Source organism: Schistosoma mansoni, chromosome 1 (genome assembly GCF_000237925.1).
Source record: "Schistosoma mansoni strain Puerto Rico chromosome 1, complete genome".
Taxonomy (NCBI): domain Eukaryota; kingdom Metazoa; phylum Platyhelminthes; class Trematoda; order Strigeidida; family Schistosomatidae; genus Schistosoma; species Schistosoma mansoni.
Genome location: NC_031495.1, coordinates 60,118,356 through 60,181,781, shown reverse-complemented (window position 1 = coordinate 60,181,781; position 63,426 = coordinate 60,118,356). Strand labels below are relative to the sequence as shown.

General features: G+C 33.3%; 4 protein-coding genes across 4 annotated transcripts in view; 3 read left to right on the top strand and 1 right to left on the bottom strand.

The window, feature by feature from the left end:
- Positions 1 to 9,471: 9,471 nt before the first annotated feature.
- On the top strand, positions 9,472 to 9,730 carry Smp_194790 (hypothetical protein; the record flags this gene model as incomplete). Its single annotated transcript, XM_018795062.1, has 2 exons — positions 9,472 to 9,633; positions 9,656 to 9,730. The coding sequence occupies 2 exons, from the start codon at positions 9,472 to 9,474 to the stop codon at positions 9,728 to 9,730; spliced, it is 237 nt and encodes a 78-aa protein (XP_018649412.1).
- Positions 9,731 to 13,284: 3,554 nt separating this feature from the next.
- Positions 13,285 to 27,446, top strand: Smp_122050 ((dihydro)ceramide Synthase (LAG1); the record flags this gene model as incomplete). Its single annotated transcript, XM_018795060.1, has 6 exons — positions 13,285 to 13,707; positions 15,152 to 15,326; positions 17,736 to 17,916; positions 20,120 to 20,281; positions 22,748 to 22,901; positions 27,393 to 27,446. Exons 1-6 carry the CDS (start codon positions 13,291 to 13,293, stop codon positions 27,444 to 27,446), a joined length of 1,143 nt encoding a protein of 380 aa, XP_018649410.1. The 5' UTR covers positions 13,285 to 13,290.
- Smp_187170 (hypothetical protein) lies at positions 26,540 to 26,830 on the top strand (the record flags this gene model as incomplete). The annotated part of the gene is made up of 1 exon (XM_018795061.1): positions 26,540 to 26,830. The coding sequence occupies one exon, from the start codon at positions 26,540 to 26,542 to the stop codon at positions 26,828 to 26,830; it is 291 nt and encodes a 96-aa protein (XP_018649411.1).
- A 33,020-nt stretch (positions 27,447 to 60,466) lies between the features above and the next one.
- The window catches only part of Smp_194780 (neurotracting/lsamp/neurotrimin/obcam related cell adhesion molecule), a gene marked incomplete at both ends in the record, with an annotated part of 47,794 nt that continues 44,834 nt past the window's right edge, over positions 60,467 to 63,426 (bottom strand). Inside the window, one exon of the mRNA XM_018795059.1 lies at positions 60,467 to 60,582. Coding sequence (XP_018649409.1) covers positions 60,467 to 60,582 — 116 coding nt within the window. The remainder of the gene's footprint in view (positions 60,583 to 63,426) is intronic.

Genomic DNA, 63,426 nt, shown 5'->3' with positions numbered 1-63,426 from the left:
ATTATCGATCAAGACATAATTATGCCGTAATTTTGTCAATCATGTTAATTGTATAAAACTGAAGCTTCAGCGGTTGTATATATTTTGTGTAAACGTTTCTTAGAATGGAATTTTACTTCTGGTTTAAGTTAAGCAAAATTATCTGAGTAATTACTTTCCACATAATTCTCATTAAATCTAGATAATCTACCTGTAATCACTTCAGACCTACCTTTAACATACTGTGTCTATAGTTCATTTATGGTTTAACGAGAGACGACAGTAAATGTTTTACAACGTTCTTAGGACATACTTTTTCAGAAAATAAACTGAGTTGGAAACTGAATTATGTTTCAAATAAAGCATAGCCTCAGCTTCGAATACAACTTACAAACAGGTTACATATACTCTATAGTAGATGTCGGTTGAAGTTGTATGCATGTAGACTGTGTGGAAAATGAATATGGTCAAATGTGGTTGTTTAGATAAACAGTCCAGTTGGATGAATATTCAGGCCTTATTTTCTTTAGAGGGGAGAGGGATTTGGCATAGTGTAAAACGCTTCGGCTACTCCCCTCTGTTTATAGTTAGTATTATTTTCATATTTTTAATATCAATTTGGTGATTATCAAATATAACATGTACTACAATTGGTGATTTAACTTGTAGATTTCCCAAATCTACATAGTTATTAGGAGGTCTTTTTGTGTAATTTACGTGTTCTTTGTCACAAATGTATATGGAGTTTTGTTTTCTGAACTGGATGGTTTGGTTGTGGAGCTTTCATCGTTCTTCTGAACGATATCATCATGTAGGGCCAGTGAAATGTCACTGAAACCTAGCCAAATCATCCGGCAGTTGGGTCACTGAATATTGAACAGATCATCGATCCCCGTCAAGGTCAAGGACAATCAACGCACATCAGTTAATCATACGCCATAAACTGGGCTATGCGGCAGTGGTTCTACTTTCACTTCTGTTTACTTTAACTAATATATTCCTGTTATAACGTCCTTTGTGTACAGTCTTCAGAGCATCCATGGTCCCTTGATATGTCGATGGGGTAATCCACGTAAAGTGCTGACTGCAAGGTGTGACTTCGAAGTTAACTTGTTCGTTACACCGTTCCCGTCTGACTCGAGTAGGCCTCCAATCATTCGATATAGATCATCAACGTTGATGGTCTACGATCCACACTTCTACCAGAAGTTTTCGCTGATGATGCCGTTCAGAAGAGTGATGAAAGCTCCACGACCAAACCATCTAGCTCAGAGAAAAAAACTCCATCAAAATCATCCACCTGAGCTAAAAATCTTCTCCACCATCTCAGAAGTGAAATGTTCTCTAAATACCATAGACGTGTTTATTTTTTTGGTAAGTGATTAATTCACTAAAACAATTGTAGTCTCCATATGGATCATATCTTACAACATCTAGTAAGATATTTAAATAGTCAGAATTGATCCTGTTCGCTTTAAGAGTGTAACATCAGTCAAAGTAGTTACCTGAGCTAAAAGTGTTTTCGAATACTTCCCATCACAATCTAATCTCTCATTGCTACAGAGTGATTATTTATAAAAATAAAGCACCAAGTTAATAGTGCGGAATTTCTAAAAATGTGAACATTAGGGAACGAAAAAAGTGACCAGTAAAATTTATTTATCCAACTTAAATAATATGATAACTTATAGACACTAAGTCCTGTATGGATGGTAGTTCACAGATGCATTCCCAGTGAAGACCGGCATCAGATAAGGTCGCTTACTTTCCCCTTTCCTCTTTCTTCTATTGGTTGACTAGATTACATAAACATCAACATCTCAGGAGAAGCACAGAATACAGTGAACAGGATAGATGCAGTTGGACGATTTGGAAATCGTCGATGACCTCAACCTTTTATTCCACTCACAGCAGAAACAGAGTTCGATGGATATGTTTATCTCAAACATAGTAGTTCATATCATTTAACTACTCTACAAAAAAGGAAATGTATGAAAACCAGTTAACTGTGACAGATGCAACCAATGTTTACAGATAGTATTATTGATGATAAGCAATAAACACCTTCAATTGTCCATGATATCAAGATTTAAGCAATCCAAAAGTAGTACACCTGTTAAACCTATTCGTCCATTCATATTATGCGAAGACATAGTATATGAGTATGTATTAAGACAATTCAGTCATTATTCGTACACGAAATATTCAGACAGAATTCTATGACTATAAGTGAATTGTGAATTAACAAATCAATGAACAAGTGTAGAAATAAAGGTTACAAAATAATTCATAATTATTTACTTCTATAATGCATAAGACCACTTACCAACTGACTTATATTTTTACTGTTTACTATACAAGTAAACAAAAATGAAGTATTGAATTTAACAATCTTCTTTATTGTTTGTTCTATGTCTTGCTTAAAAAGCAAACAATATTTGTATTATTAAACAGAAATATTTCTATTGAACAAAGTATAGAATAGATTGAGATCTTACGATTTGCTTATAGCACACATGGCATTAGTAAATAAGTCAACAAATTGTACTATTAAATAACATTTCTAATTGAATACAGATAGAATTTGTGAGATTATATGAACATGTTTACGGTAAAGTAGTTCTGTCAGTCAGTGTTGAGTATGTTCTCATCAGTGTTTGGAATTCAAATAAAGTTATATTTAAGCAAAGATGGATAGTGGCTAGCAGTGGAATCCAGGACGCGCGTTTCGTCCTATTTTGGACTCGTCAGCTGGATGTACCTGCGTCTCAGAGTTGATGTTCACTCTGGGACTCGAACCCAGTACCCTCGCTTCAAACGCCATCGCGTTATCCACTCGGCCACTGAGTCCTGATAGCCACTTGCTTGTGCGATGGGGTGAAGTTTATCATGCTTGTGAATCAAGGCTATATCGAGGCAATACGCACAGTATGCACATATGCCAATTAGAGACTGACCAGTTGCAGTCCTAACACATCGATGGGAAGATTCAAACAAACAATACTAAGTGAATCTAAAGTTATATTTAGTTTCTCTTCAGATTATCTACTGTTGATTAAGTAGACTAAGTAGAAACATACAATTATTAACTGATCGTAAATGGAAGCAGATGGAATCGCCATATCATACAAATTGTCATATAAATTTGTAGTTATATAACTGTGACATTGACACTTCACGTTGTCTAGTGAATAATACAGACGGTTTATATTGATATTTGAGTTGATAGAATATTAGACATATTCTGAGATGTGTTCAAGCTACCAACCACTACCTTAAAGCTATTGATAAAAATTGTTCCTAATTCAAACAGAAGATATTTTTGTAAGATATTTGTAGGATAGAAGATGAATGGGTATGATTATACATAGCAAACTAAATCAGTTACAATCAAGGAAACATTCATGAATTTGTAGACCATCCATTTGCCAATGTTCAACATACGCGCAATATCAAGCATTTTTTTTCATTACTTATAAGAGTATATTTCTCACGGAGGATTTCATTTTAAGCTATAACTTTCATTAAAATCGTAAACCGATCTAAGTTAAAACACTAATGAAAACCTGAAAACATTGGATGGCCGTTTCGTCTCAGTTTGGAACTTTTCAGAAGTTTATTTTCTCTTTTTTCATCTGGCTCTACAGTATTGCTTTCGTAGAATGCATATATAGATAGCTTCAGATTATTAAAATGAAATCCCGAGTAAAAAAATACACTTTTATATGCAGTGCTGACTCATAAAATAGACGGAAAAAGTGGTAGCCATTGCACTTTCATTAAACATTGAAAAGGGATGGTTATCCTCACCTTTGTATATCCACACGAATATTTCTTTATACTACAGCAGTCTAGTGAGGATCTATTTAGAAAAAAATGTTGTTCGATTATATTTGTTGTTGTAATTTTTCCCTTGTCTGTTTTGCCTATTTTAATCTCTTTTCTTTTGGTGAAACCAGACACCAGTTTGGATGCATTCAATCCGTTAAAGTGGAAAAGTTCGCCAATGATTTTGACCTCGTGATTTTTATTAAGTTGGATATGCTGAAAGCTTCTGGTCAAACATACATGTAATTACTGTGCATCGGATTTCTCACTAATGACAATCTTTCTATCCACTTAACAGAAAATCTAACTGTATCTTTCAACTCTAAGTTGTGATGAGACAAAGAATTAAACGACAAACATTTACGAAAAGAGTTTTAACAAACGATCGTATAACTCGTATAACGTATTAAGAAGCATGTAAAATGTAAATGACCAAGTCCGGTAACGAAAAAGATTTCAGTAGGTCTTTTGGCAAAATTAGTGAAGACTTCAGAAAAGTACTGTAGAGTAATTACAGTTGAACTAAAATAGATTATTCCTTTTCATTCAATGAAAATAATGAACAACATTGAATAAGATATTAATATTCATAGAATGAGTGGATATTGCTGTATGCTTGACGATGAGATTGCATGAAAAATATAAACAAAAGAATGTAAAATATCATTCGTAATCAATAAGTAAGCTTAATAAAGTCATGATAAGGGATCAAGATAATAATAATAATAATAATAATAATAATAATCCGGAACAACAATATTCAAATTTAAATTCACATAGTATTGTTTGTTTGAATCTTCCCATTGATGTTTTAGGATTGCAACTGGTCAGTCTCTAATTGGCATATGTGCATACTGTGCGTATTGCCTCGATATAGCCTAAATTTACCTGCATCTCAGAGTTGATGTTCATTCAGGGACTCGAACCGAGTAACTTTCGCTTCAAACGCCATCGCGTTATCCCAGAGTGAACATCAACTCTGAGACGCAGGTAAATCCAGCCGACGAGTCCCAAATAGGACGAAACGCGCGTCCTGGATTCCACTGCTAGCCACTATCCATCTTTGCTTACCAATATTCAAATTTGAATACACTAAACAGTATACATACTTCATAGACAAATTGAAATTATCTATTCACAGTAGATTGTCATTATTTTATTGTTTACCTCTCAGATGAATTATGTAAGCTGGAAGAAATGTATAGGTGGAAAATCAATGAATGTAATGCTTTCTCTTTTCATCTTCAGATTTATGTCAAGTTTTACTTTACTGAAGTCTGTTCAACAACTAATATGAATGAAAAAGAGCGAACAAGTTAAAACAAAAACAATAAAATAATCAGTATCAAATATGATTATTCAGCTTTTTAATTTTTCATTCATGATGATTAATTTTTGGCGGCGAGACTGTAATTTATGGACGAACCAATCAGATTTGGAATGACAGGTCTCGGATTTTGGCGCGAAATTAATCCACCCATTTGTCTTAACAGCGTTTTGACATTTTAGATGATATCAGTTCGTAATGAAAACTATTGATCTAATTTTTTACCCTAACCATCAATTGTAAATCATAATCCTTTTTTTCAAAGTGTTTTATAACCCTCATTTAGCCCTAGTAAGTGGACACTCAAGGTCACATTGGCATCGCTCAAAGGTTGTCCATAAATTATAGTAGCACCCTTTTAATTTCTGCTTTGAATCCTGTGATATGACTTAGTGTTATGTGGCTCCTGTCATTTTTTTCAAGTGGTAATATAGCTTATTAGAAAATTGGAATAATTAAAGAGTATTTGATCCTGGACTGCAGATGATCTTAAGAGTTAAATAACTGAAGTTGATTTATTTCCCTGAAATTCAGACAGAGGTGCCACTTTGAATCTCTTAAAACAAATGCTCGGATTGCTTTGCGTCTCCGACTTTTATCACATTCCTTAAACAAATTGTGATAAAACAGTGAAGGTATACAGATTACAACTTTTTAAGTGATCATTTAGGAATAAGATACTGTAAATTATTTAGTTATGCAAGGATTTCGAAGAAATAGGTCAATCATGATCAATTATGAGGTTCATTGCATACGCAGTTAAGTGCAAATACATAATATAATTTTAGAAACAAAAAAGTGTTACATTTAAAATTAGTTGCCCGTCGGAAAGAGTTCAACTGACACATAAACCGTTCTTGGAATTTACACGAACATTCAAAACCATTATCTATTAGATTAAATTCTTCTATAATAGATGTTCTAAAATGTTAATCTCACAATGTTAGAATGACAGAAATCTTAAAGTATAATAAAGCCAAATTCATCAATCTCTTAGATATGTTTAGATTTGGAAATTGTCATCTTTTCTCAGCAAAAAAGCATCATACAAAATGTGATTATTTTCAGTTTCAAACAAAAGTCGGTTTTGTCTTCCTTTCTGAAAGTTTTGGAGTTACCATTAGTGAAAATAATTTAAGACAACCTAACATCTATCATATTATATCTGTATGACCATAAATCAGTTGTTTTATGAGCATTAAAATATGCGACGTAATATTCCGCTAAAAACAAATCGTACGATGCATGCCATATCTCAACGACATGTAAGCCAATCTATCATGGAAGAAAAATTGAGATAGAATATTAAATGAACAACTGGATCATGCAAACTATGTTCAGATGCCAATGAAAAGCTGTGTGTCACTTTTGAGGGGGGAAATAAAGTGTTAATTTGAGTTCTCCTGACCAGTCATGGTTTTGTGATTTGTCAATCAATAAACATGCTCCAGTAACCAATGAATTTTCTCCGATTGACCAAAGTGAAAATAATGATAGACAGACACGTGCCACATGGCTAGTAAATGTACATGCAGTATTGATCGTTCATGCCACGTACGTGATAAACAAACCGAACTAGTAATCTTATTTACTATTATATTAGATGCCGACTGTTGTGATCATCAGTGCAACAACATATGGTGTCTCCTAGTTTGGATGCAGATTATATAAATGAATATTCAACGCTAAAAATGTTGCGTATCAATAAAATAATTCCATCTACTGGATAACCAAATACAAACAAAGCTAATTTTATGTCAGGAGTTTTTGGTATTGTCTGGGAACATATGCTTCAAAACTTGATCCAATCTAATAGTTCTGGTAACAGTCCCGCAAACAAAATCTAATGATCATGAAAGAGATAAAGAAAATTTAAGTAAACTTAAACCAATAATATTACGTTTACAATGATCTGTTTCATATTCTTCTGGTCTTCATGTGGCTTTAAGCAGTTGGAATGTACGGAACAAATTGTTAGTATAGTTTTTTGAAAAGTGATTATGAATCCCAAGCTATTAATTGTCGAAAAGCTGTAAGTGTTTCTACTCGTTTTTAAATACTTTTCGTAATCATGTACAATTTAGACCATATAACGTTTTCTTTTAAGAATTACCGACGTAATAACTGCAAACGAGTCAAGTCGCTTATAATTAATGGAATATCATGAAATACTTGCCATTTTCATTGATTATGTTTGCCTAAAAATCATTTTCCTATACCTAAACTTACATCACATTGAGTAATTCTAGTAGTAGGTATTTCAAACATTTTTCTAAACTGATGACTTCTATAGCAAGATCACTTAATTTATCAATTTGTCGTGTGCGAACTATATTATTCTGTAAGATTAACTAGCACAAAACAGGGTATTGGGAGTTTCATAGCATACAAAGACTATGGAAATCTTAGATATGCGACCATTAAGTCTATACAACATCAAGTTTCGTTAGTCCCACTTTAAACGTGAACTAACTTCCCGATTGCAGACTTGAAATTTTTGAGACAGAACTATACCACAAAAATAGGGAATCAATCAACACATCTGCCGGGTACTTTGGTTTGAGCGTCTAAGTTTGGGGGCTACTTATACTACCTGGTTGTCCAAACCAAAGTTGGGTAGCGGATTTCGAACCCAAGACTTAGTCGAATGTCGTAAGTACAAATCCACCGCTCCATCACAGCGACTAAATAAAATCTGATTCAGCGTAAACCCGGTGGCAAACTTTAAACTGGTTGCTTGAAATGACCCAGTTAGGATATTTAAAGTTAATCACAACGATGTTTATTCACGTGCTGTCCATATTAATATGAATATGTTACACCCATTCACAAGTCGCCTCATCATATCGTTTCAGATTGGTAGTTATCTTTTTACTATTGATCCATTCAGTTTTTTCCTACATTGCAATAACTTTATCTACAGATATATCTGGTCTGACAACTTTCTACCCTTTTTTTCCCAATAGACAGTTTCGGTCTTTGAAATAAGGCATTCTTCATATTCAAGTCTTCGTCCTCACTTTAAAAGTTTTAGAACCAACCCTTTGCTTGCCTGGAACTATACAGAACTTCAAAATTAATTATTAGTTGATTTCATATACAGACGGCTGAGGGTTATCTTAGGTAGATAATAGTTTTAAATTTTGATGAGTATAAAATTCACTAACGCTGTACATATATTTTTGCATCAAGTCAAGACTTCTGTCCAAAGAGATATAATAACGTGGATCCTAACATGAGAATACATTGAGTAGAATATAAACTAGTTTGGTAAAATTTACTAAATAATAGTCAACATAACTCACCTACAAGCAGTCTAAATCGTCAGTTATTCCCCATTCAGCCATAGATTGAACAAAAGTTGTTATTATCTCATGAATTCTAATAATGATTGAAGCTAATGAAACTAACCAAGGAGGAAGTGTTTCCAAAAATTTTCTCCTACCGTCTTTTAGAAAAATGATAAGGTTTTTGTGGATATAGCACAAAGTAAAGCAGTCCATTTGAACCTTAATCAGGTTTATGAAAAAAGCATTTTTATAGATAACGGCAAATACATTGGCAGAGCTAATTTCTTTTCAATCCTGGATGGACAGTGTGGTTACTTTGGTCGACAGAAAGTTTTTGAACTTTTCATAATTTATTTTGTTTTTCAGGGTTTTTTAACTATAATTCTCACATATTGTTCACATGTGCTACCATGATTATTTTCCTTTTGTTCATTTTTCAATTTTCTCTTCCTGTATCATTAGAAAACATAGGGATCCAAACCCTTTTAAAGACGTAGGCTGTATATTTCTCCTCCTTTGCTTTAGGACGATTGTTTCTCTAGTTTTTACATGAAGGATACATCTCATTATTACCACATTAAGAGCATACGTAAATACGAGTGAGCTGATTTGTACTGCTAAGATGTTCCAAGCTATGATAATTAGATTAAGCCATCATCAACGCAGGACTTTATGTGAATGTGTTACCGTGTAATTACTGATTATATTAACTATTTTACTGTAAAGATTACTTCGTAAATAGTGAGGTTTAAAAAATTGTGAATTTCGAGAAGTTGACAAATGTGTCTATCTTATGCTGTGATTTCCATTGGTCTTCATATTGATATTCTAGTTACAATGTAATATATTTACAAATTAAGAAAATATCCAAAACCATATCAGCAATATTTAAACTTTATTTTATCTTTTTTTATGCCAATTTGATTAAAGTAGCTCCAACCAAAAGATGTTACGAATTAAGAGACCTCAGATATTTCCGCACTAGATAGTAACAGGACTACCACAAATTCCTAACGCTCCTTTTCAACCCAAATTATTAAGGATGAAATGATCAACAAAGCAGTTAAGCTTCTTAAAGATGTTTCTTTGTTACATTTAATAACAAAAAGTGAAATTTACTTCAAATCACTTGGACAGTTTATTAACGCTCGTCGTCTGGCTAATGTAACGGATTTAATTAGTTTTGATATGATACACAATAAACATCATGTAAATTCTCTTATGTTTTCAGATATCGGGTCTCTTCTGCAACCATCTGATGAAGATAGTTATTGATTATCGCGAAAGGAATTCAGTTGCTGCGTAATTGCTATTAATATAACTCAATTGAAGGAAATTAAAATAGCTACTCAAACCCTACTAAATCCCTTCTTTCAACTCAATCAATGGTTTAAAATAATGTTTTCCAATATTTGCAGATTTCCATACATTTCTACATGCTCGGAAACAAAATGACATTGTATTTATAAAAATTAGGATTCAAAGTGGAATTCCTGTGCATTAATTCCGTTGGAAACCCATAATTCATTACCACGTTCATTATCGTTTCTGCACTTGTCAAACTAGCCATTTGCAAGGATTTCTGTATGCGAATCATCAGGTAGAAAAGTGCTAGTTTCACAAATATTTCCTTGTTTCATTCTGTACCGAAATTCAACGACCATTTTGTTTCCTGTGAATGAGCTAAGAAATATCGATCTGTTAATGAAAGCTTGATTTTTTAAGCTACAGAGGAAATAATCGGAATGTTGGCGAATATTTATCTATAATGGAGCAATCAAACAAACACTGAAACTATGATCTTATGCCATCAACTAGATTTGTCTTTCATTCCAATTTTTCAGATTTCGTTTATGATCACCATCACAACGCTCACTAGGAGTATGTGCGGATTTATCATATTGCATTTACATATTTAATTGCTTACTTACTCCTGTTAGATCTCGCGAGAGAGCATAGACCGTCCACCAGGGTTCTCCATTCAACTCCGTCATGGACAACCCCTACCACTTCTTTCCAGTTAACATTCATCCTTTTCATGTCTGCTTACAATTCTCGATGCAGTATGTTCTATCACCTTCCTCCTTACCGTTTCCCTTTACCATCACAAGTTAGCTTATGTCGCGTGATGCAGTTTGGTAATTTTCCTAATGTATGTCCCATCCACTCCCACAGTCTTTTCTTCACTTCCTCTTCACATCGAAGGTGATTTGTCTTCTCCCACAGTAGGCTGTTCATTGCTGATGTTATCCGACCAATGGGCATTGGGTATCTGATTTTGATGATGGCTTGCAGACAGTTGTTTTGAGTTGCATATGTTGTTCAATTGTAGGAATGCTGTTGTTGCTTTGCCAATCCTCACCTTGATGTCTGCACCAGATCCTTCTTGTTCATCGATGACGCTGACCAGTCAGTCAGGTACGTGGAAGTCTCCACATGTTCCAGCATAGTTCCTCCATCAAGTGTGATTGGTTCGTTTGGTGTTCTCCGTGTTGTGTTTGAGGATGTTGGTGTCTCTCTTGTCAATGTTGAAGTCTAGTGCAGCAGAGACCACTACTTCACTAGTTGTTTTGATCTGTATTTGTTCGTGAGTATGGGATAGAAGGGCCAGGAGATCTGTGAAGTCCAAATGGTCTAGTTGATTCCGATCTGTCTATTGTATTCTGTGTTATCCTTCACATGTTGAGGTCTTCATAATCCAGTCAACCACCAAAAGAAAGAGAAGGGGAGAGAGTTAGCAACCTTGTTTGACACCGGTCCTCATTCGGAATGCATCTGTCAGCCATCCTACATGCACCACTTTGCAGTGTAGTCCGTCGTATGAATTCCAGATGTTGTTGACGATTTTTTCAGCTACTCACATCATAGTGTTGAAGAAGTTTCCTTAAGGTTCTCCTATCCACTCTGTCGAATGTTTTCACATGGTCAATGAAGTTGGTGTGTAATGACGAATTACATTCAATTGAATCGGTCTGTGCACAACCGGTCTTTACGGAATGCGGTCTTTTGATCTCGAAGCTGTGTGTCTACTGAATCTTTCATCCAGTTGAGGGACACTCTTTTGAAAACCTCTTCTGGTACCGATAGTAGGGTGAATAATCTGTAGCTCTTCCAGAGTTACTGCTGGTCTCAAACTCGGTTAAAGGAGGAGAGTTGGGCATGGGTTCGGCGAACCCCATCACGTTAAAAAAAACCTTGCTAAGGAACCCTAACTAGTTTGCTTTTACATAGTTTTATGAATATTCCAACAGTATTGTATCATAACTTTTTCATTTTTCCTATAGAATGTATTTTTATTTCTTTTACAAAAATAAAATAAAATACTAGAAGTTTTGATTGTTCTTTTATTCATCCAAATTGTATGTTTGTTGTTATATGTTTCATGCGATGAGAGAAGCTGAATTTGAGCTGTTTTTCATTAAATCATCATCTTGGTTGATTATTCTGATGGTGACTATTTAAACTGCTTTGATAACATTTCAGTTTTTCTTTTAATCATATTTATTATCAGTATATTCGTTGATGAACACTGCGGTTGCTGATTTATCTTAAGGCATTTTATTAAATCTGGTTACGATTTATCGGTAGACGTGTTTTCAGTTAGTCATTGAATTGCATTCTATTATCTATTGCCGATTTTATCACTGAGCATTCCTAAATAGTTTCATGTTTTGTGGACTTAGTCATTCTGTTGATAAACTTTTCTTTACCATATTAGGAAGTATTAAAATACCAATTAAATGTATTGTATATGTTGCCTAGTTAGTAGAAAAATTGGCCTTAGTAAAATTTTGTTGTAATTGCATTGACGTGTCATATACATATAGCCTCATAATGATCTAGATCCACTCCTCCATCGATATGTTCAAAAAGATGCATATGGTCGGGACCCCTGCACTAAGTCTGAATGCGAGATATTAGTAGCTATTAAGTCTGTTTGCATCATCACCCATGTGAAACTATTTTCCACCTATGTTTCTTTGTTGAAGAAAAGTTTTGGTTTAATGTTCATTGTTTTTATAGACACAACGAAGTATACCCTAACTGTAGTATCCACTATACTACCAAGTAGCATGTGAAATGATTTAGTCCTTCCTGTATTAAAATGTATTTCACCGAGATGTGTTTATTTTTAATCCGGAACTATGCTCCAGGATTAACTTTATTCTATGCCTAGTTTTATTAGTGTCCCAACAACTATTACTGCTTTACAATGAAAGCGATTTCCGTAACATGTAGTATCATATGCGTGTGCTATTTTCTTTCAAGAACACTATGCTGTTGGAAAATGCAACTTGGTCGCGTCCATGTTTCTAAGCTACAAATTTCTTTTTCCTTACTTTTCTTAGGTATTTATGGGGGTTTATTTGTGTTACATTGTCCCATTTTGATAATCCAACCGACAATTTTAATACCTGTTCTTCTTCTATGAAACGATCAGTAGCTAATGGGTTAATGTATCATTTACATTAAAATTACACGATTAAACCTAGCCGTGTGGTTCAAGTCTGAGATTAGTGAATAGATCTGGTTGTGATCTTTTAAATATTCTAGATACATCCTTATGATAATTAACAATATTTTTTTACACATTAAGCTGTAACTAAAAACTTGTTAAATAATATTGTAGGTATTTGCTGAACAACGAAGAACTTTCATACTAAGTTAGTCTATTAGTTCATCAATCATTTTCCGTCCATAAGTTGAATAAAATCTTTTCTTTTGAGTAACAACGATAGCCTATTTATTTTTATTTATTTTAGCCTATTTTAAACCCCTTGCTTCTATCTAGTCAGGGGATCTAATAGAATAACCATCAAATTATCAAAGTTATTGTTTTTCATTCTGCCTTCACTAACAGAATCGATGTTTCAGTCAAGAAAGTCAATTTTTTTCCTACTATTCACTTTTTGCACAACAATTTACTGTCAGTCAACCATCTTTGATCCTGAAACCGGTAAACATTATCCAATATCAGATTTTTCTCGTATAGAAGACATCCCATTTCTGTTGCCTGATCCTGATCCCAAAAAGTATCCACCAGAATTCCTTAACTCTTTGCTGAAGCATTGTAATGATCCCATGCCTAGTTACATCGAACTGTTCTCAAAAGCTTGGATTGCTTTTAAAGAAATGGGTTTAAACGGATCAAAATTTCCAAACTCTTTCTCCTTTGTTCGCCGCATAATCTCTTCTATACGTCCATTACAAGTATTCCATGCTTTATTGACAGGCCTTGTACTTACTCTGCTTCGAGCTTATATCACACGAAAGCTTTATACGGTGAGTTTTTTTGACAACTTAACACCCACTTAATGGTTTATTATGTATTCAAATGAATGCATCGCAGTGTTTAGAAACGATGTGAGTTCTTAAGTTGTTGATTGTTTCGTGTTTCATCAGGAAGATGTGTGTGGTCTTTTCTTATTTAACAAAATTGTTCACATACACTTCCCCTTATTTAATATACGTAATTTTGTTTACAATATTATAAACTAGAGTAGAGTCATAGTTAATTATCTCAGTTTAAGGTATGCTATAATGTAAATGAAGCTACATGAAATAATCCTAGTTGGTTTGCTACCATCTGATAATCTTCGTATCAGTTCAGTGCACACCATCTTACGTACGCCTGTCACTTTTCGTGAATTGTAGGCTGTTGACCAAGATTTTCCAATCTGCTCTGTCCTGAGCTCTCTTTTCCAGTTGTTCTCAAGTGCTATTCGTCCTTTTAATATCTGCTTCCGATTCCCGATGCAATATGCTTTCTGGTTTGTCTTTTTTTGTATTCATGCTTCCAAGTTAGGGCTTGCTTTTTGATGCAGTTTGATAATTTTCACATGTACATCCACCTCTTCCTAATTTCTTCCCCATCTGGAAGCTGGTTTGTTTTACGCTACAATAGATTGTTGATGCATACTATCTAATATTATAATATTCATTGATCATAATTGCCTATTGATAGGATGAATTAACGTTTATGTTTAGGCCTAATTGAAGTTATGTATGACTGAAAATTTCATAGCATGGTAGTGCAACTTCAGAATTTGATTTGAACCCACATCAGTAAAGTCGAATACCTTTGTTGTCAGATCCCTGAATGATGATTTATGAAGCTGTTATAACTTAAAAAAGCTCTGAGTAATTACTTGATTAGCTTTCACTGATATACAGTATACCCGGGCAGTTGTTATTTTCTGAAACCAAATGGGCTTTTATTAGAAGACAGAATAACAATGGCTGATATAGAGAATATCTAATACAAAAGTAAACATTTTCAAAAGCCATTTATTAAAACGTATACGATTTTAGAGTAAGGGTTTTTATAGCATACATAACAGTAGTCATTATTGATTTATATAGCTTTTGGTCTGTATACCTGGGATTTGAGTTTTCGATCTCTAAGTGAACCTTTCATGATTAGTAATTCGTTTTCGCACCAGTTACCCTTTTCAAATTCAGTGTGTAGAGCTTGTCAATAGAATTGGCTTGACTGTGTCTATATTGCACACAGTGATCTTAGGAGATTTTACGACAAAACTTCACTAATTGTATATGAGCTAATTAACATGGGTAATTTTAACTCATTTCACGGTGTACTTTGTGCACACTATCTGGTTGCTCAGATCAAAGTAATTAGGTTGGTTTAGAATGTTTAGATTATTTTTAGTATGATAAATGTGTTTTCAGAATTTTTCTAAGAAGATATATTTCTATTTTTTTTTAGAAGCTTATTTCCGGTGTCGGTGTAACTCCAGAAATTTCTGGTAAACTTATCGAATCTGGTTGGAAAGGTTTTTGGTTCTTTTTTATGTGGCTTTTTAGCCTAAAGGTTGTAGTTTTAAGTGGTAGAACAGATTACCAATATCCCTTGTGTGTCTTTCGCAATAACATATTTAAAAGTAAGTATGTTTCTTACGAAATTAATTGTTTAACTAGATCTACGGCTTCCTGCCGATTGCCTTCAACTAACCACCTAATTCCAGATTGTTTGTATAAACAAAATATTGGATAATATTATAAAACACCTGACAGTGTTTGGACCTTACCGTATAGCTTTAACTGCGTTCTTGATATGTCTGGAACGGATTGCTATCGATTCTCCAAATTTAGAATATGTTGAAAAGTGTACTATTTAAAAGATTTGATTAATTTCATCTGATAAACATACATTTTCCGTTATCTTCGTATAATGTCGGGTAGAAATTTTAAAAAGGTGGTAAATAGTGTCATAATTACAATCATTCGTAAAAATGATCTGGCAAGAAGAGAAATGTCTTTGTCATTAGAAGAGAGCACTTTTGATCAGAATACGTTTACACTTGTTTAAGATATGATAATAAAGTAAACTATTGTACATGTTTAATAAATTAAATCTATACTGAGAATATTGACTGTGTCAAATGAATGTTCTTACCGCCGTTAAATCCTTAGACTTAAAATATAAAATAGATTTAAATTTTATTTTCATTGTCTGATGAGCTTCTATTATTATCAATATCAAATTGAATTTTTGGAATACGTTTATTCATCACATTGTTCTGTTATAAAATCATCTCACTAATTACGATTAGCTCATAGTTTTACTAGTAATTTTTCCGTTTATATCAGTTGACATACTGATATATCTTTGAAATAAATCCTATTGTAGTGAATTGAAAGTCAAGTGGGGTTAACGAATTTATTGTATTGTGCAAAATTACACAAAGCTTTCCTAAAATATGGAAACCATACATTAAATACACTATTTGCACATCTTCCATCAGTTGTCCTTTACATACCTCATTATTCTTTCAACTCTATTGTCATTCCAATTGTCCTTTGCTTTCCTTCCTATTCTCTTCAATTCAGTTTTGTGCTGGAGGTTATCCCACTTCCCATTACTGCTACATACCACATATCTTTCAGCACAAGCAAAATACATCACAATATAATTACAAAATAATATAAAGAGATGCGTCAAATGTAATGTCCACGTACATTTTCGAGCTTTTGACAATTATATATTGATTACATAAAAATAAACCTTGAACTCTTCTCTATACACCATATATTTAAATTATAAATAGGTGTTGTTTCAGGAAATTAATTTCACGGGATTCAGAGATGCTCTTTGTACGTTATAGATTTTACATTTCATCAAGACTGTAATATATTGGTTATGATTTTTAAGGATAACTATTTTCAGTGTCGTGATCAGTTTTGATAGAAAAATGACAAGAGTTCAGCAAAGAGTTTGGTTGTTGTGCTAAATAGATTTGCTTAAATGATCTATTAAAATGACATGGAACGGATCATTTGTTAATGTCTTTCTAATTTCAGTTCAGTGTACAGAGATACGGAAACTAAAATATGAATTAACGTCATAATACAATAAATACTTCGCATAAGTGGTTCGATTTTAAAGGATATAAATATAAGATGAACATTTGTGTTTTATTAAACTCTGTTTATCACCTTGCGTTAGTGGCTACAATAGTTATTTTGTGAAGTTTGGCTGTCGCACGAAAAGCATTTTAGGCTAACCAAAAGGATTGAGAATTATTGATTTTCCAAATCCCTGATCAGAATATTTAAACTCTGAGAATTTTCAAAGAAAACCTAAGATTGCATGTAATAGATATATGTTTGTTTGTAATTGAGTTCATCAACATCCATTTCATTGTGTGATGTATGGATACAACACAAAAGTCAGTTGTTATTGACTAATGATACCTAGGCAAGATGGTGAAGTGGGTTGGTGCTGAAAGCATTCGACATCTAACCAGTGGATCTAAGATATGGACATTGCTCCATCTACTTTGATTTACAAAAATGGCTAGTATCACTAGCCTTCATACATGATGTGGCTCAAAGTTGAGAAAATAAATTCATGCTTGGTAAGGCAGTTACATTTTAAAGCTTGAAGTAGCGACACTTGTTGATAAAAATGGAACTTCTAAACTGGTTTGGAATCAAATTCAAACCACTAACTTAAGTGTCATGTTTTAGAAAAGTAATCCTTCACATGATCTAATATAAGGTCTCATTGATTTATAAGTACTGTTTTCCCAGTTGGTTGTATGAAATATTAGACAGTTACCAAAAATATAGCCACTCATTCGTAAAAAAATCAGCTCAACCTTTTAATAACCCAATTTTTCGCCGAATAGTGACAGTTCAGAACGTCTCTTGAATTATTCTGATAGTATCAAGTGTGACAGAGTCAAAATTGTTCTTGATTACTAAGTAATATAATATCAAAAATATATATATGCACATAACTTGACCAACTTCATTATTTTTCTCTTAAACTGAATCGTTTTAATCAGTTGGCTACTTTGACATTCCAACACCGCCTGATTACTATTGGCTTTATACGCTCCAGTTGGGGTTCTATCTACATTCATTATGGAGTGTATTTTTTATGGATTCGTGGCGTAAAGATTCTTTTGTATTAGTTCTTCATCATTGTTTGGCACTTTTACTGCTAGAAACTTCTTTATTGTTAAGGTAAGATAAATACATTAATCTCCATAAAGTAGGTATTACTTTGCTTCGATTTATCCCTGACATTGAAAAATAAACGGAAACTAGTCAAAACAGGTTTTCTATCAACATTAATTTGTACCTTACTTCTAATAATGGTGTTGTATGTTGAACGCAATCTTTCAACATCCTTTCATACTCTGTGTATGGAGCACAAAGAGTGCTTGTAGGTTTTTGGTAAACGATTATTTAATGTGCTAAAACATTTTGGAGAATCAAATAAGAATAAAGTGAATTATCAGGAGAATATGAAAAATCATAGTAAAACTGCGAACAATTCTTAGAACTTTAAAAATTGGAGGTAGAAATAGGTAGTGGTAGAGGGATAATTTCCTAATTTTAAAATTAAGGATAAGAGAAGAAAGTGATTTTGTCAGTACCCAACTCAAATTTTCTAATGGTTTTAGTTCTTACTATCTCTTATTAAATTGAAGAATATATGTCCGTTTTCACACTGATTCCAATTCTGCTGAAGTAAATTTAATTTAATTAAAATCATTTACAAAACACGTTTTCTGTACTTGACTTTAAACTGAAAATTTTTGTGTGTGACGGATAGAGTTGGTACTCAACTAGCTTAGCTGTGTTTCAGTGTTCAAACTTGTAACTTAGCTATTAAAAGTTGAATACTATAACTCATAAGCCACCAATCAACTAAGTTCGAATGAAATAATAGATAACACTTATCAGCAATAATCTTACCTCTTCTGAAAAGCCAAATGTTCAATTACGGTGACAGAAACGTACAAGTTTAAAATATAAAATAAGTTCACTAAACCATTCATGAAAACTATAAGAAATAAGTTTTGGAATTCCATCTGATGATTAGATATTCATCGATATATATTGGTGTAACAATGTATCAATTTTAATGAGTGTAAACTTTAGAAATGAGGAGAGGGTTCCCTTGATTTAACAATCACAATAGCCAATCTAACTGTAGACTCAAGGAGCACAAAACACTATCAACTACTGTTGTAAATGAATCACTTTAGGCGCAGATTTATTCGAGTGGTTATTAGTGCATTGATCTTAAACTTTAGTACAAAATGAATATTTTCAATTATAAAATAAGTCAAGAAAATAGTTATGATGTTGTACAACCTCATAGAAATCCTACATCAGAAGAAAGCTTCATCTTTCTAGTAATCATCCGATTGCAACATAGTAATTTGTAGCAGTGCTTATTTGAGTAAAGCTGTTAGTATTCTAAAAAGCATTAGCACTTCATTTTATAGTGTATGTGCTAGGTCATGATAGCTTTGTTTAAACTAGTATCTATTCATTAATCAAATATCCCGAATTTGTGGTAACATTAATGGGAAGCGTAAATAAAAGGGTCACTGTAAACTTACAGTTGACTTTAGATAAATTCAGCATTCAAACGTCATTTACAAAAAGCATCGTTACAATATGAAATGAAAATGTTTGCTTATTGTTTATTAACACAACAGTTGGCTAAAAACTTACATTGACTGATGCCTAGTTAGCAGTAGTAGAAAAACGTGACTTTCAATCATTGGGTCATGGATTTAAATTTTCTACTTCATATTTATCACTAGCCTTTACAATAGAGCTTTTAGTTTCAAGTTAAGTATGTAAACTTGGACCTGATGATCGAGTTTTATCAAAGCAGTTGCATCTTATGTCTTTATTATTAGAACATCATGTCTCAAACTAAAATTTTTTCAACTTTATTCATCATCTTGTTGCATGTGAATTGTGGGTTTTTTTAGTCGATGAGTAATGTAAGTTATCACACATTGAATAACGATTACCATTATTTCTACCTTAGGTTCAAAGGTGATAATGAGCTTTATTAACGTGAGAGTAGAATTAAAAAAGTCAGTGATCTAATCACCTTAGATGTGTTCTTAGTTCGATTATCCATTGGGGCCGTGAATAAACACTGCTAAGGGGTCTCATACTAGGACTTAACAACTATTCAATGTTGTCTGTTTTTTGATGGCTGTCTAACTAAACCCCGTCCTTGATGTCAACTATGAAATTTAAAAGTCTCCACAAACCTCGTGTAGTAATTTGTTTTCGTTTTTATGATCGCTCTTTTCTCAATTCCATCTAGTCAAAAGTTCTTACTACACTTTACTCAATATTTGCTTAAAGTTTATTTCTCTCTCTATTTGTATGTTTACAAATATATTTTTAGAATACATCGTGCGGGTGTTCTAACTTTATTTCTACATGATTTATGCGATGTATTTTTAGAAATCAGTAAAATAAATGTTTACTTGCGTATTCGACGCGGAAAACCGTATACTATTCACATGACTATTGCTAATATATTTTTTGCACTATTTGCAACATCATGGTAAGTAAATTGGGAAGTAATATGATTCATTGGTAGATTATCATTTTATTAATACTTTTCATTTAGTTAAGTACATGCAATGCTGAACAATTTTTCGTATATAACTTTTAACAGGTCTGTACTTATCATCAAATATTTCGTGTATATGAACTTATTATACGCTTTTTTCATGAAAACAGTTTGCTAATACCTTTAGTCATCACAAATAGTGGTTATAAGATGACATTATGGTAAGTAAATATTGGTATATACACCAGTAAAGAGCAAAGGCAATGAAAGAGCAAAAAGTTTCATTATCGATCTTTATTGCGCATAATATTCTATACTATTTAGATCGACTCAAAACAACAGCTCACACTCAGATAATTCCCCAACTCAGAAAGTCTATTAAAATTAGGACGAGTAATGATACACTGTGAAATATGTGGGTAATCATAGAAATTTTTGAGTTTTCATTGAGGTTCAGAAACAAAAAATGCAAATTTCTCAAAATCAGATTTAACCGCACACGTGCGGTTTAAAGATGTAAAAATGATGATTTAGAGTATCCTTTTTAATTTCCAGGAAATATTGCATTTCCCAACATTAAAAAAGTGCTTTAGTTACGAAATAAGTTTTTACTTTTGCAAAAGCTATATTTTTCCAATAGTATTTGATAAATTTTGAGGTTCGCAGTTTAATTTTGAGAATTTATAATTCAGATTTAGTTGCTGTCATAAACAGTTACAGCAAATCACCAAGATCGTGTAAACTTGGAGTTCACGTTCTTTCATGCTAATGAATCAAAATTTATTTGTAATCTCCAGGATTTTAATACATAGTTACAAACATGCTATCATCGTGCTATATAGGCTTTAATTTACTTCTTTTAGAACTTAATTATGTTATTCAGTCACTATGTTATTATCAATGGAATGTATTGTAGACTTGTTTAGTCCAGACTAAATCGTTTCAAACAACTGATCTTAATCAACTAACCTACACCGTCTGTAATCACTAGGTCTCTCTCTCTCTCTCTCTCTCTATATATATATATATATATATATATATAGCCAAGTGTTGAAATAATTTCCCTACTTCCAATTATTTTTTAATCTACTAATACGTACGTACATTGTGCCAAGAATTTATGGCTTAGACTTCAATACCATGAGCCAAAATATTCTGTTCTCTTCTTTTCCCATCCCGGATAACTAAAGTAATTACACCACTTTTGCAAATGAAGTTGTGTGATGTGTACTTGGTAAAATCAGTCAAAATATGTTTAGTTTGTTGGTTAAATGTCAATAAAAAATTTACTAAAACTGAATGATTGTCATTGACACAAAATATTACAAAAATGGATTGAATCTCCATGACTAATGTTGATACTGAATAATGTAATGGATTGTTTATCTCTAGCACTTACTGATCATATATTTTAATTATATTAAAATACCTTTACAAAAAGCTTACAATATCAACTTTACTTACTCACTTACTACGTCTGTTACTCCCAATGGAGCATAGGCCGCCGACCAGCATTCTCCAACCCATTCTTTCCTGGGCCTTCCTTTCTAGTTCTATCCAATTTTTGTTCATTCTTCTCATGTCTATCTCCATTTTTCGGCGTAATGTGTTCTTTGATCTTCCTCTTTTCCTTTGGCCTTCGGGATTCTATGCGAGGGCTTGCCTTGCAACGCAGTTGGGTGATATCAACTGTTCCCCTTCAAATCTCTTTATTCTATTCAAAAATATCTTACTAAATCAAGTACTTATTTTATTAAATCTGATTTTCATATTAAATTTTGAACAGAGCTAAAGCGATAAGATAATGAGATCATTACTTCATTAAGAAAAATATTCAGCGAGGAAAACTTTTTTTTCGACGAAATCATTTACTTAGACTGTACATTAGTATTTAAGATTGTATGGTAAATATATGTCTATAGAAGGATAGAAAAGATTGTATCATAAAGTGTTTTTCGTTTTTCTTCATATCTGTCAACTGGACAATTATCTTTCATAATTCATACCCGTAAATTATTTCCAGCCTTATTTTACCCCTTGATTATTGCGCAACCTCATTTGAAAATATGAGTCTCGAGTCACTTTATGATGCAATCTTTTCTATCCTTCTATAGACATATATTTACCATACAACTGTAAATACCAATGTACAGCTTAAGTAAATGATTTCGTCGAGAAAATTTTCTTCGTTGAACTCTATTTTTATTCAGTGATACCGTAGGTTAAATAATAATAAATAATTTCACTCTAATCATATCGCTTATCGTAAATTCAGGCTGTTTTGCAGCTTACGAGAAGTCTTAAAGTACAGTGAATTCATTCCATTCTTTTAATTCAGTCACTTTTGCTCTGTATGCATCAGTGTCTATTGTTACCATTATTAGTGAATTTCTTTGAAGTTAAGTTAATACATTTTGTAAATGGATTTGCTTAAATTCCTCTGTTTTTTCTTCACAGGGTTGTTTTACGATTATATTTATTCCCACTGAAAGTTTTATACGCTTCCTCTTGGGGAGCTTATATTTGTTTAGTTGGTCGTGAAAACAGAGGATTTCTGTTTTTCAATTTACTGCTATGGGGTTTATTTGTAATGCATATATATTGGTTTACGGTATGTTGATCCTGTTTTTCCCGTATGTTCCATTAATCTTCTTAAATGATTACATATCTGCTTCCTATTACATAGTGTAATGTTCTTAGAGATACTCACTTCTACCAGATACTTTGTATTACATAGCCATAGTTGTTTTTATAAATTTATATTCCTTATGCAGTTTTATGGTTGGTATATCGTAGTATAACTTCACCTGTAGCTCTTCCAGAGTTACTGCCTGTCCAAAGCCCGGGTGAAGGAGGAGGAATGAGCATGTGGTCAGAAACCTCATCTCGAAGAAAAAAAAATCACTGAAAAACACCGACCAGATTAAACAGATTAAACCATTTAAACTCTGCACTGGGAGTTGAAGGCAGAATTATGACGCCTCATGATGAAAGCCGAGATTCTTCGGAAGTCACTAGACCGATGCCTGTTCTAACAACCAGAGCAACAATTTTTATAGGTACATGGAATGTATGGATAATGTGGGAGACCAGGATGACCATACAAGTAGCAACGGAAATGAGATACAAATTGGCAGTACTTGGAATCAGCGAAATCCATCAAACCCACGCCGGATAGTCAAGGCTAGATACGGTAGAGATGCTGCTGTACTCTGTTCACGAAAAAGAAAATACTCCACACACTCAGGGAGTTGCTCTGATCATGTCCAAAGAAGCACTTAAAGCACTTATACGATGGGAATCTCATGAATCCAGCATCGTCAAAGCATCCTTCAAAACGAAGAAGGAGGGGATCACAATGAATATTATCCAATGTTATGCACCCATCAATGATAGCCGTAACGATGTAAAAGATCAGTTTTATGATAGGCTGCAATCATATAATTTGAAGTGCTCAGGAAAAGACTTGACGATCTTGAAAAGAAACCTAAACGCCAATATCGTAATGGACAACACCAGGTATGAAGATATCATAAGGCATGCATCTCTATGTAAACCCTGTTTTGGATTCAACAAAGGAAGAAGAACAAGAAGATAGAAATTAACAACAGTCGAACACGAGCAGAGGAATTCAAGGCACAAGTTGGATACACAGAAGCAAACAAGCAAGTGAAGAGGGGGATCACAGCTGACAAGCATAAATATGTGGAAGACCTAGCGACGACAGTAGAAAAAGCTGCAACAGGAGGAAATATAAGACAACTATATGACGTGACGGAGAAACTGGTAGGCAAATACAAAAAATCAGAGACACTGAACAAGGACAAAGAAGACAAGACTATCACTGAGATTCAAGAACAGAGGAACAGATGGGCAGAATACTTCGAGGAACTCTCGAATAGACCAGCTCCATTGAATCCAAGAGATATCGAAGCAACACACACAGACATTCCTATACATGTCAATCCACCAACTATCGAAGAAATCAATTGTGACCATCAGACAAATCAACAGTGGAAAGCAGTAAGACCTGAAAATATACAATATACCAGTCGAAGCCCTTCTATCCCATACACACGAACGAATACAGATCAAAACAACTAGTGAAGTAGTGGTCTCTGCTGCACTAGACTTCAACATTGACAAGAGAGACACCAACATCCTCAAACACAACACGGAGAACACCAAACGAACCAATTACACTTGATGGAGAAACTCTGATGGAACAGGTGGAAACTTCCACGTACCTGACTGACTGGTCAGCGTCATCGATGAACAAGAAGGATCTGGTGCAGACATCAAGGTGAGGATTGGCAAAGCAACAACACCATTCCTACAATTGAACAACATATGCAACTCAAAGCAACTATCTCTCAACCAATATCAAAGTGAGTATATTCAATACGAACGTCAAGATAGTCAGTTCTACTATGTGGAGCTGAAACTTCCACAACTATTACAACCATCATGAAAATGGTAAAAGTATTTATAAACAATTGTCTACACGAGATACTCAATGTCCATTGGTCGGATACCATCAGCAACGGACATCCTACTGTGGGAGATGATAAATCGGTTTCGATGTGAAGAGGAAGTGAAGAAAAGACTGTGGGAGTGTATAGGACATACATTCGGGAAATCACCAAACTGCATCACGAGACATGTGCTAACTTGTGATGGTAAAGGGAAAGGGTAGGGAGGAAGGTGATAGAATACACTGCACCGAGAATTGTAAGCAGACATGAAAAGGATGAATGTTAACTGGAGAGAAGTGGTAAGGATTGTCCATGACGGAGTTTGATGGAGAATGCTGGTGGGTGGCCTATGCTACTTCACGAGGATATTCGATTTATTTGTATTAAATTGAGTAAAGTGAATAATCTATTCGCTTATCATTAGTGAGGTTTAACTGAATGAGTGATATGTAGATGCGAATTTCAGTGGAATTAGGATTTTAAAATTGTCAGATATGTTAAGGCTGTGATTAATGTACTCATGTTTCAAACACTGGACTGTAGGTTTGAACAACACTCCACCATATTCTGTCTAAGCCACAGAGTTGTGTCGTCAATCCCGACACAAACAATATGAATTAAAGCCGAATACATAAAGTCTTTACTTGCTAAAGAATTTTCAAGGCATAAGTTTAATAAATACAGTCGTTTACTCTCTGAAACACTTGGGATTGAGCTGTTTTAGTGTTCACAGACTACCTGCTAGTAGTTAGCAGTCCTATACCAGGACGAAACTGCCATCTTGTACTCCCAGGTTTTCCAAGATGGTCTAGGTTTAATACATTCATGAATTCAATTATTAAATAACTACAATCTCCACAAAACCCCTTTCTGATAAATCTATTGTTCTCAAGTCATATTATCTATATCCAATATTTCGTATCACTAATATTGTTACTACATCTACTACTCGGGCTTTGCTTCCAACTAATCGACTGACGCGATGACTTGAAAAAGTTTGAAAATGGCAGAAAGTGGTAACTGAAAAGGTGAAACGACATAGTTCAAATTATTAGTTTCATTCCAAATGTCTAATGAATTTTTTGTATTTGATTTCTTCAATTGAAATGCTTCTATCTATATTACAAATAATACACAATGGCTTGTACTGTCGGATTATACGGTGCCTTTCTTTTTAATTAACTTAATGTTCCTATTTATCCGACCACTTCATTTGTGCGGAGAGATTTTTGTGACCCGTTGATTTGACTAAAATTTGATTGAATGATAATGTTAACGAAATATACATGCCGCCAACCCTCATATATAATTATCGACTGAATTTGCATCAGAGATTATGGGAACAAAATAACTCAAATACAAGGATGAATTTTGGATGCGTAGGTTTCATATAGTCGTTGATCCAGACAGACAATCAGAGAAACAAAGCTTCGAAGCCGACCAGATAAGGGAAACATGTCAACCTCATCTGATCAAGCATGACTCAATATTTATAATCAGGTAAAAATAAGTTGAAGGCAAGTGATGAGTAGGGTAAACATTATACACACTTACGATCAAGGTTAATCAGCGAATAATTGACAATATCAAAATGTTACTTAAGAAGAATATATAAATTCATCTGTCCTGATGCTAGAATAACCTACATGAGCTTGACATAGTACCACGCACCACAAGATGACTGGTGTAGTTCTAATTCATCCATAATATCAATATTCCCCTGTCTATATTATAACTTTTTCCTCCTTTGTATTTTCATTAGTTCATTGTACGTATGACTATTCGACTGGTTACAAGCCCATTAGAAGCATGTGAGGATATACGTGAAGATGCTGTGGATAAAAAGGTCGACAATATGAATCTTTGTAATCATAAAACTACATCAGAAACAGTTTTAAACAATAATCATAATCATATCACTACTACAAATACTGCCTCTGATAATACTGATACATCTTTCATTGTAAAGCAAATTAAACGAATAGAAAATAATAATAATAATGATAGTCATACTAATAAACCTTTAACTAATGGAAGTACATGCATATCAACCAAGTGCAATTAATTAGAATTTATTTGTTATATAGACAAGGATGAATCAATATTTGCACATACATAACTTGTGAACAAATTTCTATTAGATAAAATTATGTTTCCAACTCCATTCCATTGAATTCTATTCATTACTGATTTTTGTCAATGGTTATTTTCTATACTCTTCACTTATTTTATATTCCATTTACATATCCATTAATTTGTAAGAGAGATTCAAGTTTACTTTTCCGTATGTTTTACTTGTTGTTGTTTGTCTATTTTTCAACTTCACTACAAATTGATTTTTTTTTGTTTCACAATGAGATAGACAAACACAAACACATACACACACACACTCACATATACAATGCAATTAATTATGGATCTTTCATAATTTCAACGGTTTCAATATGGTGGTACTTTTCCTTTATTTCAATTCAAATAACCAATATGAACGATGAAGTTCGGTTGAAGAATTCTTGTCCAACTTCTTCATAGAGATAAATACAAGTCATTATATATTTTGTATTTGTAACCAGATGTATTTGGTGAACTTGAGTCTTATTTTGTCTTTCTGTAATTTTTATGTGTAGTTATTTCTGTATGATGCACGTCTAAACATACCATCTCAAATGGAAGTCAAATAACATTTAATAATGTTGTTATTTTTATTATATAATGGGTGTGGGATAAAAAAAACTCATGGAAGGTGGAAGTACACAATTTGTATTTGACTTTCTCATATATTGCCATATGTAGATCCAATTGGGATATTGGTAAATAACTCCCTACCTCTTATTCTCTCACTCTGTATATTGTATGTTATAATGATATCATCAATCTTCTTTCTTTTTTTTATGTATCACTTTGAACTTCTACTGCTTTCAATATTTCTACTTTTATTATGGTTTTTGTCTTTTTTTGTCATTGTTTACACTTTTATTTTAATAATACAAAGAAATGAATAGTGATGATGAGCGGAAAGAAACTCAGCAAAAATAATGATGGCTTATTTCGTTTGATCAGTAGCTCAGTGGTCGAAGCTTTCAACTATCTATCATTAAGTTCGAGGTTCAAACCTCGTTCCATCTAATTCGGTTTGGCCAACCGAGTAGGATCATTAGCCTTTATACTTGAAATGTGCGTTATACTAAAGTACCAGGTGCTTGGGTTAGTTAAAATTGAAAATTTTTATACATTTCATTCCTTTACAACAGTCTGTGTGTTTATTAGTTACGTGAGTTTTTGAAAGTTTTACTAAACCGTGAGGGTACTCAGTCTTCGGTTACTATTATAACGGTGGAAGACGGTAGGAATTCTGTAGACTTAAATAATATGTTTGAGTGGTGCTTAGCCTTAAAAGCTGATTTGTCGATACAAAGACTGAAGGAGACAGATATTGAAATTTAAACAATTTATTGGTGAAGGTAATGATTTTATGTAGCTGATATGTGGGCGAGAAAGATAAAGATTGGTTTTCTGCTTAGTCAGACATGTAGATAGTCTGACAGGTGTCAGATGAGTTATATATTCCCTAATTATTATCATTGATTGATTGTTCATTGTTGTTGGATTGTATCGGTTTGGTGTGGAAACATATTTACGTTCTTGTCCGGCTAATAACGTGTTTTTGATCTGAGTTGTGTTGAAGTCCTGTAGAGTAGATATTTGTCTAAGGTAAATTAACGTTCCATTGGTGTAACAAGGAAAACGGACCTATATAAAAGTAGCAAAACGACAAGGTTACGTAAAGAATATTTGACACAAAAATATGACAGTATTGTCTGAAATGCAATTGATTGAAGGATGTGCTTTTACTAGAGTACTCATCAGCCTGACTAACTGATCAAATTTATTGACTGCTATGCTATGTTTTTGGTGAACAGTTGTGGTGCTGCCTAGTAACTGTAAAACAATAATTAGAACGTAAAGCGCAACACTGGACCTTTAGCATAATGATTACTAAATTATACCGAGTGAATCTGAACAACGCGATTTCAACGACGTTTATGTTAAATAAAAAAGATTCATTGTCTCAGTAGTTTCCCATCACTTGTTATAAGTCGCAATAAATTACTCCAGGAGACGTTCTGTCACATATAAAAAACCATTCATATTGAGCTCTAAATAGCTAATTTCACAGTAGCACTTTAACCAAGAAATATTCACAGAGATTCATGCATGAAAATACCGTATCTTTTAGACATGACGGTAAGATATATCTGAATGTAAACGATAATATAATTTTGGTATGATATTTACAAGATGGGAAAAAGTTTGGGAGCATGACGTATGTTCAAGTTAAGACCACTCTCCATTAGACTGACATTATTTGATTATAAACCACTAAAGTATAATGGGTTTGTGTTGTTGTTTTTCGGACTGCATCGTCTAATTGGATCTAATGAATTGGATGCAATAACTATATTTAATGACTAACGTAAGTCTTGTTAAGAATACTGGATATGGAAGAGAAACCAGTGATATCTTTTCTACAGTATCTGTATCCCGTTTCTTTTTTCCGTATTGACATGCAGTGAGCAAACTTGAATCAGTGTAAACGAAAATGCTTGGATTAGGGGATATTAAATCATGTGATTATTTCAATCTAGATTATTAACAAATAATTAAGGATTTAGTGTAAAGGAAATAGCTGCCTTCTGAACAACCATAATATGAAGGTCCACCACCGAATATTCAGTCCTGTTGACTGATTAACATGTGGGTGGACACTTACACAAAGAAGAATAATCGTGACTTGCGAATAAAAGTGGGTAAACATGTACCAAAATATTCTCAAAGATTGGAAAAGTAGTTTAAATATCCCCAAGGAATATTCAAACATATGGAATATTATCACAGATGATCGTCTCCGATAGTTTCTTCCTCAGGATCTACAGTTATTAACCCAAAATTATTATGGTGTTACATCAAACAAAACATTGAAGTTGAATGAATCCATGGTATAAACTGAAATGGAAAATTTCACGTAGATTCAATCTTAAATACCACAGATTACTAGTGAAACAAAATAACATCACCAGTCATGTTGAGAAAAGGTCATACATAAAGAATAAAAAACTAAACACCTGAATTAGGGTAATGGGTTCCAATCAATAAGATAAAATTGCAAGTAAAATCTAATTCATACAAAATGTGGATTGTTCTGTCATAGTTGTTGTGATAGTAATAACAACAAAAATATCATGTAAAATAAGAAAGATGAATGTACAACTAAGGATAATAGGAAATGTCTTGTAAGAGAGTGTGAATCCTAGAGATTGGTGAAAGGATGAAATTGTAGCTATGAATGAAACGACCCTAATGTGTGGCAAGTTAAACAAAGAGTATGTATATATGACTGTTTTGTATACGTAAGTTAGATTTCTTTGAGTTGATACCAATTGCTTCAGCTATATGGAATAAGCGTAGTATCGCGTCTGTTGGTAGACCATTAGGAGGTTAACAGATAACTGAGAAAGAATCTTCAATTTTAATTTTGTGTCTTTTGTCAACAGAGTGGGAGAGAATAACACTAACTATACATTTTGTAACACGTTTTCCTAATCAAGCCGGTAAGTAACACGATAATAATTTCACGTTTATGATTAGAAATCCAGATAAAAAGATGATCGAAGACGATTGTTCGCACTAATACTCTGTTCTTCATTTATTCAGTACAAGAACCAGTGAAAGAGGATAGTCAACACTTATCTTCATCTACTGCCAAACATATAATTGAAGTGGTTCATGGGGCTGATCTTAATTTATCCTTTGTGGTATTGTATAACAGTAATGTAAGGAGAATTCTAAGTTTTTTTGGCTGTACATTTAGCTTAACCTGCCTCATATGTTCGGAAATATTTTAAACTTATATCAAATCTTAACTGGATAATATTGATTTTGTTTTAATAAACATGATGGTGTAATTCGCATTGTTTTTCCTTCTCATCATTACTTCTTATCTTCCGAATTGTTTAGCTTAACCGTTGTTTTCAGATGTATCTTAACAAGTAAAGGTGTTATTAGATTGTTTGAAATGTAATAAATTAACATATATCACAAGAATCTAATTACCTTCTTATTATTATTATTGAATTATCTTAGTTTTATCAATATTTGCCCATTGATTAAGTTGTATGATTGATTGATTTATCAGTCTTTAAGTAACTTGAACTCATTCCATTTTGTTAAATCAATAATCTGTACTTTATTATACACATAAAGTAATTAGAACTTTATAAATCAATTAATTATTCGGTTGTTTGATATTCATTGTTGTTATGTCTTTTTTTAAACTGCTTCTCTTATTCTCTGTCTCTCAATTGATTATGTCATGAAATTTTCTAATTACATCATATTCAAAGGTCATATTGATTGGTGTTTGAAACTTGAAACCATTTGCAATATTACGTTCTAGGCCTAATTGTTAATTATGTTATTTTTTCTGTGGATATTTTATATGAGTAGTTAGTCATAACGTGTGTAGGATCTCGCACAAATCCCCATCCTTCCAAATTATTATGCCATATCAATACAGTGAAGTCACATTGATAGAAATGCTAATTCCGAACTATCCCACCTAAAGTTTCTTATGTAAGTACTTCTTATAATACTATTCACAGTTAAGGCAAATACAACTTGGTTTTCAATATTTTGTTTTTGTTCTTGGCAGTACTATGAGAACGGTAGTCAAGTAAAGTCTAGACGTACCGAGGTCAGATTATTCATAATTGCAGCTTACAAAACAATTATTTCATCTTAAGCAAAATGGTGAGGAATAATTTTGTGTTTTAAAATTCGATAGTTAAAATTAAAAAGTGTAATATAAAAGCCAGTTGGTCAACCGTAAAATTAACCAGTTGTGTTTCCGAATTGTTCACTAATAGATATGAATACTTAAATATTGCTCTCTGTAATTGCTTAAGTTCGTTAACCAGTTAAAGATGTTTTAAACACTACATAGTCCTTTCGTTTGTTTAAAGTCGAGTTTATCAGTGATGTACATGAAGCGATTACTGAGTACTGTTGTATACTTTCAAGAATTTTCAGGTTTTCATACTAAACTTGTGATGACCATTAACAGTTTTTAACAAAGTACACGCTATAAAACGTATACTTTGTTCTCTAAGAAAGGCCACTATGGAAATTCATAACTACATCTGTTTGCTACTTTGTAAACCTTGCTCTTATTTAAAGGTTGTTCCAAACGAGTGAGCAATAAACCACCGAATATAACTTTCGAGGATATTAAATTTGTACATCATTAAACTAGAACGTGACGTAAATTTCCATCTGATAAATATACATTAGACTTAATTTTGTCTCCTACCTATAATGTTATCAATATTTGAATCAAGTATACTCAAAATACCGTAGTCTACAGTATTTATCGTTTATGAGGATAGTGAACTTTACTTTCTAAAATAAATCAACGACCTTGAAGTATTCTATTGATCCACATGACTAGATAAAAGTCACTGCGGTGAGATAACTACTTGATAATGTCTATCATACATTTACAATCATTTTAACTGAAAAAGTTATTTGGTACAAAATACAGACTTGATTGCTTACTTTCATATAGGCTATCCTATTTTAGTAAATAATAATTAGTGATAACTAGTTAATTGTTAAATGGTCAATTTTCCTCAGATTACTTTCTACCTTCTTTGTCATTAAAGGAAGACATCCATTGGTATTCAAGGGTTAGGTCTTACAGCGTTCCCTTATTTAACGATAATAGCCTTATCGAAATAAAAATAAACTAAAAGTTATGAAAATCACATCTTATACATGGTTATACATGGTTACTCAATCAATATTCTTCTGTATGAAGTGATTCATGCGGTCATATGCCGTTGCTAATTCCCGGTTTTGGTTACGATCGGGACCAGTGTTCAGCTCGGAGTAGTGGCTGTGCAGCCTTTCAGCCGTGTCTGTGTTAAATGGGTGCTGGTGGGTTGACGAGTTCGTCTTGCTGACCTGTTGGCATGCTTCCGAATGCCTTTAAACGGGTGTCGGGAGCGGACGGCATCTTCACTTTGAACAAATTTGAGTGCTCAAAGCAGGCCTGTGTGTCTGAAAAGTCTTGCATGGAATAATGAAATAGAACTTCGGTTCCATTTTGTCGATTTTCGGATTCGAAGTAATGGTTAAGAGAGACAGACCGGGGTATTTTATGGTGGTGTTAGAGGTAAAATTCTAGGATAGCCGCCAGACAAACTACAGCGAAAGCATTTGCCAAGAATGTTTTCATTGATCAGGAGCGAAAGTCAGAGTTTCGAAGACGATCAGAAACCATCGTAGTTCTGACCATAAACAATGCCAACTGACGATCCGTGTTGGTTTTATAATTGACATCGCGGGAAGTCCCCGGAAAACCTCCAAATCTTTGGGCTCCGGGGTGAGTATGGTTGCAAAGCTGAAACTTAAAGGGATTAGCGGAAGGGCACCACCAGGAGTGGAGCCTGAGGTTTAGGTCTACTCAACACGGGAAAACTCACCCGACCCATACACTGTGAGGATTGACAGATTGATAGCTGTTTGTTGATTTGGTGAGTGGTGGTGCATGGCCGTTCTTAGTTAGTGGAACGATTTGTATGGTTGATTTTGATAACGAAAGAGACTTTAACCTGCTAAATAGTATACTGGTCCTCTGTGCTCGTTTAGGGCGTGGCTTCTGTTGCTTCTTTATGGAGTAGTGTGGTCGTGATTTAGCGGGTTCTGTGTCAGCTCTTACTTCTTAGAGTGACAAGCGACACACTTCAGTCGCACGAAATTGAGCAATAACAGGTCTGTGATGCCCTTAGATATCCAGAGCCACACATGCGCTACAATGACGGGGCCAGTGAGTTTGGAAACATGGCCCGAAAGGGTTGGGCAAATTGTTTCATCACTGTCGTGACTGGTATCGGGGCTTGTAATTATTCCCCGCGAATGAGGAATTCCTGATAAGTGCAAGTCATAAGCTTGCGCTGATTACGTCCCTGCCCTTTTTACACACCGCCTGTCGCTACTACCGATTGAATGGTTTAGTGAGGTCGTTGGATTGGCGTCGTTGTAGTGGTTTTGCCGCTCGACTAATGCTGAGGAGATGACCTGATTTGACTTTTTAGAGGAAGTAAAAGTCGTAACAAGGTTTCCGTAGGTGAACCTGAGGAAGGATCATTAACATGACCCAAAAATATATAATGATGCATGCACCTGGCTTCGTACTGGACTGCATGTACCCTGGCTTAGTGGTATTTACCCTAGGCTTCAGTGGTTGAATGAAAGGATTCTAGTTGACATACATAAGCTGAGATTTTTTCAAATTCATGAGTACTACTATTTTTATAAGATTATAAGTATTAAATGGAGTATAGTGAGTCAATACAATTTCGTTTTGTTTTTTCATTCATTGAGAGACCCGAAATTCTAATACCAATGAATATCATTTAATTATTGTCCAAATATTTTCAAGCCGTTAGATCTAAACTCGGCTTGAATTTATATACATTAACAAAAGAAAGAGAGCATTCTTCTGATCACGTTGTATTCTCTGAGCTGGATGCTGCAAGCGCCAATGTTGTTATCGAGACTGACAATGAAAGCTTTACGGTCAAACTATCCACCTTACAGAACTTAACATGATCAAAAAGCAGCTATTTATTCTACAAATCTTTTATACCATTTTAGAACACTGTAAAAGAGATTTTTCAGTCATCTTTGATTTGTTCAGGGAAAGTAACAATATTTAATGTCATGAAAGTGTAGGATACTTATCTCAGTTTTTCGTTGGGATTCAGTATACGTCTTTTCAGTAACATTAAAATTTCCTGATATCTACATGTTTTTTTTCTGATTCTAATGCTCACTTATTCAAACACTAAAAATTCAATTCATTAAACTGATAAAGATAATGCAGTATGACAAACGTGAAAAACTTCAAGAAACAATCGCAAACTGATCATCTTTTATTATTCAGATTAGTGCTGAATAAACTTCTGTATTTACGGGCTGTACGAACTCAAATAGTATGTTAATTAAAGAGCATATAGAGTATGTTAGAATGCTCTGAACCATGACACTCAAATGGATCTTTTATTAAATGGAATTGTTACTTACACAATCGATACCGTTAGGAATATCATATTATTAACGAAGTGAGAATATGACTAATTAGCTGTTTACTGGTACAACTTGATCAAAAATCATTTTCCTTGTCATCATGCCCGATTGTAAATTAACAATTGCCTCTGCTATTTGAAATCTGAATTTCTGATTACTGAATTATATTTTTGAAAACTTCATTCATAGTTGTAAGTTAACAAAAATAGAAAACATTTTGCTAGGGAATTATTCGTTGATAATAACGATTATTGGATGACTAAAGCGTTTATTTTGATTGCTGTCAGTTTAAAAACAAATTGATATAGAGTGAAAATTCCCATTTTGACATTTGTTAATTAAAAAGGAACGAATCGAGCGAAGAAATTTCTTTTCAATTAGTTTTTCATCATGGCTCTACACTAATATATATATATATATATATATATGATTTACAATATCTAGACTATGTTAAACTGGTGGTGAACTCAAGAAAAGAAAAGAAAAATATGAAACTTAAGAAATATCTAGACAAACAGGTTCCTGAAATGAAATTCCCACCTAATCCAGGTCAGTACGTACACAATTTTTCCAGTATAAAGCTTGATATGACTGAGTTAGAAGCGTTATCATTAGGCCCTAAGTTTTGTGATTTTAAGAAGACGGTTAATAAGATGGACGTCGAAATTCAGTTTGAAAATCTTTATGCCCAAACGGCAGAATTAGTATCTTCTTCAAAAGATAATGTCGAAAGTTTTAAATCAACACTAGTGGACTGTTGCTTTAGATACTTAAATCATGGACATAGTTCGAAAGGAATTTTGACGAATAAACATAAGGAAGCTTTAAGAAAACTTAAAACTAATGACAATTTATTAATCACTAAACCAGACAAAGGTTATGGGATAGTACTCATGGATAAAAACAACTATATAAACAAGATGAAAGCCCTTTTAAATGATCAAAGTAAATTTCAGAAACTAGTAGTGAAGAATGACTTGGCAGACAAGATTGAAAAGCAAATAATAGATTCGTTGAAACAAATCAAACAACAGGGTTTTATCTCAGAAAAAGTGTTCGAAATGTTAATTGCCAAAAATACATAAAAGTGACTTGCCCCTTCGACCCGTTTTAGATATGAATAACTCAGCCTACCACACTATAGCAAAATGGTTAGTGCAAATTCTCAAACCGCTCCACAAGGAAATTGTTAAACATAGTGTCAAGGATTCCTTTGAATTTATCAATAATATAAAAAATCTATCGCTCAAGAATAAATTTATGATATCATTAGATGTAACGTCCCTGTTCACCAACATTCCTTTACTTGAAACGGTAGATTTTATTTGCAATGAATTAACAGAGAGGAACTTAGAAACGGTAATTCCCGTATCCGCAATAAAACAGCTAATTCTTAGATGCACAATGAATGTTCAATTCCGATTTGACAATGAGTATTATAGACAATTGGATGGGGTAGCCATGGGGTCACCATTGGGCCCTATACTGGCAGACATTTTTCTGGCAAAACTAGAAAATGGTCCACTCAAAGACACAATTAGCCATCTAACATCATATTGTCGCTATATAGATGATACCTTCATAGTATTAGAAAAAGAACATGAAAAGGAGAACATCCTTAATATATTTAATAATATCCACCCATCAATTACGTTTACACTAGAAGAAGAACAGAATGGTAGTATATCGTTTTTAGATGTCCAACTAACCAGAAGAATAGACGGAACATTAAAAAGAGGATTACATAGAAAATCTACAGTTGGACAGTACACTCATTTCTATAGCGCAGTACCAATGAAATACAAAAGAAACCTAATAAAGATCCTAACTCATCGTGCTAGAATGATTTGCTCTGATGACATTATTTTAGATGAATTGGCTAATATTCGAAACTTGCTTAGTAGGAATGGGTATCCAACGAAATTCATCGACAAACATATGACGGAGACGAAAAGAAGGACAAAGGTACCTACTGTTCCGAAGAAGGTACTGTTCCTAAAGTTACAATTCTTAAATGATGCTACTGAAGAAATCTTGACACAGAGGTTAAGAAGGGCAGTACAGAAGACATTTAGTGCAGCCCGACTTAGTACCGTCTTCTACAACCGCCCCACAATAAGAACTGTTAATAAAGACAGATTGCCTGAATTCGCCACATCTATGTGTATTTACCAATTCAACTGCTCCTGTGGAGCCAGTTATATAGGGCGTACAATTCGGCAAGTTCGTCAACGAATAACAGAACACCATCCGTCATGGTTGACTAAAGGACAGGTAAAGGGGATTAAGAGTTCTATTCTCGCTCACTTGGTGGACACAGGTCATCATGTTGAACTGAATAAAGCTTTTAAGGTTATCTACCATATTCCACCAAATTTGCCACATGGTTTACGAGCTCGTCTATTGCACATAGCTGAAGCCATCGCAATTCATATCCACAAACCGAACCTTTGTATCCAAAAGAAGTTTGTACAACCACTCTCGCTACCTTGGCCATTGGTATAGCGGAGTTTGTAGCATAATTTCGGTAAACAATTATCTTATTCCTTCCATTTTTTGTATTTTACTTATTCTCTTCATTCGTCTCTTGATTCTTACATAACTACTATATTACTGACCATTCATCAAAATATTTTGTTAGTTCTTTCTCATTTTTATATATTATGCAACGTAGCAACAGCTTGATTTTCGAATAATAACTTTGATTAGTATTAATCCTTCTCTTCCAATTAATGTTAGTTTATAATCGATGTCATTATATAATCATTACGTAACGTATCTACTCCATGAGTGTTATTTAATTATTGTAAATCATATATATATTAGTGTAGAGCCATGATGAAAAACTAATTGAAAAGAAATTTCTTCGCTCGATTCGTTCCTTTTTAAATTGATATAGACATACATTTTTGTTCAAATGCCAATATTTTTTCCCTACTTCGTTTTTGGTATATTATACCTAAAAAACCTAACTAACTCATTTTATTCTATACATTTCAATACATGACACGATCTTATTTCATCCCTGTTAATTATTATTTGGATGATCAGGGAGGTTTTAAGAAAGAAGAAGAGAAATCGTAGTGAACAAGAAATCAAATGCAAGAGACCAGATCATTACATGTTACAAAATTACTGAGTTCTTTGATAGAATATGAAACCTACTTCCTTATGCCTGTTATCCCTCGTGGAGGAGAATAGGCCATCCATCAGCATTCTCCATCAAACTCCGTCATGGACAATCCTTACCACTTCTCTCCAGTTAACATTCATCCTTTTCATGTCTGCTTACAATTCTCGGTGCAATGTGTTCTATCACCTTCCTCCCTACCCTTTCCCTTTACCATCACAAGTTAGCACATGTCTCGTGATGCAGTTTGGTGATTTCCCGAATGTATGTCCTATACACTCCCACAGTCTTTTCTTCACTTCCTCTTCACATCGAAGCTGATTTGTCGTCTTCCACAGTAGGCTGTTTGTTGCTGATGTTATCCGACCAACGGACATTGAGTAATTTGAGTAGACAATTGTTTATAAATACTTGTACCATTTTCATGATGGTTGTAATAGTTGTGGAAGTTTCAGCTCCACACAATAGAACTGACTATCTTGACGTTCGTATTGAATATACTCACTTTGATATTGGTTGAGAGATAGTTGCTTTGAGTTGCATATGTTGTTCAATTGTAGGAATGGTGTTGTTGCTTTGCCAATCCTCACCTTGATGTCTGCACCGGATCCTTCTTGTTCATCGATGACGCTGACCAGTCAGTCAGGTACGTGGAAGTTTCCACCTATTCGAACATAGTTCCTCCATCAAGTGTGATTGGTTCGTTTGGTGTTCTCCGTGTTGTGTTTGAGGATGTTGGTGTCTCTCTTGTCAATGTTGAAGTCTACTGCAGCAGAGACTACTACTTCACTAGTTGTTTTGATCTGTATTTGTTCGTGTGTATGGGATAAAATTGCTAGAAGATCTATGAAGTCCAAATGGTCTAGTAGATTACGATCTGCCTATTGTATTCTGTATTATCCCTCAGATGTCGATGTTTTCATAGTCCAGTTAATCACCAGAAGAAACTATACATCAGAAAAATAATTTGCACATCTTCTATCACTTGTTTTTTTTACATGATTCATATTTCTTTCAATTCCGTTGTTATCAATATTACTTTCAGCTTTCGTTTCTGTTTTCTTCGATTGAACCTTTTCAATCTTGGGAAGGAATACATTCCACTTCCGATTGCTGCTACGTATTATCTATATCTATCAACATAAATAGCATACACTACAAAATGACTAGTTTTCTATTTTGCTTTCGCTATAAATTTTGTCACAATCAGGTCAAATTATTCAAGTATAAACGTGTTGTTATTATATGATGAATTTATTATCACTGAAATATGAACAAACATGTAAAGAAGTAGAAGAAAGTTACAATCATAATTTTTTAGTGTTAATAACGAAGAGATGTTTGCGATTAAGATAAGAATTAATTAGTAGGTTTTACTAATGTGTTTGTGAAAATACTTTGTAAATGGTTGGAAAGTTATATCTACCAACTTCATTGAGCACTGATTAGGGGCGTAAGTTTCAATTTCAACATCCAATTGACAATTGTTAAATATTAACTGAGATATAATGTTTACTCGGTGTAGTTCAATTATCTAAATTAGTCGATTGATTGTAATTAAACTAGGAAATGGCACAGAAATACATCTACTTGAATCTCTATACTAAATCAGAACACTGAGGTTGATTTAAAAAGATCAATCAAAACAGTGTGGAAATAATAATAGTATTAATGGTAAGAAGGTTGAGTATAAAAAATAACGTTGAGAAAATGTTCGTAGGGGGGAATATCGAAACTCGTGATCAAGTAAAGTGGTATTTAGGAACACATAACATACATCCTGTCCATTTTAGTCAGTGAATACTTATCAATGTTGGTGAATTCATTAAATCTAAGGACGATAATTTGCAGTAGTAGATCAAACCTCATAAGACACTACATATTTACCATCGATTTATGTTGATTTTTCTCTATTTATACTTCGCTTTACTGAAAACACGTAAGGAATCCTGTTACTTAACTAGGGAATTAATACGCTCGCTAAGACCAATACTGTATTCATTAATATATCGGGAATTATTATGTCATATATATATATATATAAGTTATAAGTTTTCTGGTTAAAAAGTTGTTTAGGTAGTATATTTTTCACATGTTTTACAGTAATGAAAGGAATCAGCCGGGAACTTTTAATTCTTTTTAAGTTGATATATTTTTGATATATGAACGGTACAGTTCCGGTCATTTGCTGAGCGAATCGATTATGACCACCTACAACAAGAGAAAATAAAACGGAAGCAGAGAGCACGGAAGAAAAGCATTAACTACCACTACAGGTTAGTCAGGTCTACCATAATACATATGTCAGGTTATTTTATGATATACTATTCGTTTTAGATACTATCCAAATTGTTTAAGGTTGCCTGGGATGGTATTAGTGCAAAGTAACAGTGGGTAGGGAGGCTTACTTAGTGGATTCAGTAATAAAAATGTCTAAACATTTTTAGTTTCGATTATCTCAATTGTGGAGTATCATACACTTACAGGTGTAAGGATATTTAATGTATTTTCAGAGGAGGAGTAAGCATAGTCGACCCAGCGAACAAAGGATGGGAGTTATTTTATCTCACGGATAGATTGTGGTAAATTATTCCACAGTCTAGAAAATTTACTGGCATTGTAATTGACATAGAGATTGTGATTGTTTCACTAATGACAAAGTTACGGATGCTATAACTAGGAGTTTCCGCATACTGAATGACTTCACTGGATGTAAAAGATAGTTTATTAAGTATTTTGAAAAAAAGATTAAATTTATTTTGAATCTCCTCTTCCATAAAGAGTCCAGCCTAAGTTATATCTTGCAGATTCAGTATATAAAAATACTAGAGGCAGCTGTGGGACATGTTAGTTTCTTGCAGTCTGTCTAATATTGTACCTGCCTATATGAAGGTTATGGTGGCCGTTTTGCACGTCATTTGCAAAACGTATATTTCCTTGTTTTAGAAAATGGGGTTTGGCCGGGATGCAGAAAAGGTGAATCAACCAGTTCTTGTCTATGTGTTCATACAACCACTCCTACAATTATTAGGGTCAAACCTGGAGTCGGGAAGCATATTTTCGCATGGTTGAGTCTTTGTAATATCTTTGGTACTAAGTTTGGGACCAGACATTTCTGTTTATAACATATACAAAATAATCTAACATAACATAATATAATACAATCTAAACGTAGTGTTATTCAGCACGTTTACAACCAGTACTGATATTACTAGTGAATTTTACTTATGAGACCTCAGCTTTTTATTGTTTAGCGCAAATACCAACTAATTTGGTAGGGTTTGAGCATTCTTTATGTGACCATATGATAAAACAATATTCTCTGTAGACCCGTGATTGGAAATTTTTTTAAAGATTTCTTTTTGCCTATCGTTGATAATCAAAATAGAATTCGAGCATCATATCTGCTTCATAGGTTGTCTGGAACTACCATGACTTATTTGGTTAGAAGATAACATTCTGGACTTTGACAGGATTGGTGCTGAGTTTGGTTTTTAGTGTGAGTATCAGCATTGAAATACACATACACTTAACTAGGATCAAACCCATATTCTCAATTCTCTTACCATCCGTAATGCATGTTTAGTGTAATTTTAAGTATTCCTACACAAGATTAACACATCATTTGTATCCATAACACTTTATTGATATTTATTAGTTCATATTGTTCTCTTCATAAAATATGATCATATTGATGATGATTATAAAAGTTACTTCCCTATTTAATTGTTTGATAATTACTATAGTTTTAACATTTTGTTTAGTTTATAATTTGTCTACATTCTATTCTGTGTCATAGTAACCGAAATGTGAATAAAGAAAACACTGTATAAATACAAAACAAATACTCATTTTCTCTTCCTTAAAAAGTTTATAATGCGATACAATGATAAATCAATTTGATGAAACTGATTTATTTACTTAATTAATTATTGATTGATTGATTGAAATTTGTTTGTTTATTTACTTCTTATAAGTATTTTGGCCTCATAAAACAAAATAAAGATGAAAGGGAAACAAAATTTCTCCATTTGTTTATAAAAGAGGAATAAATTTTGTCTATTTATTTAAAGTGGAGATATCATTGAAAGATTCATTAATAATATATTTTTTATTTTTATATTAAAGTGTTACCTCCATTTATATTATTTGTTTTTAGGTCGGTTTTTGGTTCAAGTTTAATTCTCGTATAAGCTATAATACAAAAGGTACTTGAGCCAATATAGTATACTGAGAATTGGACAATTTCAAACTGACTAATAATATTATGAACTGGATTTAGCAGTTAAATAATTAATGATCTTGAAGAAAATGTCAACTAAATTGGAGGACAATAATTCAAATATAATCCAAAGAGAAGTTTTGTTACGAATATTATCTACAAATAAAGGCAATCTACTCAAAACCACTTCAGAAGTATGACTAAGTTCACTGATGGTACTAAGTAATTGTAGTGAAATATCACAAGCTGATAGGATTTGAAAACATACACCTTTGGGTTCAGTCAGTGAACTGCAGTTATCACAATCACTATGTTATCTTGATGTCCTAGGTTTGTTTTCTGTTTAGGTAGTTGATTTGCACTACTAAGGTACTTCAGACGGGTATAACAAATATCCAGAATTTTTGGCTTGTATAGATTCTCCACTGTATGTTAATCCATGACGGAAACTATAATGAAGTGTACTAAACGCTTTGTTCGTCCAACCAAAACTGAACTAATCACCTTCAAATAACAAACTAACAGAAACGAAATATCAAACCTCATTAAAGAAAACTTCCTATATGGTGACAACATAAACGAGGTACACCTCAAGCAAACAGTTTATCTAAAGCATGACAGAAAGAAACGAATGATTATTAGTCATCACTTAAAAAAAAGATGAGTAATGGTTTAAATTAATTCTTTTTGACATTACAATTTAAGTATCATTAATTTTGTTATTATAAACAAGAATAGTAACTACAACTATTGATTTTCTGCTTTACTTTGTCCTAATTATTTACTTTTCAAATCTGATTTCTACTAGTTCAAGTGCAACTTCATTAAATGTCGGTTGTACTATAGCATTATACATACATACAAACTAACACATGCACTTTGTCGATGCAAACCAACTTGTATATCTGGACGTTCATCAATACAATTAGTATATGTAAGTATATACGATTTCAATAACTTTTCCCTTTTGATAACTAGAATATATATTTATACATTCAAAAGTTTTATGACCAGCCAAAATTTGGTAGGGTTTACATTCTTAGGAATTCATATCTGTTATAAATGGATTTTGGTATCAGTATGGAGTTGTGGAGATTGTTGAGCTATTGATTGAGATCATGAATCGGTGAATGTTAGACCACCATTGAAAACTCGGAAGCATTGAACAGTTGTTTCGTTTTAGTATGGGACTCCTCAGTAGTCCTCACTGACGACTCCTCACGCGCGTTTCTAACCCAAGACCTTAGGTCTCACGCGTGAAAGCTAAACCTTTAGACCACTGAGCCGCCATCCAACGGTGTTTGTGTCTAAGTTCAATCGATCAACGACCTTGAGCAACTATTCGTCCATTAAAATTGCTACAATCTCCATAAACCCCATTCTGATAATAATAAATGGAACTATCATAAGAAGAACTTACTCTGTGTATGCTAATTTGATGTGGAAAACTTATGGAAAAGGATGACATTACATCAACTGTTAATATTCAATCAAGGTCACTTCAACGTTATACATTGGACAATAATATGCTCCGGGACAATGGTACCTACTAACGCATGCTACCACTGCTGGAGGAGCATAGGCCATCCACCAGCATTCTCCATCAAACTCTGTCGTGGACAATCCTTACCACTTCTCTCCAGTTAACATTCATCCTTTACATGTCTGCTTACAATTCTCGGTGCAGTGTATTCTATCACCTTCCTCCCCACCCTTTCCCTTTACCATCACAAGTTAGCATATGTCTCGTGATGCAGTTTGGTGATTTTCCTAATGTATGTCCTATACACTCCCACAGTCTTTTCTTCACTTCCTCTTCACATCGAAACCGATTTATCATCTCCCACAGTAGGACGTCCGTTGCTGATGTTATCCGACCAACGGACATTGAGTATCTTGTGTAGACAATTGTTTATAAATACTTGTACCATTTTGATGATGGTTGTAATAGTTGTGGAAGTTTCAGCTCCACACAATAGAACTGGCTATCTTTAAGTTCGTATTGAATATACTCACTTTGATATTGGTTGAGAGATAGTTGCTTTGAGTTGCATATGTTGTTCAATTGTAGGAATGGTGTTGTTGCTTTGCCAATCCTCACCTTGATGTCTGCACCAGATCCTCCTTGTTCATCGATGATGAAGTTTGAAATCTCATAAACCGATTAGATATTCATTCACAGTATTGTATGCCGAACCGCAGTATTTCTCACCTAGTTTTTCAACGATACATGAGTGATGGTTTGAAGAGACATTTATTCAGATACTACTCTAGTTTTATTTAACTATCTCGGACCGTTTTGAGTTGCATTACTTTTTTCATTAACTAAAGGCAGACTACAAAAGTTATATTTGCCAATACTTCTAAATGTTTTGACGGAATAGGAGTTTTGCATTTCATCACAGAATGTGATGACTGATTCATTTAACTGACTTTCCAGTCAGGTTAACTGAGCCATGCTCTCACGAAAACCACTTTCTCTGTCCACACAGTAAGACGCAAAACGTAATGGACATGATTAGTCTATTTCAAAGATTTAACAGAAATAATCCACCTATCAACTTCATGATATAGGCAGAACGTAATGGTAGTCGGGAATAAAACATTAAATTGTCCCCCCTTCTCTCTCGATATCGAAGGAAGTAAACATGGGAAATCGATATCCATTGGTCAATACACTCATTTCTACCGGTTTGTATGTTTTAGTCACAAACGGCCTGGTGAAGGGTCTAACCTGCCGTTAGAAACGTAATTGCGCAGATGATACCATTAACGAAGATTTATTGAAGACAGACTTCCCAAATTCGCTCGATCCATGTGATCCATTTCAACTGGGCTTGTAGAACTAATTGTTTCGGGTACCCAATCAGAAATGTCTGTAACCGAATATCCGAATGTCAATCTGTCTAGTTGACTGAGAGGCAATTAACGTCAATCAAGATCTTCAGACTGGCTAGTCTCATTGATATGGGACATCCAGTGAACATAAAAAATCCGTTTCAAATAACCTAACAGATTCTAACAAACAATCTACAATAAAAAACAGTCTTTGTGTCTATCAAAATTTTGTACGGTCGCTCTCTTTATCTTGACTTTCATAATGGCCTAAATTAGAGTGAGTTTTTATTACATTTCTAAGCGAGCTCATTATGTTAGTGATTCAACACACAATCTCTTTTATCAATGTCTTTGTCCCGAAATGCCTGTTCTCTATTTGTCGCATAACTATGATTTTCGATTCATGCTTAAATTTCTTATCACGGATTTGTTGATTTTATTACGTCAGTAACTGCAAACTGTAAGTATATATTCTGAATATAAGTCACTTTGTCTACTTTCACCCTTTAATTATCTTGACAGCCATTTGTAATAATGTTCATGAACATATGAATTGTTAGTGAAAGATTTTGTGCGGATTGTAGTATTTTCTTACAGTAAATTACAAACTGGCATTGGCTAGACCATTATTGAAAACCTGAAAGCAATAAATTGCTGATTCATCTTATTATGAGACTACTCAACATTGTACATCCATCCACTCAACACTCAAAATTAAATTTAAGACTCTCATTATCATTCATGGACACTCAATATCTACACCACTGAATCTAACTTCACTCAATTCAATATATCACACAACACTCTATCACGGACTGTCATCAATAACTGTCTCACATTCAACATGCACGGGTTCCACTGGTCACGACTCATCTCTACACCTTCACAAAATGCATATGGAGACTATTCACTAATGAGGACGTGGTTATTATTGTTAATATTGTAAATGAAATATATTTTTTAAAGAAGATTCGGGCCTGTAAAAGTTTTTAAATTAGAAACATGTTCAAGAATACAAGTTATTGACTAGGTCAATTCCAATAACCTGTTTGTCATATTCTATATTTGCTAGATAAGATATTGTAGATCTTTTATATCCTTGCTTCACTGCATGGATTCTAATATATTGACATCTCGTTGTACTAGAAGATATAGAAGGGGAAAGATATAAATGAAGTAGATAGTTAGTCTCTGATAAGATAACACCTGCCAGGAGTTTTTCTTATTCTTAATAGCTTTATTCAATATTATATTTTGGTACAATATAAAATTCTCAGCATGAGGTATTTCAATAAGTTTCTTTTACAGAAACAAAAAATCAACGAAAAGAGAAAAGAAAAAAAGTGAAAAAAAAGTGAATCTGTAGGACTTTTCAATTAGAGACATGTTTAACAATACAGGTTATTGACTAGGTCAACTCTAACAACCTGTTCGTCACAGAGTGCTTTAATACTGAAGTTGTGTTTATCAACACATGCAGGTAAACTATGTTAGTAGTTTTAAAAACTCAAAATAAATGTGTAAATAAAACTAAATTGAATTTTTTGAACAACAGATCGTTAAACTGATTTCTTGTTCATTGTAGTGTAAGATATAAAAAAGGGCGGAGAAAGTCTTTTATTGAACTGTTTCAATTACTTTCTAAGAAACATAGAATAGTAGAATGTAAGTATGCAATATTGTCTTTAGAATAGAAACCTGACAATCATTGTTTTATACTATTAGATCAGTAGTATGTGAGAAACTAATATGCTAAACAGAATGTAGGTTAGATAAACATCAAAAAAGTAGGAAATATTATTAGGTTATTAGGCTCTATTGAATGAATTGCCAGTAGTCTAGTTAACTAAAGTACAGTTGCCTTTGTAAAGTATTAAGTAGGTGTGAAAAAATCTGATGAAAGATAAAATTAAATGTTGTTTATTTCATGTACTAGAAGCAATTCAGTTAACATAAAGAAGAGAACTAACATAGTATAGTGAAATGGTGTGGTTTCAATCATTTTAAGCAAAGATTGATAGTGGCTAGCAGTAAAATATAGGACGCACATTTCGTCCTATTTGAGACTCGTCAGCTGGGTGAACCTGCATCTCAGAGTTGATGTTCACTCCGGGACTCGAACCCAATAGCGTTCGCTTCAAACACCATCACGTTATTCATTTAGCTACTGGGTCCTGATAACCATCAATGGGAAGACTCAAGTAGATATTACCAAGTGAATTCCGATCATTTGTTAACACATTAAACTCCTCGATATCTATCACACAAAGTGTGGTTCGGAGACCAATACCAATCGCAGACATTTTCTAATCATTGCTTGGGTTCTACTCAAGCTGTTACTTCAGTAAAAATTGTATTTTATTGCAAAAAAAGAAGACACAATGCATAACACCTATCTTATGTGACCTTCACCTTACACGATTTTAGTTTGTATGCAAAAATTACGTGAATCGATTTATTGAGTTGTTCCAGTATGTTCAATAAACATATCAATCAATTTATATAATTTTCAAATATTGATCCAAAAACTTGTTTTTCATTCCGATGTAACTAAGATATCATGAAGAAGTTACTACTTTTGAATCCCTGTGTTTTTGATGATGATATTACGTATATATGACTAAAGAAATTATGTACTCAACATCATAACTTAATTATTAGTTTGTAAGATTTTACATAATCGTCAAGGAAGCCCAATCAGAATTTTTTTAAATAGTATCCTATTTTGTCACTAAAATTCAAAATAAGCAAATAAAATATTTCTTTTAAATTAATTCTCCCTTATAACTCTTTACTTAAAATATAATTTTTTGTTGGGAATGTTAGATCTCCAGAACTCTCTTGGTAAATATCATATTTTCGTAATACTATTTTCTAAATTTGAAGCGCTCGCGTGCGAGACTGATAGGTCCTGGGTTCAAATCTCGTGAGGTGAGTGCGCACTGCTGGGGAGTTCCACAATAGGACGAAACGGCTGTCCAGTGCTTTCAGGTTTTCCATGGCGGTCTAGCTTCAATCGACTCATGATCTCAACTATTAAAACTTGAATTTCTTTGTTTTCGCGCCAAAAAAGCTCTTTTCACCTTCATATCGTATTTCCAACTTGGGAAAATCTTAAACGCTATTGGTCCGTTGTCTCTTTTAGTATGCTATTTTGTAACGCTTCCGAAGGACAGTTTTATGCTGTATATATATGTTTGATTTCTTTTTGTTGCGATTACTTGTGCTTCTGGCTGCTTACGAAATATATCTTCCCCACTTCCAACTTGGGCTTCTCACTCTAGTTAGCGGGTTTGGGACGTGTTAGAATAGATAACTTATCAGTCTCTGGTCACAAGTCTTTGTTCCGTTCGCAGACTAGGTGAACTCGCTTCAAACATAACATTTTTACAAGCAAATATGAAGTGGATACTACATATTAAAATAATTGTGAATTATTAAAAACTTGTACCAATGAAGTAGTTTAATTATAAAACTCAATAGTTTTTTCTATCCAATGAATTAGAACAAGTTAAAGTTAGTTGGATCACTTTTATAGAATTTTAGAATTTAAGATGATTTACATAATATCAATTAAAATGAACAGATCATGTAGTAGATGTATGTTCGAAGTCAAATAATAAACCGTAACAACAGTGAACATATATATAGATTGGATTTATCAAAGGAATCTTCTATGTTGTTTGCTGTATGTAACAGATAAAGTCTTGAGGGATGGGATAGATTGAATATATTAGGTAAATGATGTTAAAAGCTAACTTTCTTATTAGTGTGGCATCCAATGTCGGTTAGCTAATGAATGACAGGTCTTATTGTGCCTTGTTTACCTTGATGAGTGATGTTTAAGAGCGTCGTATCTAATCATACACCACAGATGACTGACGGAATGATGTCGGTTTAACTAATGGGTGCTCGATGATGTGTCAAATCGTGTCAATTAACTCTCAACCGCTCGATTGTTATAAATTAGTTTATAATCATTATATTATAGTAATTTTGCAAGTGTAATCTAATTGATATCATACGTATAAAGCTACTATTTAGTTTAATTACGAAGCCTGTGGAAATAACATTGTCATTTTAGGAAGTCCTATTGTTAATATATGATTGGAAGCTTTAGAGCCTTTGAATAACTTTAGCAAAGATTAGCTTGAGATAGTTGCTGACGTGAACTAGAAGACAACATTTTGAATCACTTTATTTTCTGCTTATTATTATTATTGTCATTATTATTAGTCGTTTCCAAACATGTATCTGTGTCTGACAAAACACATCCATGGGGATTGAAAATGGAAATTCAAACCTTTATAACGTTAATAAAAGTGAAACCCTTAAAAAAGATAATGACTGAGTTACTTATTGTCTGACATATTGATCTTAAACTTGATAGATATCGGGTTCTAGTCTCACTGTAAAAAATACCCCTTGAATATAAGCACATCCACATGATTAATCTCAAAACTGGCAAAACGTTCATATCAGATTCGAGTGTTAACCACCATACAATGGAATATAGTAAACTTATCAGTGACTACTATACCTTAATGAACTTATCAAAAAAGTATAGGAGGATCTGTCGAAATTGGAGCATTTTCTCAGTTTGAATTACAAACAGATCTCAGCTAAATCGTCATTAAAAATTAGTAAGAACTGGATGGCTATATCGTACTATTATCGGAATCCTCAGAAATCGGAACCCATGATCACACCACACACAATCAAACCAATCAAATTCGGTCACATACGAACAATGATGAACCTCTATACCACCGAACTGACAAACCAATATTAACCACGTCCTCATTAGTGAATAGTCTCCATATGCATTTTGTGAAGGTGTAGAGATGAGTCGTGACCAGTGGAACCCGTGCATGTTGAATGTGAGACAGTTATTGATGACAGTCCGTGATAGAGTGTTGTGTGATATATTGAATTGAGTGAAGTTAGATTCAGTGGTGTAGATATTGAGTGTCCATGAATGATAATGAGAGTCTTAAATTTAATTTTGAGTGTTGAGTGGATGGATGTACAATGTTGAGTAGTCTCATAATAAGATGAATCAGCAATTTATTGCTTTCATGTTTTCAACAGTGACCTAGTCACTAATAATTTGTGAGTTAAATCATCAAAATGCATCGCTTGTATTCATAGTACTCTTTATACTGGATAGTTTTTGATACCAGTGGCCTTTCAACAACATTTGTGCAACAAATCTTTTTCTAGGTCAAAATCAAGTCACGTTAAATAAAGCTAAACTCAAATCACGATATGACACATTAAATGTAAATAAAACATTACTTCTCTTTATTTAGTTCAACTAAACAATCTCATTAATCCAATAGCATGGTATCTGGCATATCGCACCGCTGGCTAACATAGCTATTTGTAAACAAAAAAGATTTAGTTAGTTCTTTTTATTCTGACCGAGAATTTTATACTAGTTTATATTACACAAAACCAGCTGAAGAGTTCTAAATAGAACGAAAGACGTATCTTGGATTCCATTTCTAGCCACCACTCATCTTCGTTTATAATGCTTTTGACTTAAAGAAACTTCTACTCGAAGTTTGTGCTAATGATGTCGTTCAGGAGGACGATGAAAGCTCCACGACCAAACCATCCAGGTCAGTAGACAAAACTCCATCAAATTAGGTCAGTGAACTCTAACGTATTGGCCTAATGTTATAATACGGATTTGAAATTTGAATGTGGTTTATTCGATTTTTTGTATAGTTGTTTTAATGTTGTTTGAAAGTTTCAAACTAAGCTGTAGTAGATAGTTTGTCACTCATAGTTTCTAACAGTTCTCTAAATGATATCATGTCATAATATAGACTAACTTCAAATTGGTCGACTTCAATGAAATCCCAATCGTAACAGAATGTACTTGTTTGTCCTATCCAATGACTTCTCGCAGTGGGGTTTTTGTTTACGAAATCAAAAGAACGAAAAGCGAACGTCCGCCACTTTAACCGGGTCGGTGGATATAGAGGATCTACTTAGGTGAGTTGGAAAACCATGGATCCGAACCAATGGTGGATCGGATATACATTAAGGAAATCACTAAACTGCATCACGAGACAAGCCCTAACTTGGAATCCGGAAGGGAAGCGGAAAAGAGGAAGGCCAAAAAACACATTACGCCGGGAATTAGAAGCAGATATAAAAAGAATGAATAACAACTAGAAATAAATTGAAAGGATTGTCCAGGATAGGATGGGATGGAGAATGCTGGTGAGCGGCCTATGCTCCTCCAGGAGGGATAACAGGCGTAAGTAAATAAGTATTTGGTTCAAGTTTAAATTTTTAATGTGGAACTATCACTTGGTCATTTTAAAATTTGATTATAAAACCTTAATATTTAGTATCACTTACTTCAGTGTTCAGACACTGATCATCACAGCCATATGTTTTAACTTGATTTTTTCAGCCTCACTGACAATAAAGTTTTGTTCGATTAATCACTTACTGATGTGTTGCGTAATTTATATTTTTTAAAGATAGTTTAATTACAGTCGAATGTACTTCATAGAAGCGTCAAAAACCAATAAGCCTTGAATATGTTTTGTATCTCATTGAGGATCTATCAATTCAAAAAATTGTGTAGCCATAATAAATATCCACAAAGCACTCCAATCAACAATTATATAATGTTCGGTAGTGACTTAACTGATGGTAAATTTCATAGAGGTCTTTTAAGATATCATGAAATCAATAGTAATGATCGCATTATATTACCAATAGAATGGATCGAAAAATTTTGGCCACCTATATTCCTGATGAATAGCTTGAAGGTAATGTCCTCATTACAAGACCTGATAGTTGTAGGTTGGATACACACTACTGAATATTCCAGATGATAGACAAGACGGTTATCCAGTAATTTCTAGCTTTCATTAATTAACCAACTGATGTTATTTCATTATGAAAATTACTAGTTGTTTAGTGAGAATACTTTTGTTTTATCTGTATATCGTGTTTAATTATTTAAATCTAATAAAATTATCTCAATGAATTAAATCATTTCACTGATTACCACGACGCGCTATGCAGACTAGTGTAGGGGATGGTTGGAAGACAGTTAGGGGGGCGGCCAAACCAAAACGTGGCATCAGTGCTTGAAGTCACTAACTTCTAGTCTAAGTCATGTTGGCAGATGCGGACTACTTGGTTGGGGTCCACGTGACTATCGTAACCAATGGTTGGAGACTGTGAGTGACATGGCTCAAAATCGATCACAATGGCGTAGGTATATACACTCTTTATCTTCCCTTAAACCTTGAGATTAAAATTGCGTCATATCTGTCTTCCTTCCCATACTATACCCTTATATACAACCTATCTTTTATATATAACCACCACTAAATTAACTATTTCTATGAATTCGGTGTTCATCTTGTTGTGCTAACGAGGTATGGCAACTTGGACCGATGCATATATGTACCTGGTCCTACGTTGTAGCTGACTGACTGACTGAAATTATTTCATCACCAATTAACTATAAATAATCATGTCGTTAATGGTAAACAGATATCTTTGTTAAGTTATTTTTCTTTTCTCTGTAATATTTATGCTTACCGACTTGGATATTCTAATGGTCACCTCTTTTATTTCAAATGTTTACATTTGACTATACAAACAAGCTCAAATAAATTGTTTACATTTAAATAATAACAAGTTTTTTTATTGTTTTCGCGCTCAGGATATATGATTGTAAGATAAACATATTTCACTGAATGGTTCGTTTGAAAATCAGTACGTAAATAATTTAAGCATAGAATTTTACCAGTTGAATTGTTTACATCATGGAGAAAATAATTCCAAATGATTGATTTACATCATTACTATTATTAGTATCATTTAGTTGGAGGGTTTTTTGTGACTGGTTCAATGTGAAAGGGATCTACTTATCAATGATAAGGACTAACTGAAAAACTGTTGAAAAACAGGGATCATCGGTGATTTCATCTTAGTCGTAACTCATAAGCAATTTAAATCCGCGACACTATGACGGAATGAATTCTGGTTGAATTAGAACCCCTACAGTTCAAACGTACCATCATCAGTGAAACTTAATGAAGATTATTTTCATTATTATTATTATTAGCAGTGGTAGTGGTATTATCATGATTATTGATGACTGATAGTGATAACCTGAAGTCAGGTTCAGTAAGTCTTTTGCATCTTACTGAGATTTACCACTCACTTTATGCTTAAGTGGTAATACAATGTTTTGATAAAGTACTTATGTGGTTTTGGTGAACACGTTTATGATTTATTCAAAAAAACCAACCCCAAAAAACCGAATCGGAAAACAAAGGCACTTACTAGCCTTATACATAGTAAGAAACCAAAGACATCGTTTATATATACAAAATATATAATGTGGATAATTGGTTATATATTTAACAAGATACGAGGTTTGCCAAAAATCTTGAGATACGTTTATCTCTGTCTCATCAGTCAAAAATTACTTTGTGATTAACTGACGATAGTTAGGGAAGCGCTGATAAACATAGGCCAGATGACGTTTATTTCATTCTTGTTAGTGTTTCTTTAAAAAGTGTACATCAACGACCCACTGAGAACTCCATTTGTTATGATAAGTTGTGGTCGCGTTATTTGGAGATTCAATCGGTATTATGAAGTGTAAACAACTGAATTCCAATTCATTATCTGAAATGAGGCAGCTCAACTTTCTAAAAGTCCAGAATTCCGTCCCATGCAGAGTAAGGAGTGTACACTGATGGTTAGCTTAAAGTTATGACAGAAAAATGTGTTATCTCGTGTTAAATGTGAGCAATTACGTTAATTTATGATGCAAAGGCCCCTTAAACTTAAAGTGATTAGCTGATTTCTTGAATGACAACAACAGAAAAAAATGACAGAATGGGGGCATCAAATTAAATTACAATAACTTCAAAAAGATACACTGGTTCCGTCAGCCAAGATTTTTGAAAGTAGCATTGATAAATAAAGTAAAAAAAGTATAAGCATGCGTAAACATGAAAGAAAAACTTTATTGGTAAGGTACTCACTGTTTAGTTTCAAAATCAAACTGACTGTATATTCATCAATAAAGGTGACTCTGAATCAAAAACTGAATAAATATGAGTTTTAACTAACTAATTTTGTTTTTATGTATTTGGAAAGCGATTGAACTAAACGATTCAACTAAACAATAAACCTGACAATCTGATGGATTTATTTTGAAACTTCATATATCGATCCATTTGCCTACATGCCGTGGATGTGTGCTTTTGATAGGTCCCACACGAGAATGAAACAGCTGTCCAGTGTTTTCGAATTTTCAACAATTATTTGACGAAGGTTAGTTTGTGTTATAAACTAAAAAATTTCGTAGTTACGGTGTATTTACTGTGTAGAAAGATTCATTTACTCTTCTGATGTGGCCAAAGTCTGTGAATAATGTCTTCCCAACAGAACTTCAAGTAATCTATCTCCAAGCTTATCACCAGTGAGGGTGCAATGATTATTTTGTTGAATGATTCATGGACATCGTCTTAATGATAAGACAGTTCGCAAGAAAAATTCAATATTTCATTACAGTGTCCATCGGCTCCTTAGAAGTAACATTCTCCATAAAACTCTATTTCTTTGACCAAAACACCCAAAATTTGAATCTTTCAAGGGTCATCTGAAAAAGACGTTTTGCAATAGTATTTATTGAAACTACCGCATCTGTTTAGTCCATCATATTCACATTGTGATCAGTCGAAATGAGTACATTATTTGAGTTTTGTATTTTGGGGATTTTTCTGTGTATTATTAGTAGAAGTAAATTTTCATAGTATATTGGAATTAAATTCACTTAGTATTGTTTGCTTGAATCTTCTTATTGATGTTTAGGACCGCAACTGGTCAGTCTCTAATTGGCATATGTGCATACTGTGCATATTGCCTCAAAATAGTCTTAATTCACAAGCATTGTAAGCAAAGATGGATAGTGGCTAGCAGTGGAATCCATGAAGCGTGTTTCGTCTTATTTGGGACTAGTCAGCTGGATGTACCTGCATCTCACAGTTGATTTTCACTCAGGGACTCGAACCCTGTACCTTTCACTTCAAACACCATCGCGTTATTCACTCAGCTAAACTTTGTAAAAACAACAAATATCCATTTAGCATACACATGTATTTATTGATTATGTCTACCACCCCAATGAGGGACTGTTTCCCACTGAACCAGTCAAAGAAAAAGAGTATGACAAAAATATTAGTACTATGAAATAAGAATTGTGTGAACATTTCTACTGTAACGTTGATTACTTTACTAGTTACCATAGAGTTAGAATTCATTATATATCTTAACTTTGTCCCATTCCGATCACAGTAACTGTCACAAACAATATGTAATATAATATGTTAAATATTATTTCGATTCTCGTTTGGGTTGGTTCAGAATCCCTATTTCTAACTCTTATCTTCATAACAGTTATACTTATTTATTGAATAATGTAGAAGATCCAAATGTTAGGAATTTTACCCTGCTTAGAATTAAGAAGAGTTTGGAACAATTTCTAAGGAAATATTAATCAGTGTTTTGTTTGCAAAAGTACTGAAACTGTTATGAATAATTTGCTTCAAATTAATTAGATTCTCGAATAATTCACCATGGAATAGAAATCTCCAGTTTATTGAAGTTCTATTTTCTGAAGCCAGAAATTTTAGATTTATCAAATTAATTAAATAATCATTGATAAATGTATTATTAATTTGAAATAAATTTGATTAAAATTTTATGTTTAATGGATTTCTATGAATTTCAAATGTGTCACCGAAAGTATTCCTAATTCAATTCAAACAATCGTTTCATTGCTAAAGTATTCAGCTTCTAACCGATCGATTTACATTGCAAACATCCCTTCCCTTGTCTAGCTTTGGTTAGTCAGGTTAAATCACTAAATTCCTAGATACAAACAGTGTTACTCAAAGTCAAATAAATAAACCTATACTAGTCAAATGAATTAACTCCGCCTGTAGCTCCTCCGGAGGCTACTGCCGGTCTCAAGCCCGGGTAAAAGAGGAGGGTTGGGAATGGGGTTAGCGACCCCATCCCGTAGAAAACCAACTCGCTAAAAAACGCTAACCAGAAAAAAAATATTCAAACCATTTGAGTAAGTCAAATGAATTTTATTACATAACGTTTTATTCTAATTTATACAATTTATATAAACATTATCTATGTGCGATTGTAATATGAATTTTTGTTGTGTTGTGAATCAATGTTATTAACTATTTATATTTAAAACAATTACTTCTTAAACGAACGGTAATCATAAGTGACAAACATTGGAATGCCTGGCAAACACAATAAGATCACCGAAAGTCTGATGTTGAGTCAAGAAGAAATGTAATCAGATGCACCACTAGATGTACAGCAAGTCCTTTTAGATGCATTTCCATGTCATATGTCTAATGTTAGTTTAGTTAATCGCCATGGAAATATGTAAAAAAAGAAACTAATTGAAATATGAAGGGTGAAAAACAATGGATGTACATTCAATAAACAATGCTTTTTAAAACTTTAATTTATTACTTTAAAAAGCACGAGAATACCTACCTAATTGAATTTCAGCTTTTGGAATGTTTTTTTTTCCGATTATTGACAAGCCAACTTTTAATTTTGAATGATTTAGTTAGATATGGTTTAGATAGTGAAAACTGACTACTGAATTGCTACCATTATGAAGAAGTCTTGGTCAGTTGTTGAGTAATATTATATAGTTAAGATCATTAGTCAATTGAAGCTAGACCACCATGGAAAACCTGGAAGTACTGGACGGCCGTTTCGTCCTACTGTGGGACTTCTCAGCAGTGTGCATCTACGATCCCGCCTCGCGGGATTCGAACATAGGACCTACCAGTCTTGCGCCAGAGCACTTAACCGATAGACCACTGAGCCGGCATCTAGCGGTGTTAATGTCTAACCTCAACCAATCCACGAAATTTCGCGACCAACTTCCATTGTACTGAGGTAGATACTTGTCTCTACCTGACATGGATTAGCTCCACTGGCCACGACTTCTCACTAGAACTCCAGGAATTACCTAATGGATCCAGTCACTAGTGAGCATATGATCAATATCACAAGGGGGTTTGTGTAGTAATATATTTAGTGTCTGAAGCATGCCTGAAGCTCTAATAATAATGAATTCTTTTATCTAAGCTTATGCAGTTTCCTGCTAGATGTTACAGGTTTGAATTTCGGTTAAAAATAGATAATCCTTTACAACAGGTTTTTCTTCATTGGTTTATCGAAAATAAAAATTCGGGTCCGTAAAACTCGTTCATCCCTTCAATGTAGGTTCTGGAATATTCCCATCAATACATTTTTCGATCAGTTTACAGCTCATTGAACTGACACTCACAAATGAAGAATATTCAGACAGAAAGTTCAGCTATTAAAATCCTTGAATCTAGAAGTTACTGAATAAAAATTGATTAATCTAGAAAATTATGAATATTTAAGGTAGAGGACACAAAAATCCACAAAAGAAACTAAATTTATGACATTTGAAGAATATCCGGTATTCCAAGTTTCTACCCTTCTACTCTCGGAATCTATCCAGTTTACTAACAGGATTAAAAGGCATCTTAATGATTACACACTAACGTTAAATCAATCTATATAGTAATAAATTAATTCTTCAAAAAACTATCAGTGAAAAGTGTTGACCTTTCACGAAATCATAAATCGATAACTGTTAACCTTTGTTGACATGACCGAAAAAGGTATACAACTAGTGCACAAAGTACACTCTAATTTTGTTTAAATCATGAAAGACAAAGATTAGATCACATGGTTATTTAGTATTTAGAATCAAATAGAGAAACTCAGCAGCATTTAGTTTGTTATTGATGCTTTTACCTTATTAGTAGTAATAAATTCTCTTTTTTATCATATTGTATATCAGTCAACACATCTGGCTTTTAAGATGACATTATAATAACTGTTTTTTCTTCACTTATCACAAGAAGTAAGTGGGAAAATCCTAGAATGAAAATTGAATTTCCAGCTCGTTTCTAGGTAAAACTTACTTACTTACTTACTTACGCCTGTTACTCCCGATGGATCATAGGCCGCCGACCAGCATTCTCCAACCCACTCTGTCCTGGGCATTCTTTTCTAGTTCTTTCCAGTTCTTGTTCATTCTTCTCATGTCTGTCTCTATTTCTCGGCGTAATGTGTTCTTTGGTCTTCCTCTTCTCCTTTGACCTTCAGGATTCCATGTGAGGGCTTGTCTTGTGACGCGATTGGGTGATTTCCTCAAAGTGTGCCCAATCCACTTCCGGCGCTTCTTCCTGATTTCTTCCTTCACTCGATGGAATCTGGTTTGTTGTCTCCCACAGTAACTTGTTGCTGATAGTGACTGGCCAACGGATCGGAAGTATCTTGCGTAGACAACTGTTAATCAACACCTGTATCTTCTGGATGATGGTTTTCGTAGTTCTCCAGGTTTCTGCCCCATAAAGTGTAACTATGCTGACATTTGTATTGAAAATTCTGACTTTGGTGTTGGTTGACAATTGTTTTGAGTTCCGGATGTTCTTTAGTTGTAGATATGTTACTCTTGCTTTGCCAATCCACGTCTTCACATCTGCATCTGATCCACCGTGTTCATCAATGATGCTGATATGTAAAGGTTTCCACATCCTTCAAAACTTCTCCGTTAAGCGTAATTGGATTGGTCCATGTAGGTAAAACTTGGATTTTCGTAATTTAGAGATCGATCACATATAATTACCACCAATTGTAAAACATCATAATTTTACCCAGAATCACTTGAAATGTATTTTATTTATTTACTTTCCTACACATAAACATCATTTGTTAATTTACAATCTAATTATGACCAGCTGGTGAAAAACCTATATTATTCGAAGAATAAAATACAATATCAAATCATAATGTATTACATTCTACATGAAAAACATGTGTAACCTAAGAAAAAGAAAAATTGAAGTTGTGTTTAGTGTTGATCAACATTCATGAAAGAACTAGGAAGTTTCATGACACTTTAGTCAACTAAGTTGCTGTCCTAATATAGTTTTTCAATAGAATTAAACACTTTAATTTTATAAAAAACTTCCCTTTTTGATAAATTTAAACAAAGCAAAAAACCATGTGGATAGCCTTCTCTCAGTCTCAAAAATAAATTTAAATTTATAAATACAATTGGAGGTGACCTCAGAAGATTAATGACCTACGTTTGATTAGTTTAAATACTATTCAGGAATATACGGAAGAACTGGTTGGATAGCAAGGAAGCCTCTTTTTAATACTGCCTTAATTCTTTTAGGATACTACTTGAAATCTTATCCCTTTGAATGAAAAATGGATCAAGACAGGTTTCTTTCCTATCGATTGGATGTCATGAGTTTTGAAGAAGTCTTCTTCATGTTTTATATGAAATTTTCCAAGTCACTCATTTTTAGGAAGACGGTTTTTAATGTCTACTAGCTCCTTTTATTTTATGGGTTAAAGACAACTTTTTAGTAGAGTTCCAACTAAGTATCGATCAAAGGTAACAAGACAATTTAATTATCCCACCATCTGTTTCTACCTTGAATACAATTTTATGTTCAAGTCCATCATTTTGTCTGGATTACTGTTTGTTAAGTTAGAACTGAACCAATCTTATACAGAATAATTGTAGTAGTTTTCTTTGCTCGTTTTGGGGCGAAAAAGGAAAACAAACTCAATTGAATTCATTTTATGCTGCAAAACTTTTGTTCTTGCTATGTTCGAATGAAGTTTGAATTTTATGGAGAAAATGAATTCCCTTGATCTTGCACATATTGTTCAAGTAAGTTGTATTAAAAGCCCGCATTTTAAGTTAATGGTCATCTCATTTAACTACAAACAGTCAACAGTCAGTCATATGAAATTAACAACATATTCCCTAATTAGTTCACGTTGAGATGACATCATTGTTGTTAATGAAATTAAAGGTATCAATACAAGACGTTCTGTATTAGAATATAAAACAAAAAGCAATTGAAGACGATTAATTTTATTTACACAAAAAAGAATAGAATATGTTTGAACCTTCGAGTATAATCATAGTAAACTGATTTGCTTGCAAGTCAATAGTTTATTGGATAAGTTGTCCAATTTCGTATAATATTCATCAATACTAAAATAGTTCACAGTTGAATATATAAACTGGCCAAAATAAAATTGAATCACAAGTTCATTGGTCAATTGTATTGAACCAGGAAATGCTCGAAATCTAATCAATCCATATACGCAATAATGATATTCATTCATTTGATTACTATATAAACGTTGGCTGGTGATTTGGTCCATGATTTCGTTTGTTCGGGTATTACTGTTACCAGCTAAATGTAGTTTTTTTTCAAATGTTTACATATTAGATAAACAAACATACTACTTAATGATACTACTAGTGTAATACACAGTAGGGCAGCTACAATGACTATGTGCGTTGAAATATCTGTTACAGAAAATAAAAAAAATCAAAAACAAGAACAAATTAATAGAGATTATAATTTTAAGATGTACTCAACCATTTCAGTAATAAAAACATTCATCGTCAAAATTTTCAGCATTTTGTTTCCTGAAAAATTGATATATATATGCTTCATCATTAAGTTAAATAGAATAGGGATGCTTGTTTGATTCTGTGAAGAAATAGTATGATAAAATGATTTCTAACAAAATTAATTTATCCGTTAAAGAAACTTTTTACGATCAAAAACTTATTATAACTAGCTAATGGATAAATCATTGTAAATCCCTGTTGTCAACGTTTATAATAGTCTTGGTCCTTATTGATCAGCTCAAGTAAAATGAACGTCATCATAACTTGCATTTTAGAGCTAGCCAGTGGCGCGATATCACAACAAATGTGCTAATTATGTGTTCTCACATATAAGATACATGAATTTAGCTGTGAATGGCGAATTTATCCTCGATTCCATCTAGTCGGCAAGATTAAATTTTTTCTCTAAACACTCAGCTGTCATCATTAAAATGTTCCATTGTGTGATCAAACAAAACATTGATAATCTAAACAATGTCAAGCTTTGATCACGATAATACACGCTGTGTCATTGTGAATAATGGCTGAATCTTTTCTCAGAGTTGCATGATGCTATGTATGTCTTAACCAGTATTTATTCTAAGTGTTAACTATTAAGAAAATCAATGATCTACTGATAAAATATCTGTTTGAATTAGGAACAAGTTTATCAATAGCTTTAAGGAAGTGGTTGATAGCTTGAACACATCTCAGAATATGTCTAATATTCTATCAACTCAAATATCAATATAAACCGTCTGTATTATTCACTAGACAACGTGAAGTGTCAAGTCACAGTTATAAAGAAACCCATCCTTTCATATAACTACAATCTTATATGACAATATGTATGATATGGCGATTCCATCTGCTTCCATTTAGTTTCACCTAATAATTGTACGTTTCCACTTAGTCTACTTAATCAACAATAGATAATCTGAAGAGAAACTAAATATAACTTTATTTGAATTCCAAACACTGATGAGAACATACTCAACACTGACTGACAGAACTACTTTACCGTAAACATGTTCATATAATCTCACAAATTCTATCTGTATTCAATTAGAAATGTTATTTAATAGTACAATTTGTTGACTTATTTACTAATGCCATGTGTGCTATAAGCAAATCGTAAGATCTCAATCTATTCTATACTTTGTTCAATAGAAATATTTCTGTTTAATAATACAAATATTGTTTGCTTTTTAAGCAAGACATAGAACAAACAATAAAGAAGATTGTTAAATTCAATACTTCATTTTTGTTTACTTGTATAGTAAACAGTAAAAATATAAGTCAGTTGGTAAGTGGTCTTATGCATTATAGAAGTAAATAATTATGAATTATTTTGTAACCTTTATTTCTACACTTGTTCATTGATTTGTTAATTCACAATTCACTTATAGTCATAGAATTCTGTCTGAATATTTCGTGTACGAATAATGACTGAATTGTCTTAATACATACTCATATACTATGTCTTCGCATAATATGAATGGACGAATAGGTTTAACAGGTGTACTACTTTTGGATTGCTTAAATCTTGATATCATGGACAATTGAAGGTGTTTATTGCTTATCATCAATAATACTATCTGTAAACATTGGTTGCATCTGTCACAGTTAACTGGTTTTCATACATTTCCTTTTTTGTAGAGTAGTTAAATGATATGAACTACTATGTTTGAGATAAACATATCCATCGAACTCTGTTTCTGCTGTCAGTGGGATAAAAGGTTGAGGTCATCGACGATTTCCAAATCGTCCAACTGCATCTATCCTGTTCACTGTATTCTGTGCTTCTCCTGAGATGTTGATGTTTATGTAATCTAGTCAACCAATAGAAGAAAGAGGAAAGGGGAAAGTAGGTGACCTTATCTGATGCCGGTCTTCACTGGGAATGCATCTGTGAACTACCATCCATACAGGACTTAGTGTCTATAAGTTATCATATTATTTAAGTTGGATAAATAAATTTTACTGGTTCACAATTTACTAATAGTCATACAATTCTGTCCAAATATTTCGTATACGAATAATGACTGAATTGTCTTAATATATGCTTATATACTTTGCTAGTTGGTTAATGATTTTGCTTTCTAAAATTTATTTAGTTGAAATTTGAGGACTCATGTTTGAACTCACTAAACTTAATCATTTCAAGATGTTACTCAATGGATTCAGTTATCTTAGATGTAGCATAAAACGAAATATTATAGAGTGTACTATCTCCTTATGAATTTGTAAACCTAAATCATTGAGTACGTAAAATAGATTTAAGCTAATACTCTTATTATTTAATCATAGGTGTGTCTAAATTGATTTTAACCAAGTTCAAAGTTTGTATTAGTAAACGACTCTGCCAGATATGTTGAATCACTTTTGTTGACCTGTTATATCTTTTCAATGTGAAGAGATATAATGTCGATAATCCATGCTTTGTGATCAACAATCACTTGATCACAAAATCATTTCAGTTCAGCTGATCAATAACACAGCTAAACTTGCATATTACGTTGTAACACGGTACTATAAACACAATCTTTCTTTAAGTGAGTTTATTTTCAGACGAAGCAAAGAAACTATATGGAGTAGTTGTAAACATTTAGATGAGAAGCAGCAATTTTCAAAGCAACTGCTTTAGTAAGTTTATCATTCAAGTAAGTAATTATGACTAGGTTTTAAGGCAGTTTTTCACATTGATATCAACTGAAAACCCAATGAAGACCAGATAGTAATGTCAAGCTGTTCCAT